This window comes from Hyla sarda, chromosome 1 (genome assembly GCF_029499605.1).
Source record: "Hyla sarda isolate aHylSar1 chromosome 1, aHylSar1.hap1, whole genome shotgun sequence".
NCBI lineage: Eukaryota > Metazoa > Chordata > Amphibia > Anura > Hylidae > Hyla > Hyla sarda.
Genome location: NC_079189.1, coordinates 241431485 through 241503573, shown reverse-complemented (window position 1 = coordinate 241503573; position 72089 = coordinate 241431485). Strand labels below are relative to the sequence as shown.

General features: G+C 44.8%; 1 protein-coding gene across 2 annotated transcripts; it reads right to left on the bottom strand.

The window, feature by feature from the left end:
• Positions 1-27591: 27591 nt before the first annotated feature.
• LOC130304728 (uncharacterized) lies at positions 27592-39490 on the bottom strand. Of its 2 annotated transcripts, none has more exons than XM_056551952.1 (3): positions 38489-39490; positions 37195-37328; positions 27592-28275 (listed from the first exon to the last, which is right to left on the bottom strand). In XM_056551952.1, exons 1-3 carry the CDS (start codon positions 38635-38637, stop codon positions 27785-27787), a joined length of 774 nt encoding a protein of 257 aa, XP_056407927.1. In that variant the 5' UTR covers positions 38638-39490; the 3' UTR covers positions 27592-27784. The 2 variants fall into 2 exon arrangements, with proteins under 2 accessions (XP_056407927.1, XP_056407928.1); XM_056551953.1 differs by having other exon boundaries at positions 27592-28270; positions 37199-37328.
• Between the last annotated feature and the right edge of the window lie 32599 nt (positions 39491-72089).

Here is a 72089-nt window from a genome sequence, read left to right as displayed (position 1 = left end):
TGCTCTAAGACATTTCGAGCCATTACTAATTGGAAGAGCAGTCCGAGTAAAGATGGACACTATGTCCGCAGTCTTCTACATAAACAAACAAGGCGGAACAAGATCACCAATACTACTTGCAGAAGTAGGGAAGATCTTGTCATGGGCAGAGGTAAGGTTAACTAGGTTATCTGCTGTCCACATCAGAGGCACATTAAATATTCTTGCAGACCGTTTAAGCCGCCAGATGACTATTCCAGGGGAATGGTCTCTGAATCAGGATATATTCCTGAAGATCATAGATCTCTGGGGCAGACCAGTCATAGATCTTATGGCCACCAGACTGAATGCCAAACTAGCAACGTTTTGCTCCCTATATGCAGAGGACATCCCTTTGCGATAGACGCAATGTCAATACCTTGGAATTTCAGTCTGGCATACATTTTTCCTCTCACAGCGATGATTCCCAGAGTACTCGCCAAGATAAGACAGGAGGAATCTGCGATCGTAACAATAATTCCCTTTTAACCAAAAAGAGCATCCCGCTCCTCATGACTATGAGTTGAGGGATGTTCTGGAAGCTTCCCCTACAGAACAACCTAGTATTTCAGGGGTCCCAGTTATGCAACAATCTGAAGTCCCTTCATCCTGGAGGTTAGTAGGTCCCTTTTAGGGACTAGAGGTTTTTGAACACTTTATCTCACTCTAGGAGTGTCTCAACTAACAAGACTTATTCCAGAATAAAAAAGATTTTTTTGCTCCTGGTGTGCAGAAAGAGGAATTAATTCCTTTTCCCCAACTAGACCACAAATTCTTGAATTTCTCCAAGATGGATATGAGAAAGGTCTATCTACCAGTACTATTCGAGTCCAGGTTTCTGCAATCTTATGCAGCTTATCTTCAATCCAAATTATGTAAGTTCCAGGAAGTTAAAGATTTTTTAAGGGCCCTAAATAGGTTGAGACCCTTCAGAACCTTACCAATAGCATCCTGGGATCTATCTCTGGTATTAAATCAACTGTGTGAACCACCTTTTGAGCCTTTGAAAAGTTCTTCTCTAAAATATCTTTCCTTTAAAACTATTTTTTTTGTTGGCTATTACCTCAGCAAAGAGGGTTGGAGAACTACAGTCCGTAGCAGCAGAGGAACCCTATTTATCGTTCTATTCAGATAAGGTTTTATTCTCATTTCTCCCTTCCTTTATTCCGAAAGTTCCTTCTTTCTCTAATATAAATCAGATTATTACACTGCCCCGATATTCCCCCTCCAGGGAGGAAGAAGGGCAGTCTGACTACTCTACCCGAGATGTAGTAAGATGTTTAAAGATTTATGTTGACAGAACAAAGGAATTTCGCCAGGACAAGAACTTGTTTATTTCCTTTCAAGGTATGAAAAAAGGGCAATCTGCATCCAAAGGAACTATTTCTAGATGGATTTCTGACTGTATAAAGGAAGCTTATACAACTCAAAATCTACAACCACCTGAATTTGTTAAAGCACATTCAACAAGAGTGATGGCTGCTTCCTGGGCGGAAATAAACACTGTACCTTTGGAACAGATCTGTGCCAGTGCTGGTCCACTCCAAGCACTTTCTTCAGACATTAGAAGTTCAATTCTTTATTTGCTGAAAAAATATGTTTTGCAAAATCGGTTTTAGACTCTGTAAATAATACACACCCACCCAGGGATACTACTAACTAAATCCCATTATTGTGCTGCTGTAGACGTTAGGGAAGATAACATTTAAGTAGTTAATCTGTTTTCCCTTAGTCTGTTAGCAGCACAAGTTTCCCTCCCTACTAGTGTGTGTTTTTTTCTTTTATTACTTTATAAATAACTCAGTGAGAGAAGGGGGGAAGGTCCATTTATACTATAGTGTGGTGTGTTGTAATTATTAAAAGTTCCACAGGTCCTGCCAGCTCACAGGGGGGATTGTTAACCCATTATTGTGCTGCTGACAGACTAAGGGAAAACAGATTAACTACTTAAATCTTATTTTACGCTGCCTAGAGATAGGACGAACATCTCTGTGTGTGTGTGTCACACAGAAAAGCTCATTCCAGCAGCGTTTCACATCTTAGTCACATCAGTGTTCTGGTGGACAGACAGTAGCAGTAGCAGGTAGCAGTGTTTTTTTTCACTGAAAAGGATTTTTACTGCAGCCATTAACCTCCCAGTCACTTTCTTCAGCATTGTATTACAGAGAGGGGCAGAGAGCTGTGTGTTGCCTCATACATTTCAACAAGCTGCCTCAAGTTAATATAACATAAACCTTAGCAGAGGAGGAAGGAATATTTTTTCAACACAATTCTGTGTCTTTGTTCCACAACAAATCATTTGCTGGTTATACTAGTCTGTAGACGGTATAATACCCAGCAGTCCATTCCTAATAGTCTTTGACAGAGTGCAATTTTAGTACACAGCTTTTTTGTGCTGCAGCACTGTTGTGTACTGCTGGTGTTGTGCAAAAATAAGTTTTTTTTAAGCGTACTGTATCACATTTTTCTTCCCTCATAAGTGCATACCACATACCTACATACACAAGTGGTGTACTATTTTGTGCCTGTTAATCTGTCAAGGGTCTACATACTGTGAAAGGACAGCCAAAAGTAATCACCGGCTGGTGTTTTACTCCAATATGTTTATTAAGCTTACAGTAGCGCATTTTTCTGCCCTCATAAGTGAATACCACATACCTACATCTAATTAGTGTACTATTTTGTGCCTATTAATTTGTCAAGGGCCTAGACACTGTGAAATTCCAGGCAAAAGTAATCACTGACTCCTGTTTTACTAAAATAAATCTTTTTAAGCGTACTGTACCGCATTTTTCTGCCCTCATAAGTGCTTAACTGCATACCACATACATACATCTAAGTAGTGTCCAGGCAAAAGTAATCACCGGTTGGTGTTTTACTAAAATAAGTTTACGTAAGCATACTGTACCGCATTTTTCTGCCCTTATAAGTGCACACCACATACGTGCATCTAAGTAGTGTACTATTTTGTAGCTGTTAATCTGTCAAGGGCCTAGATACTGTGAAATTTCAGGCAAAAGTAATCACCAGCTGGTGTTTTACTAAAATAAGTTTTTTTATGCGTACTGTACCACATTTTTCTGCCCTCATAAGTGTACACCACATACGTACATCTAAGTAGTGTACTACTTTGTACCTGTTACTCTGTCAAGGGCCTAGATACTATGAAAGTCCAGGCAAATGTAATCACCAGCTGGTGTTTTCCTAAAATAGGTTTTTTTAAGTGTACTCTACCACATTTTTCTGCCTTCATAAGTGCATATCACATACCTACATCTAAGTGGTGTACTTTTTTGTGCCTGATAATCTGTCAAGGGCCTACATACTGTGAAAGGACAGGCAAAAGTAATCACCGGCTAGTGTTTTCCTCAAATAATTTTAGAAGTGTACAGTAGCGGATTTTTCTGCCCTCATAAGTGCATACCTCATACCGACATCTAACTAGTGGACTATTTTAAACCTGTTATTCTGTCAAGGGCATAGATACTGTGAAAGTCCAGGCAAAAGTAATCACCTGCTGGTGTTTTACAAAAATACTGAGTTTTTAAGCGTACAGTAGCGCATTTTTCTGCCCTCATAAGTGCATACCACATACCTACATCTCTAAGTAGTGTACTATTTGTTACCTGCTAATCTGTCGTGGGCCTACATTCTGTGAAAGTCCAGGGAAAAATAATCACCGGCTGGTGTTTTACTAAAGTACTGTACCGCATTTTTCTGCCCTCATTAGTGCATACCTGATACCACATACCTACATCTAAGTAGTGTATTATTTTGTACCTGTTAATCTGTCAAGGGCCTACATACTGTGATAGTCCAGACAAAAGTACTCACCAGCTTGTGTTTTTACTCAGATACTTTTTTAGTGTACTGTACCACATATGTACATCTAAGTAGTGTACTATTTTGTACCTGTTAATCTGTCAAGCGCCTACATACTGTGAAAGGACAGCTAATAGTACACACCTGCTGCTGTTCTAGGCAAATACTGTTTTAAGCATAGTGAAGCGTATTGTACTCCCTGATATACGCAATAAGTATGTCAAGCAGAGTAGTGCCAAGATGTGCACAGTAGAGTGGCAGATGCCTAAATTCATCAGGCGTAGGCAGAGGTCGCAGCAGAGTAGGGGCGTGTGGCCGCCGGAGTCGCAGCGAGAGGTCTGAGCCCCCGTTGTCAGCTAGCAGTCGTGTGTCAACCAGCAACCCAGCAGCCACGATTGATTGGTTCATTCGGTCATCCACTTCATCCCAAGTGACATCGGACACCCCCAGTCAACAGTCGGTGGTTTCCTCAGAATCAACCCTCACTTGGCATGGCCCTCATGCTGCTGCTGCCACCTCAAGGCTCTTTCATTGTGCTGCTCTTTGGTCTCCTCATGCTAATGCTACCACCTCCAGGCTCTGCCATTATGCCGCCATATGGAAACCCTCATGCTGATGCTGCCACCTCCAGGCTCTCTCATTGTGCTGTTCTATGGTCTCCTCATGCTAATGCTACCTCCTCCACACTCTGTCATTGTGCCATATGCTCTCCTCATGCCCATGCTACCACCTCCACGTTCTGTCATTGTGCCACCATATGGTCTCCTCATGTTAATGCTACCACCTCAAAGCTCTCTAATTGTGCTGCTCTATGGGCTCCTCATACGAATGCTGCCACCTCTAGGCTCTCTCATTGTGCTGCTCTATGGTCTCCTCATGCTGATGCTACCACCTTCACGTTCTGTCATTGTGCCACCATATGGTCTCCTCATGCTGATGCTATCACCTCCAGGCACTGTCATTGTGCCACCATATGGTCTCCTCATGTGGATGCTGCCACCTCCAGGCTCTCTAATTGTGCTGCTCTATGGTGTCCTCATGCTGATGCTACTATCTCCAGGCTCTCTCATTGTGCTGCCATGGATACTGCAAAATATAATAAAGGTGCTGGTCCCCAGTTTTAGAAATTCCTCTGCATTAGGGTCACTTTCAGGATTCCTGATGCTGCTGCTGCCACCTCCAGGCTGTCTCATTTAGCCACTATATGGTATCCTCATGCATTGGCCACCTCCAGGCTGTGCCATTCAGCCACTATATGGTCTCCACCTGCCTCAGCCAACTCCAGGCTCTGACATTCAGCCACTATGTGGTCTCTTCATGCTGCCACAAACTTCAGGCAGTCATTCAGTCACTGATGCCACCTCCAGGCTCTGTGATTGTGCTGCCATATTACATGTGACTCCTTGTTAAATTTGGTCATTTCTACCCACACGCCGGGGTCTGGGACACTAAAACTTGGGAGTTAAAATTTCAATTTCAAAATCCTCAATTTCAATTTCAAAATCTTAAATTTCAATTTCAAAATCTTAAATTTCAATGGTCTGCTCATGCTTCAGCCGACTCCAGGCTGTGCCATTCAGACACTATATGGTCTCTTCAAGCTTCAGCCAGCTCCAGGTGTGCCATTCATCCACTGTGTGGTTTACAGATGCTTCAGCCACCTCCAGGCTGTGGCATTTATCCAATATATGGTTTACTGATGCTTCAGCCAGCTCCAATCTGTGTCATTCAGCAACTACATGCTTTAGTGATGCTGCTGGGCCTAGGACATTACATATATATGTTTATGGTAGCACTAGGTACCATACATCTTCAATGGAAATGTCAACATTCATCATTTAATCTTAGGGGTTGTGAAGCCCTCTTGTGTACTCATTCTGCTGCCAGCTCCAGTCTGTGTCATTCAGCAACTACATGCTTTAGTGATGCTGCTGGGCCTTGGACATTACCTACATATGTTTATGGTAGCACTAGGTACCATACATCTTCAATGGAAATTTCAAAATTCATCTTTTATTCTTAGGCTGCTTTCACACTGCTTTCACACTATAAAATTTATCAGTTTTAAAGATCCGTTTGTTGTTCCCTTATGAAAACCCTGAAAATCGGCCATTAAACGTCCGGTAGAAAATCCCATACGTCCGTTAGAAAATTCCATTATAGTCTATAGGATTTTTACATTATCCGTTTTAATCCGTTATAGTCCGATATCTATCAGCAGGCACCCTGCGATAAATGCCCAGGGGGGTCATCAGACCTCCCCATGTCGGCGATCACCGCAAATCGACGGTGAATTCACACAGGCGATTTGCGCCGATTCCGGGTCATACAGGTCTATGGTGACCCGGAATATAAGGGGGATCGCGATTGTCCAAGACACCCACGATCCCCCTGAAGGGTGCCCCCCCTTCTATCCCTGCTATTGGTCGTCAAGAATAGCAGATCAAGGGCGAGGGGGGTTAACTTTCGGTTTCCCCGTTCTGCCCACCAAACAATAGGCGGGGCAGAATGGGGAAACCAAGAGGACCGGCGCCGAAGATCCACTCACCCATCAGCGGCGGCAGCAGGCGGCGATCGACGGAAGAAGAGGATGGCGATGCGGCTCCCCGGATCCTACGGAAGCCGGTGAGTTGCCTAGCAACATCTGGAGGGCTACAGTCTGAGACCTCTGTACAGTGGTCTCTAAACTGTTGCCCTCCAGGTGTTGCAAACTACAACTCCCAGCATGCCCTGACAGCTGTTTGCTGTTTGGGCATGCTGGGATTTGCAGTTTTGCAACAGCTGGAGGGCTACAGTTTGGAGATCACTGTGCAGTGGTCTCTAAACTGTGGCCCTCTAGATCTTGCAAAACTACAACTCCTAGAATGCCTATGCAGCAGTTTGCTATCTGGGCATGCTGGTTAGTGCGGAGGAAGCTGATCAGGTTGATGCCTACCATGCTCGGATCCGCCACACCATTTAGCCGAAATCTTCGTTTTTCTGTATATGCTAATTAGGAGCTAACTGGCACAGATGGTGTAACTGACACTCTGACATCAGCGCCGCTCATCGACAGTGCCACCCAGCTCATCAATATTCCTCCCCTCCCTCCGCTTCTCCCTCTTCATTACAAAGCGGGGAGAAGAGGGAGAGGCGGAGGGAGGAATATTGATGAGCTAGGCGGCGCTGCGGACGAGCGGTGCTGACGTCAGTGTGCCAGTTACGCCCCTGTGCCAGTTAGCACCTAATTAGCATATTCAGAAAAACAAAGATTTTGGCCGAACGGTGTGGTGGATCCGGGCATGGTAGGCATCAAACTGATCAGTGTCCCACGCACTACCAGCCAGTACTGCTGGTTAGTGTGGGAGGAGCAAGCGGACAGTTTTCCTTTAAAGATACTCTTGGAGGATAGCAAAGGAAATGATATCCTTGCAATTAGTTTTGAGGCAAATTTAAAGGGGTTATCCAGGAAAAAACTGGCTCCAGAAAGTTAAACAGATTTGTAAATTACTTCTATTACAAAATCTTAATCCTTTCAGTACTTATGAGCTGATGAAGTTGAGTTGTTCTTTTCTGTCTAAGTACTCTCTGATGGCACGTGTCTAGGGAACCGCCCAGTTTAGAAGTAAATGCCCATAGCAAACCTATTCTACTCTGTGCACTTTCTGAGACAAGCAGAGATGTCAGCAGAGAGCACTGTTGCCAGACAGAAAACAACTCAACTTCAGCAGCTGATAATTATTGAAAGGATTAAGATTTTTTAATAGAAGTAATTTAAAAATCTGTTTAACTTTCTGGAGTTAAAACAGATTTCCACAAAAGGGCAATTGACCCCCCCCCCCCCGGATTAATTTCCCCCTTCACATTCGGGACATCCCTGTGTCCTGTAAGATCTTTTCGTGGCACAAGGATGTCATGATTACCTTTTTGCTGCACCACGTTAACTTTAAAAATGCAGGGGCCACCGGGAGGTAGCGCATGCAGGGACGTCACTGACGTCCCATGCGTGCGCCCATAGAAACAGAGCAGAGCAGCTAGGAGGCGGACACGCGCATGTTAAGTTACCAGCGGCACATCATCTTCAGTGCTTCAACCACCGCTCCTCCGGTCCTGGAACCTACTGCTATGGTCTATGACCATTGACCGGAGGAGCGGTGGTCGTAGCACTGAAGTGAGGCAGTACACAGACATACAGCCTCCAACCATACACTGGATATGGCTGAAGGCTGTATGTCTGTAGTGGCCACTGCCTACGAAATGTGTAGGGAACTATACTGCCAACCTAATATGGGGGAACTATACTGCCAACCTAATGTGGGGGGAACTATACTGCCAACCTAATGTGGGGGGAACTACAACCTAATGTGTGGGGAACTATACCACCAACCTAATGTGGGGGGAACTATACTGCCAACCTAATGTGGAGGGAACTATACTGCCAACCTAATGTGGGGGGAACGACAACCTAATGTGTGGGGAACTATACTGCCAACCTAATGTGGGGGGAACTATACTGCCAACACAATGTGGGGGGGAACTATGCTGACAACCTAATGTAGGGGGAACTATGCTGACAACCTAATGTTGGGGGGAACTATGCTGAAAACATAATGTGGGGGAACTATGCTTCCAACCTAATGTGGGGGGAACTATACTGCCAACCTAATCTGGGGGGAACTATGTTGACAACCTAATGTAGGGGGAACTATACTGCCAACCTAATGTGGGGAACTATGCTGACAACATAATGTGGGGGAACTATGCTGACAACCTAATGTGGGGGGAACTATGCTGACAACCTAATGTGGGAGGAACTATTCTGACAACCTAATGTGGGGAGAACAATACTGCCAGCATAAATTGGGGGGAACTATACTGCCAACCTAATGTGAGGGAAACTATACTGCCAACCTAATGTGGGGGGAACTATACTGCCAACCTAATGTGGGGGGAACTATACTGCCAACCTAATGTGGGGGGAACTATGTTGAAGTGGAGGAAGTTAGTCGTGCACAAATATCGCCTTCCTGTGAGTCGCCTTGCCAAGACTCTGTTCATCTCCTCCGTCACAGAACAAAATCTGGACTGTAGAGTGCTTTACCGCACGGAGTCTCTTTTTTTGCTAGCGGAAGTCTCGCATAAGGAAAGGATTGAATTCTTTGTGCTTCCACATTGTACTTCACAGATACTTCTTGGTCTTCCTTGGCTTCAGCGCCATTCCCCACAGCTTGACTGGAAATCTGGAGAGATCACCCACTGGGGACAGTGTTATCAAAATCGTTGTCTAGAATCGGTTCAGCCTAAAATTGTTTCTACCGTTCCTCCTATGCCTGGTCTGCCCCTCCTTTATCAGGATTTTTCTGATGTCTTCTGCCTAAAACAGGCCGAGACTTTGCCTCCGCATCGTCCTTATGACTGCCCCATTGATTTACTGCCTGGGACTATGCCACCTCGTGGTAGAATTTATCCTTTGTCTATCCCGGAGACTCAAGCCATGCAAAAATACATCCAAGAGAATCTCCAAAAGAGATTTATCCGAAAATCCTCTTCTCCAGCTAGAGCCGGGTTCTTCTTTGTAGGCAGGAAGGATGGTTCTCTCCGTCCATGTATCAACTACAGAGGTCTCAACAAAATCACGGTCAAGAATCGTTATCCTCTTCCTTTGATCTCAGAACTTTTTGGTTGTCTTCGGGGGGCCAAAGTCTTCTCCAAACTGGATTTACGTGGAGCCTATAATTTAATTCGAATTCGAGAGGGGGACGAATGGAAAACGGCTTTAAACACCCGAGATGGACATTTTGAGTACCTTGTGATGCCTTTCGGTCTTTGCAATGCTCCAGCTGTTTTTCAGGAATTCATCAATGATATCTTCCGCGACCTTCTCTATACCTGTGTTGTTGTTTACCTTGATGATATTTTGATCTATTCGTCCAACTTGGAGGAGCATTGTACTCATGTTCGCCTGGTCCTTCGACGCCTCCGGAGGAATCATCTCTATGCCAAACTGGAGAAATGCCTTTTCGAGAAATCCAGTCATCCCTTTCTCGGATATATTGTCTCTCATCAAGGTCTGCAAATGGATCCAGTAAAACTGTCTGCTTTATTGGAGTGGCCTCGTCCTACCGGTCTTCAGGCAATTCAACGTTTCCTGGGATTCGCCAACTATTATCTCAGTTCATCCCACATTTCTCATCTGTGGTTGCTCCCATTGTCGCCCTCACCAAAAAGAATGCTAACCCTAAGTTGTGGCCTCCTGAGGCCGAAGAGGCTTTCTCCAGCCTAAAGTCTGCCTTTGTTTCAGCCCCCGTGCTATCTAGACCTGATCCGGAAAAACTTTTTGCTCTAGAGGTTGACGCTTCTTCCACTGGAGCGGGTGCCATCCTTACCCAGAAAGGTGCCAAGGGTTAGACAGTGACCTGTGGTTTCTTTTCTAAAACCTCGCCAGCGGAGAGAAACTACTCCATCAGAGATCGTGAACTGCTTGCTATAAAACTTGCCTTAGGAGTGGCGACATTTGTTGGAAGGATCTCCTCATCCGATCAGCATCTATTTAGATCACAAAAATCTCCAGTACCTTTAGTCTGCTCAATGATTGAATTAGACTTGTGCAATTTGTTTCGGCACGAATGCTAAATTTACCGAATATTACCGTTTTCGAACATTCGGACCGATCCGAATGCACAAAAACATATTTATAAACATTTCCGAATAGCCAATGTAATACGAATAGCAAACTAACGAATGCGTTCGGAAAATAACGAATGCTTTCGGAAAATAACGAACGCGTTTGTTATCCGTAAACGAAAGTAAAGAATTAATTCTGATTTTTTTAATTGGTCATTGGGAGGTCACATGATCGGCGTTCATTGTCACATGGTACCACATGGTGCCTTTTAGCCAATTAGCTTATTCTGTATTGCAGACAGTGAGGCTGTTTGTTTAATCAGTTGTGAGATAGTCCTGTGAGAGTTTGGCTGGTGGTGTTACTGTTGCAGTGTGTGGAGTGAGTCACTGGATTTCCAGAAATGGACGGTTTACCTGATGATAACTTGGCTTCTGGCACAGAGACAACTGGAAAACAAGCTAAGGTAACACCTGCAATTTTTTTTACAAAAGAGGATCAGAAAGGCCTGCAGCAAAGTCCCATGCTTCATCAAGTGGCCATACTCATATGCAAGAAAAAAATAACACAGCCACCACTAGTGCTGCTATTGTGGCCCTTAATGTGTCTCAATCTGTTAGACACCAAGAAGATGAGGGTAACAAGCAGCAGGGCTCACATCCAGACATGGACATGATGCATTTCAGTCCGCCTCTTCAAGGTGTAGACATTGGAAGCTGTTACCGAGCGCTCCGGGTCCCTGCTCCTCCCTGGAGCGCTCACGGCATTCTTCTGCGTGCAGCGCCCCGGTCAGACCCGCTGACCGGGAGCTCTGCACTGCTATCACCGGCGGGGATAAGATCCGCGTAGCGGCACGCGCCCGCTCGCGGGTCGCATGCCAATCACCCCACCTGCCCCGTCCTCCTGTTGTCCTGTTCCGGCGCGCGCGGCCCCGCTCTCTAGGGCACGCGCGCGCCGGCTCTCTGAAATTTAAAGGGCCAGTGCGCCATTAATTGGTGCCTGGTCCAATCAGTACCAAACACTTCCACATTATAAAAACCCACTTCCCCTTCCTGTCCTTGCCGGATCTTGTTGCCTTGTGCCAGTGAAAGCGTTCCCGTGTGTCCTTTGCCTGTGTATCCAGACCCTTGTCGTTGCCCTTGACTACGAACCGTTGCTGCCTGCCCTGACCTTCTGCTACGTCTGACCTTGCCTTTTGCCTAGTCCTTCTGTACCGCGCCTGACTCAGCAGTCAGTGAGGTTGAGTCGCTATTGGGTGGAACGACCTGGGGGTTACCTGCCGCAGCAAGTCCATCCCGCTTTGCGCAGGCTCTGGGGAAAACCAGTAACCCCTTAGATTCCGTGTACGGCCCACGCCATCACCTCACTGACACAGAGGATCCACTACCTGTGTCATCCCAGCATACCACTCCGGACCCTGACAGAAGCATGGAAGAGGAGGTACCCCTTGATTTCATACATGATGGACTAGTCCTGAACAACAATATCAAAGTCCTATATCGCCACTCCTATTTACAACTGACCTTCCAGAATCATCACCATCCTCCTCTGGCTCTCTACTTGTAATGGATACACCACCCTCCCATTCAAGTAGTGCCACCTTCCCCAGTACAAGGCCTCCAGCTTCCAAAAGCAATCTCCTCCGGGAAAATGTTGCCCCATCTGCACAACCCGGTTCCAGTTTCAGCCGGAAATCTAAAGTTTGGGAGCATTTTTCAATAGTTGGTGATGGTAGATCAGCTAAATGTAAGCTATGTGGCAGGGAAGTCAGTTGTGGGAGAGTTATGGGGCATCTCACTAATTCTGGCATGAATAATCATCTGCGCACACACCACAAGCCAGTCCTGTTAAGAGAAGACAGTGGGTTGTTGTCACCTCCACCCAGTATAAAAAAGGGCAAGTAGTGCTAGTTCCAGTGCTACCATCAGCTCAGATAACCAGGACAAGAGGCACGGAGGAGAAGCTGTTGACCACAGTCAATCAAAACAGCCCACCTTGGATCAATTTAGTGGATTTAATTCAAGGGGGGTTTCAAGACAGCAGTCCCGTAAAATGACCCGCCTCATTGGCGAGCTCATAGCCATTGGGGGTGCTCCCTTTAACATGGTGGAGGGGGAACCGTTTAAACGTCTGATGCAGGCAGTTGCACCCCAGTACGTCATTCCATCACGTACCACATTCAGTCGCAATATAGTACCCTCCTTACATAAATCTTGTGTGAAGTTAATAAAACAGGAGCTAGGCAGAGCCACAGGACAGTCAGTACATTTTACCACAGACTTCTGGAGTGCTCCCAGTGGGCAGCATGCCTTTTTATCACTAACAGCACACTGGTGGCAGCCCATTGTAATGGAACCAGCCCATATTACATCAGGGCCAAGAAGCACAGGAGCTGGTGTTGTAGAAAAACAAAATCAGGCACCGCTTATTCCTACTGCATGCAGAGGTTTTAGATGAGCAGCACAGCTCGCAAAACATAATCCGTGCATTACAGAAAATGGTGGCAGAGTGGCTTGGGGAGCAGGCAAATACACAGCCAAAGATGGGGTTTGTGGTCACTGATGGGGCAGCCAATATGTTAAAAGCACTGCGGGATGGCAAATTTGTTGGTGTCCGATGCTCCGCCCATGTCCTCCATCTTGTAGTAAAGGCTGGTAAAGATGACACCTCTGAGAACAATACTAAGCTCTCTGAAGTTTTTGACTCCTGTAGAAAAATTGCAGGCCATTTTCATAGAAGTGTTGAGGACAGTCATATTTTCAGACAAGAGCAAATTAAGGCAGGTCTTCCTCAACACCGCCTAAAGCAGGATGTAAGAACCAGGTGGAATTCTACATTGGACATGCTTGAAAGAATTCTGGAGCAACAAAAAGCTATACATGCAATGTCACATGAGCATGTCATCGATGTGACCAGACCACTTAGCAGGGAGGAGTGGAAAATAATAGCTCAAGTGGTGACTGTACCCTTTCGTGCAGCCACAGAAAACCTAAATCAAGAAAATGCAGGCTTGGCTCAAGTCATCCCCCTCTTTACCCATCTTTTAAACAAAATGGATGCCATCCTCAACCATAGAGAAAACTTGGCTGGAGAATATATAGTATCTGATGTTGCCACACTTGTCAGGAGACTGCATGGGCAATTAAACCTCAGAATCAAAGAGCTCACTGATGCTTGCCCAGAATTAATGCTTGCCACCATGTGTGTCCCAAGAATTAAGGGCAAAATGGCACTCCAAGCAAATTCCCTAACCAGCTGGAGAGAGAAATTAATCAACAGGGTATGTGACAGGCAAAGACAAATGGTTGTGCGTCAGAGAGGGACGATGATGATGATGATGAAGAAGAGGAGGAGGAGGAGCCTGCAATATCAAAATCTATTCACAATTATTTTAGGGGAAACCCCCTAAGGGGAACCCTTAAACTAAGTACCACCTAAAAATTTACTTTTATTTGTCCTATTAAAATATTAAACTAAATAGTGAATGTGTAATTTCTTTATGATGTAATCTACACCACTGATTGTTTAAAACCACAGCCTCAGACCAGCTCCCATTGTATTATTGTTGTAATACTGCAATTAATACCAGAATAATTGTACAACGATCATCATCTTTGGATATGATGATCTGTTTTTAGGGAGTTGTAAGTGGCTGCTAATTAAAAACTCCGAACATTATCCAGCACCTCCAACTTTTCGCTGGCTCCCCAGCTTCGTCAGGAAGGGCTGGTGGCTAATGGCCAGCGGGTGTCCCGTGGTTCCTTATATACTACGGCGTCTGATGTCATAAATATTCACCGCGTCCCCTCAGCCTATCTCCGCTAATGATGTATTAGCCTATCATAGCAAGGTATTCAAGTCACATGTTTGTTTGTTATTGTTCTCATAGCCAATCACGATGTGCTCCGAAGTGCATCATGTGAGTAAACACATGCGTCACTGACAAGCGACGTGCACGTCGTCCAACTTTATAGAAACTCACTATGTTCACGGGTTACTCGTGCGCATGACACTGGACTTTAATTCTGTTTCTTTTTCGTTGGGGTCACTGCGCATGCCAGCGGACTTAATATTATTCCACTGACATGGATGTTTGTACGCATGCCACCGGACCTAGTTTATTCCACTGACATGGATGTTTGTGCGCATGCCAGCAGACTTAGTTTATTTCTACTGCCATTGTTGTTTCTGTGTATGTAACCGGACTTAGTGTACCTACGTTGTCATTGCTTTTAAATACATAGAACCAGGTATACAACACATATCTGTGTACTTTGATTATGTTCATTATGGCTCAAGCTCTAAGGAATTTATATGTATATAAGGGCAGAATATTTTAACTGTATAACTGTGCCAATACTGAATAATAAGTAATTATTGTTATTATAAGTGACCAGGTATGATATGCTAAGATAGGTTACATCAATATTAGGAGAAGGCTATTCATTATGAGGTCAGGCCGATTGATAGTTATAACAGTTCTCATCATATTATTATATATGAAAAGATTAATTAAACAACATCCCTAATTGGGAAAAAGAAAAAAGGGAAGAAAGTGAGAACTATATAGTAAGATCTTTTGTATATATAGTGACTATGATAGTATTGAACTCATCGGGATCATAATGAAGGTGTAGATATTATAATATATGTCACTACTATTCTAAAAATGCAGAAAAAGAGAAGCCCTCATTTAGACCATGAGGGTGTCTGCAATTCAAACGATAAATCCATCTAGCTTCATCTCTTAACAGGATTCCATCAATATCGCCCTTCCTTGGTCCAAGTTTCATTTGTCGGATACCCCAAAAGGTAAGTTCTTTTAGGTTATTCTGATGTTTTTCTTTCATGTGTCTAGCCACTGGTGTATCTGTTAAGGTCCTAATGGTACTCAAATGTTTCCCTATGCGTCGTTGCAGTTCTTGAGTGGTTTTACCTACATAAATGTAGGGGCATGTACACTGTAATGCATAGATTAAATACGCTTTTGCTACAACAATTTATAAAATCATAAATAGTATAACTGTTCCCATTCTGGGGATTAATGAAGTTTTTAGTTTTCCGTGTATACTGGCACATGGTACCATAACCACAGGGAAAGAATCCCTGTGGTTTCGATGTAAGCCATGTGCCTTTAGTAGTCTTCTGTGTTGTCAGGTGACTATGGACCAGGATATCTTTCAAATTAGGGCCTCTTCTGTACGTGATGCTTGGTTTAGGACCTATCCGTTGTTGAAGATCAGGATCAGATCTCAATATGTGCCAATGATGTTCCATTGTGTTTTTAATCTGTATAGTATATGAATCAAAAGTCCCTATACATCTGATGATATCATCAGGACTACTCGGAAGAGTGTTAGATGATAATAGGTCAGTCCTATTGCTCCGTATTGCACGATTGTATGCTGTTCTAAGATGTTTTTTGGGGTATCCCCGATTGGTAAATCGTGACATAAGCTGCTGGCTTTCCTGTCGGAATTGATATTCTTCTGAGCAGTTGCGTTTTGCCCTCAGGTACTGACCTATAGGTATGCTTTTTTTGAGGGAAACCGGATGATGACTTGTCCAATGAAGTAGGCTATTAGTAGCAGTGGGTTTACGGAAAATGTTAGTTTGGATATGATTATCATTATCAATATAAATTGTCAAGTCTAGGAAATTGAGTTTTTTCCCCCAATTTCAGAGGTAAACCTCATGCCAATAGAATTAGAGTTCAGTTTCTGTACAAAATCCAAAAATAAAGAAACTTCCCCATCCCAAAAAATCTAAATGTCGTCGATATACCTCCCCCAATAAATAATGTGCTCAGTGTAAAGAGAAAAATCATCACCAAAAACAAAATTGTGCTCCCACCACCCCAAAAATAAATTAGCATAAGATGGTGCACAAGAAGTCCCCATGGCGGTGCCTTTCATCTGCTGGTAGAGGGCACCGCCAAAGAGAAAAAAATTGTGAGTAAGTACAAAATAAAATAGTTGTGTAACAAAAGAATTGTGTTTAGTGAATAATGTGCTTTTTGTGTCAAGAAAACTAGTAATAGCTGTGATGCCTAAGTGGTGTTGGATGTTGCTGTATAAATTCTCAACATCCAAACTCATCAAAAGAGTGTTATCAGTGACTGTGAGATCGTTGATCTTGAGAACCGTGTCTTTAGTGTCCTTAAGAAATGAGGGAAGGGAGGTGACGAAGGGTGCCAGGATTTTGTCCACGTAAATGCTTGCGCCCTGCGTGAGGTTGTTATTTCCAGACTCAATTGGGCGTCCTTTCATTGGGTCTAGCCCTTTATGAGTTTTTGGTAAGATATAAAAAGTTGATACTGTAGGATGTGGGTTGTAAATGGTTTTGGATTCTTCTTCAGTGATTAATCCCTCTTGTTCTGCATCTGTTAGCAGTGTTCGCAACTCAACCAAGAACTCTTCAGTTGGATCTCGCTCTAACTTACGGTAAGTCTCTACATCTTTCAGGATGTCATGAGCAATATTAATGTATAGGTCACGATCCAGGAGGACAATATTGCCACCCTTATCGGACGGCTTAATTATAAGCTCCTCATTAGATTGTAAAGATTTGAGGGCTTTCTGTTCCTCATATGTCAAATTGGAATGTATAAACCGTGATTTGGGTTTAATTTTTTAAATATCTTGTGTAACTAAGTTCACAAAGGTGTCTATTGCAGAGTATTGGGAAAATGGTGGTGTCATCCTGGATCGTGGCTTAAGATTTGTGAAGGGGGCAGTTAGATGTGCCTCATTGTCTTCATTCTCAGATAAAAGAGATTCCAAAGTCTCTATTGCTCTTGACTCCCATATACTGCTAGCCCTTTCTTCACTTGCATGCTGTGCATGCCATTTATGCATAGATAGTTTTCTTGCAAAAAGATTAATGTCCTTGACCCATTCGAATTCATCAAACTTTGGTACTGGAGTAAAGGAAAGTCCTTTTAATAGTAATGATTTTTCGGATGGGCCAAGAGCTAACATTTTCCGTAAACCCACTGCTACTAATAGCCTACTTCATTGGACAAGTCATCACCCGGTTTCCCTCAAAAAAAGCATACCTATAGGTCAGTACCTGAGGGCAAAACGTAACTGCTCAGAAGAATATCAATTCTGACAGGAAAACCAGCAGCTTATGTCACGATTTACCAATCGGGGGTACCCCAAAAAACATCTTAGAACAGCATACAATCGTGCAATACGGAGCAATAGGACTGACCTATTATCATCTAACACTCTTCCGAGTAGTCCTGATGACATCATCAGATGTATAGGGACTTTTGATTCATATACTATACAGATTAAAAACACAATGGAACATCATTGGCACATATTGAGATCTGATCCTGATCTTCAACAACGGATAGGTCCTAAACCAAGCATCACGTACAGAAGAGGCCCTAATTTGAAAGATATCCTGGTCCATAGTCACCTGACAACACAGAAGACTACTACAGGCACATGGCTTCCATCGAAACCACAGGGATCCTTTCCCTGTGGTTATGGTACCATGTGCCAGTATACACGGAAAACTAAAAACTTCATTAATCCACAGAATGGGAACAGTTATACTATTTATGATTTTTATAAATTGTTGTAGCAAAAACGTAATCTATGCATTACAGTGTACATGCCCCTACATTTATGTAGGTAAAACCACTCAAGAACTGCGACGACGCATAGGTCAAACATTTGAGTACCATTAGGACCTTAACAGATACACCAGTGGCTAGACACATGAAAGAAAAACATCAGAATAACCTAAAAGAACTTACCTACCGACAAATGAAACTTGGACCAAGAAATGGCGATATTGAAGGAATCCTGTTAAGAGAGGAAGCTAGATGGATTTATCGTTTGAATTGCAGACACCCTCATGGTCTAAATGAGGGCTTCTCTTTTTCCGCATTTTTAGAATAGTAGTGACATATATTATAATATCTACACATTCATTATGATCCCGATGAGTTCAATATAGTCACTATATATACAAAAGATCTTACTATATAGTTCTCACTTTCTTCCCTTTTTTCTTTTTGTTTTTCTAATGTTGTTTAATTAATCTTTTCATATATAATAATATGATGAGAACTGTTTTAACTATCAATCGGCCTGACCTCATAATGAATAGCCTTCTCCTAATATTGATGTAACCTATCTTAGCATATCATACCTGGTCACTTATAATAACAATACTTATTATTCAGTATTGACACAGTTATACAGTTAAAATATTGTGCCCTTATATACATATAAATTACTTAGAGCTTGAGCCATAATGAACATAATCAAAGTACACAGATATGTGTTGTATACCTGGTTCTATGTATTTAAAAGCAATGACAACGTAGGTACACTAAGTCCGGTTACATACACAGAAACAACAATGGCAGTAGAAATAAACTATGTCCGCTGGCATGCGCAATGACCCCAACGGAAAAGAAACAGAATTAAAGTCCAGTGTCATGCGCATGAATAACCTGTGAACATAGTGAGTACTTACAGAGTTTCAATAAAGTTGGACGATGTGCTCGTTGCTTGTCAGTGACGCGCATGTTTACTCACATGATGCACTTAGGAGCACATCGTGATTGGCTATGAGAACAATAACAAACAAACATGTGACTTGAATACCTTGCTATGATAGGCTAATACATCATTAGCGGAGATAGGCTGAGGGGCTGCGGCGAATATTTATGACATCAGACGCCGTAGTATATAAGGAACCACGGGACACCCGCTGGCTATTAGCCACCAGCCCTTCCTGACGAAGCTGGGGAGCCAGCGAAACGTTGGAGGTGCTGGATAATGTTCGGAGTTTTTAATTAGCAGCCACTTACAACTCCCTAAAAACAGATCATCATATCCAAAGATGATGATCGTTGTACAATTATTCTGGTATTAATTGCAGTATTACAACAATAATACAATGGGAGCTGGTCTGAGACTGTGGTTTTAAACAATCAGTGGTGTAGATTACACCATAAGGAAATTACACATTCACTATTTAGTTTAATATTTTAATAGGACAAATAAAAGTTAATTTTTAGGTGGTACTTAGTTTAAGGGTTCCCCTTAGGGGGTTTCCCCTAAAATAGTTGTGAATATATTATAACCCTGGTACCCCCTGTGGGGCAATTGTTGTGATATAATATTGCAATATCATCATCACCCATCATAAACACTGCTGGACACTCATCAAGAGCTGCTGACTTTTGGGCAGAACCTTTGCAAACCTTGGTTGGACACACCAGACAACTCTCAAGGATACCCTGGGATAAGGTTGCAGAGACTGTAAAAAGTTATTTGTCTGAACCTCATCTGGCACCTACAGCTGATAGTCTCAAGTACTGGGTGAAAGGAGGGCAATTTGGCCTGCTCTCTCCATGGTGGCCCAGGAGCTCCTATCCTGCCCCCCAACCTCTGTGCAAAGTGAACGGGTATTTTCAGTCACTGGCAATATTCTCTGCCCACACGGTTCACATCTGGCCCCTCAGCTCATGGAGCAGATGACTTTTCTTAAAGTCAACTTGCCTTAGCTGGGATACCCTGCCCTAAGCTTTGAAATGAATTAGTTATGAGTTCTGCAGTTCAAATTAAAAGTTACAGTTCTTCATGGTTACAAGTTGAAATGTTGGATCCCGTTGTGTTATCAGTAATCTGGAAAAGTTAAGAAAGTGAACAGCTTAATAGCACCAACAAACAGGTTAGCGGTCTGTCAATTTTCCCCTTAGCCTCCTTGCATTACATTTATAATGCTAATAATTTCTATTAAATTTATATCTTTCCCTCCTTCTTTTAGGATTTAGTGGACATTTAGTGGACATTGACATTTTTGTGGATACAACAAGGACGTCAATTTATGTGGTAAAGGAGTTCAGCAAATCAGTGGTAAGTAAATAACAATTTTCTTTTTTCTTAATGAAAGTACAGTGCCCCCATGACCTAAAATGGCCCCTACATACGATAATTTCAACATGCAATGGCCTCTCAGAGGCCATCGCATGTTGAAGGCAGCATCAACATACAATGCTTTTTTATGTCGGGGCCATCGCATAAACGGCTATCCGGCAGCGCTGACTGCTTCAGCTGCTGCCGGATAGCCGTTTAAGGTGACCCGTGTGGTCCGGTGGGTGTCACTCACCTGTACCGGCGCTCCGGACCATCCTCTTTGGGATCCCCTGCGCTCTCCATCATCGCCATCACGTCATCGCGCACGCCGTCCCGCCATCCAGTAGGAGCGGCGTGCGCAGCGACGTGATGACGGCGATGAAGAGACGCAGCAGAGACGCGGCGACAGCGATGGATGGCGACATCCAGGGCAGTGGTGAGCGGCGGGGACAGGTGAGTACTGTATAACCTCCTATACCAGTGGTCTTCAACCTGCGGACCTCCAGATGTTGCAAAACTACAGCTCACAGCATGCCCGGACAGCTGTTGGTTGTCCGGGCATGCTGGGAGTTGTATGTTTGCAACATCTGGAGGTCCGCAGGTTAGAGACCACTGTCCTATACTTTACATTGCACGGATCCCTCAACATACTCAACATACGATGGTGTCAACTAACGATCGTTCATTTGGAACGAATTACCATCATATGTTGAGGGATCACTGTAGTGCTTTACAATGCATCTGACACTAAAGTGACCCCTATTAAATGGAGCACAGATCCCAGCAGCATATTAAAAGTCACAGTGTAATAAATGTATAGCTTTAGTACCTTAAAGGGGTATTCTTGGCAAAAATATTTTATCCCCTATCCAAAGGATAGGGGATAAGATGTCTGATCGCGGGGGCCCGCCACTGCGACCCCCCGCGATCTCCCAACAGCAGCCCGCATAGAATGTGGGGCTACGTCACCAGTTTCGGAAACCTCCACGTCCCCTAAATTCATGTCTATGGGAGGTGGCGTGGCGGACGTTACGCCCCCTCACACAGACATGAATGGAGGTGGTGTGGCGTGACATGACATCACATCACATCACGTGACATCACGTCCCCAGTGCCGGAAACCCGGAGGTTTCTATGCGGACTGCTGCAGGGAGATCGCAGGGGTGGGCCCCCTGCGATCAGACATCTTATCCTCTGTCCTTTGTATAGGGGGATAAAAGGTTGTTGGACGGAATAAGCCTTTAATTTTAATTCCCAGTTTGTCCATTACACTTAAAAAGACAATATGGCTCTGGATCAACATTTGGAAAAGCGGGACCCAGGTTCACAATGCCTCAGGACCCCACCTCTGCAACTGTTGAGTCAGAGACTCATAAAATCTTTTTTTAATGTCATGGTCTGCTGTGGAATAAATTACAGGAGGTATTATTGCAATACACATTTCATGCACTCTTGGAATCTGTGCTCGGTTATCAAAGTTATCATCAATCATGTAGACAACACAACAGGACATCAATTTTTTATAACCTAATTTTTTTTATTATTTTAATGGCAAAGGCCTTGAATGCTAATGTAGCAAATAACTAACAACTGTAATCATGATTTTTTGCGTTGTATGTGTCACGATGCCGGCTGGCAGGTAGTGGACCCTCTGTGCCAGAGAGGGATTGGCGTGGACCGTGCTAGTGGACCGGTTCTAAGCCACTACTGGTTTTCACCAGAGCCCGCCGCAAAGCGGGATGGTCTTGCTGCGGCGGTAGTGACCAGGTCGTATCCACTAGCAACGGCTCACCTCTCTGGCTGCTGAAGATAGGCGCGGTACAAGGGAGTAGGCAGAAGCAAGGTCGGACGTAGCAGAAGGTCGGGGCAGGCAGCAAGGATCGTAGTCAGGGGCAACGGCAGAAGGTCTGGAAACACTGGCAAGGGACACACAAGGAACGCTTTCACTGGCACTAAGGCAACAAGATCCGGCAAGGGAGTGCAAGGGAAGTGAGGTAATATAGGGAGTGCACAGGTGATAACTCTAATTGGAACCACTGCGCCAATCAGCGGCGCAGTGGCCCTTTAAATCGCAGAGACCCGGCGCGCGCGCGCCCTAGGGAGCGGGGCCGCGCGCGCCGGGACAGAACAGACGGGGAGCGAGTCAGGTAGGAGAGCCGGGGTGCGCATCGCGAGCGGGCGCTACCCGCATCGCGAATCGCATCCCGGCTAGCAGCAGGATCGCAGCGCCCCGGGTCAGAGGACGTGACCGGGGCGCTGCAGCGGAGGAGGTGAAGCGAGCGCTCCGGGGAGGAGCGGGAACCCGGAGCGCTCGGCGTAACAGTACCCCCCCCCTTGGGTCTCCCCCTCTTCTTGGAGCCTGAGAACCTGAGGAGCAGACTTTTGTCAAGGATGTTGTCCTCAGGTTCCCAGGATCTCTCTTCAGGACCACAACCCTCCCAGTCTACTAAAAAAAAATTTTTTCCTCTGACCTTTTTGGCAGCCAAAATCTCCTTGACCGAGAAGACGTCCGAGGAGCCGGAAACAGGAGTGGGAGGAACAGATTTGGGAGAAAAACGGTTGAGGATGAGTGGTTTGAGAAGAGAGACGTGAAAGGCATTAGGGATACGAAGAGAAGGAGGAAGAAGAAGTTTATAAGAGACAGGATTAATTTGACACAGAATTTTGAAAGGACCAAGATAGCGTGGTCCCAACTTGTAGCTAGGGACACGGAAGCGGACATATTTAGCGGAGAGCCATACCTTGTCTCCAGGGGAAAAAACGGGGGGAGCTCTTCTTTTCTTATCCGCGAACCTCTTCATGCGTGAAGAAGCCTGTAAGAGAGAATTTTGGGTCTCTCTCCATATAATGGAAAGGTCACGAGCAATTTCATCCACAGCGGGCAGACCAGAGGGCAAGGGGGTAGGGAGGGGGGGAAGAGGGTGACGGCCGTACACCACGAAAAATGGGGATTTGGAGGAAGATTCAGAGACCCTGAAGTTATACGAGAATTCGGCCCATGGAAGGAGATCTGCCCAGTCATCCTGGCGGGAGGAAACAAAATGTCGCAAATAATCACCCAGGATCTGGTTAATTCTTTCTACTTGTCCATTGGACTGGGGATGATATGCAGAGGAAAAATTTAATTTAATCTTGAGTTGTTTACAGAGAGCTCTCCAGAATTTAGACACGAATTGGACCCCTCTATCCGAGACAATCTGCGTAGGCAACCCGTGAAGACGAAAAATGTGTACAAAAAATTGTTTAGCCAACTGAGGCGCAGAAGGAAGACCAGGAAGAGGAATGAAATGTGCCATTTTGGAGAATCGATCAACGACCACCCAAATAACGGTGTTGCCACGGGAAGGGGGTAAATCAGTAATAAAATCCATACCAATCAGAGACCAAGGCTGTTCGGGGACAGGCAGAGGATGAAGAAAACCAGCGGGCTTCTGGCGAGGAGTCTTATCCCGGGCACAGATAGTGCAGGCTCGCACAAAGTCCCCAACATCCGTCTCCAGAGTTGGCCACCAATAGAAGCGGGAGATGAGTTGCACAGATTTCTTGATGCCCGCATGACCTGCGAGATGGGAGGAGTGACCCCATTTGAGGATTCCGAGGCGTTGGCGTGGAGAAACAAAGGTCTTTCCTGGAGGAGTCTGTCTGATGGAGGCAGGAGAAGTGGAGATCAGGCAGTCAGGTGGAATGATGTGTTGCGGAGGGAGATCAACTTCTGAGGCATCCGAGGAACGAGAGAGAGCATCGGCTCTAATGTTCTTATCGGCAGGACGAAAGTGAATCTCAAAATTAAATCGGGCAAAGAACAGAGACCACCGGGCCTGGCGAGGATTCAGCCGTTGGGCCGACTGGAGGTAGGAGAGGTTCTTGTGGTCGGTGTAGATAATAACAGGAAATCTTGATCCCTCCAGCAGATGCCTCCATTCCTCAAGTGCTAATTTAATGGCTAGAAGTTCTCGATCCCCGATGGAGTAGTTCCTCTCCGCTGGAGAGAAGGTCCTAGAGAAAAAACCACAAGTGACAGCATGCCCGGAAGGATTTTTTTGTAGAAGAACAGCTCCAGCTCCTACTGAGGAGGCATCAACCTCCAATAGGAAGGGTTTGGAAGGGTCAGGTCTGGAGAGCACGGGAGCCGAAGAAAAGGCAGACTTGAGTTGTTTAAAGGAGTCTTCTGCTTGAGGAGGCCAGGACTTGGGATCAGCATTTTTCTTGGTTAAAGCCACGATAGGAGCCACAATGGTAGAAAAATGTGGAATAAATTGCCTGTAATAATTGGCGAACCCCAAAAAGCGTTGGATAGCACGGAGTCCGGAGGGGCGTGGCCAATTTAAGACGGCAGAGAGTTTGTCTGGATCCATCTGTAGTCCCTGGCCAGAGACCAAATATCCTAGAAAAGGAAGAGATTGGCATTCAAACAGACATTTCTCAATTTTGGCATAGAGTTGGTTGTCACGAAGTCTCTGAAGAACCATACGGACATGCCGGCGGTGTTCCTCTAGATTGGCAGAAAAAATTAGGATATCGTCCAGATATACCACAACACAGGAGTATAATAGATCACGAAAAATTTCATTGACAAAGTCTTGGAAGACGGCAGGGGCATTGCACAGTCCAAAGGGCATGACCAGATACTCAAAGTGTCCATCTCTGGTGTTAAATGCCGTTTTCCACTCGTCCCCCTCTCTGATGCGGATGAGGTTATAGGCGCCTCTTAAGTCCAATTTAGTGAAGATGTGGGCACCTTGGAGGCGATCAAAGAGTTCAGAGATGAGGGGTAAGGGGTAGCGGTTCTTAACCGTGATTTTATTAAGACCGCGGTAGTCAATGCAAGGACGTAGGGAGCCATCTTTTTTGGAGACAAAGAAAAATCCGGCTCCGGCAGGAGAGGAGGATTTACGGATAAAGCCCCTTTTTAGATTCTCCTGGACGTATTCGGACATGGCAAGAGTCTCTGGGGCAGAGAGAGGATAAATTCTGCCCCGGGGTGGAGTAGTACCCGGGAGGAGGTCGATAGGGCAATCATAAGGCCTGTGAGGAGGTAGAGTCTCAGCTTGTTTTTTGCAGAAAACATCCGCGAAGTCCATATAGGCCTTGGGGAGACCGGTTACTGGAGGAACCACAGAGTTACGGCAAGGGTTACTGGGAACCGGTTTTAGACAGTTCTTGGAACAAGAGGACCCCCAACTCTTGATCTCCCCAGTGGACCAATCCAGGGTTGGGGAATGAAGTTGAAGCCAGGGAAGTCCAAGGAGAATCTCCGAGGTGCAATTGGGGAGGACCAAAAGTTCAATCCTCTCATGATGAGATCCGATGCTCATAAGAAGGGGCTCCGTGCGGAAACGTATGGTACAGTCCAATCTTTCATTATTTACACAATTGATGTAGAGGGGTCTGGCGAGACTGGTCACTGGGATGTTGAACTTGTTGACGAGAGAGGCCAAAATAAAATTTCCTGCAGAACCAGAGTCCAAGAAGGCCACTGTAGAGAAGGAGAAGGCAGAAGCAGACATCCGCACAGGCACAGTAAGACGTGGAGAAGCAGAGTAGACATCAAGGACTGTCTCACCTTTGTGCGGAGTCAGCGTACGTCTTTCCAGGCGGGGAGGACGGATAGGACAATCCCTCAGGAAGTGTTCGGTACTAGCACAGTACAGGCAGAGGTTCTCCATACGGCGTCGTGTCCTCTCTTGAGGTGTCAGGCGAGACCGGTCGACCTGCATAGCCTCCACGGCGGGAGGCACAGGAACAGATTGCAGGGGACCAGAGGAGAGAGGAGCCGAGGAGACGAAACGCCTCGTGCGAACAGAGTCCATATCTTGGCGGAGTTCCTGACGCCTTTCAGAAAAACGCATGTCAATGCGAGTGGCTAGGTGAATAAGTTCATGTAGATTAGCAGGAATTTCTCGTGCGGCCAGAACATCTTTAATGTTGCTGGATAGGCCTTTTTTGAAGGTCGCGCAGAGGGCCTCATTATTCCAGGACAATTCTGAAGCAAGTGTACGGAATTGTACGGCATACTCGCCAACGGAAGAATTACCCTGGACCAGGTTCAACAGGGCAGTCTCAGCAGAAGAGGCTCGGGCAGGTTCCTCAAAGACACTTCGGATTTCCGAGAAGAAGGAGTGTACTGAGGCAGTGACGGGGTCATTGCGGTCCCAGAGCGGTGTGGCCCATGACAGGGCTTTTCCGGACAGAAGACTGACTACGAAAGCCACCTTAGACCTTTCAGTGGGAAACAGGTCCGACATCATCTCCAGATGCAGGGAACATTGGGAAAGGAAGCCACGGCAAAACTTAGAGTCCCCATCAAACTTATCCGGCAAGGATAAGCGTATCCCAGGAGCGGCCACTCGCTGCGGAAGAGGTGCAGGAGCTGGCGGAGGAGATGACTGCTGAAGCTGTGGTAGCAACTGTTGTAGCATAACGGTCAGTTGAGACAGCTGTTGGCCTTGTTGCGCAATCTGTTGTGACTGCTGGGCGACCACCGTGGTGAGGTCAGCGACAACTGGCAGAGGAACTTCAGCGGGATCCATGGCCGGATCTACTGTCACGATGCCGGCTGGCAGGTAGTGGACCCTCTGTGCCAGAGAGGGATTGGCGTGGACCGTGCTAGTGGACCGGTTCTAAGCCACTACTGGTTTTCACCAGAGCCCGCCGCAAAGCGGGATGGTCTTGCTGCGGCGGTAGTGACCAGGTCGTATCCACTAGCAACGGCTCACCTCTCTGGCTGCTGAAGATAGGCGCGGTACAAGGGAGTAGGCAGAAGCAAGGTCGGACGTAGCAGAAGGTCGGGGCAGGCAGCAAGGATCGTAGTCAGGGGCAACGGCAGAAGGTCTGGAAACACTGGCAAGGGACACACAAGGAACGCTTTCACTGGCACTAAGGCAACAAGATCCGGCAAGGGAGTGCAAGGGAAGTGAGGTAATATAGGGAGTGCACAGGTGATAACTCTAATTGGAACCACTGCGCCAATCAGCGGCGCAGTGGCCCTTTAAATCGCAGAGACCCGGCGCGCGCGCGCCCTAGGGAGCGGGGCCGCGCGCGCCGGGACAGAACAGACGGGGAGCGAGTCAGGTAGGAGAGCCGGGGTGCGCATCGCGAGCGGGCGCTACCCGCATCGCGAATCGCATCCCGGCTAGCAGCAGGATCGCAGCGCCCCGGGTCAGAGGACGTGACCGGGGCGCTGCAGCGGAGGAGGTGAAGCGAGCGCTCCGGGGAGGAGCGGGAACCCGGAGCGCTCGGCGTAACAGTATGCCTGCTGTCTACAATCAGCCAGCATAGTCATACCAATTGCCTGTTTATATTGAAGGCAGGTTTTGGCACCATTTTGTATAAGGTTACAATATGCAAGTCAACATGAAACTTTGGTAATAGAATACAGAGGTAATACAATAAACCTGAACATTGCCAACATTTCTAACATAACAAAACTGTCAACCAGCCTAAAAATAATGCTTCTTTAATCTTTAGGTTTGTGAAGGTGCCCGTTATTGCTGCTGCTGGTGTCAGCCAATGGAGGTGATTGCCTGATCCTTGAAATCACCGTCAGGAGGTCCACCCTTAGCTGTGCTGTGGCCGGAAGGTGCTGCTGGCTGACCCGAGCCAACATTACTTGGAAGTCGTCAGTCTGGCGATGGTGAAGTCGGTGCATGGTCCGAGTCAACCTTCGGATCTCCCTTGCAAGGTGCCTGTTGTGTTCCCTGGACAACCTGTCCCTTTCATGGAGTACCCTAAGGTACATGTCCATTGGGACAGATGGGGGTGCTGGGGTTGGAGAGAGTGGACTGGGTATAGGTGGTGGTGAACAGCCAGCTGAGCTCAGGGGTTGGCCCATGTCCTCCTCAGGCACTGGCGTGAAGGCTGACTGCGGGAGATTTTCTTCAGCCTCAACGTCCCTCCGGACAGGTGATTGTGGGGGACTGTGATGGTGACTCCTCAATGAAGCCTGGCCTTATTGATATATAAAAAAAAAAAGGTATTTTAAAATAAAAATCAAGTGACTGAAAGCAGTTGTGTTGTTGATCATTACATGATACACTACACACTCTCCCTAAGGCTTAAAGGGGTTATCCAGGAAAATTTTTATATATATATATATATATATATATATATATATCAGCTAGCTCCAGAAAGCTAAACAGATTTGTAAATTACTTCTATTAAAAAATCTTAATCCTTTCAGTACTTATGACCTTCTGAAGTTAAGGTTGTTCTTTTCTGTCTAAGTGCTCTCTGATGACACCTGTCTCGGGAAACGCCCAGTTTAGAAGCAAATCCCCATTGCAAACCTCTTCTAAACTGAGACACGTGTCATCAGAGAGCACTTAGACAGAAAAGAACAACGTTAACTTCAGAAGGTCATAAGTTCTGAAAGGATTAAGATTTTTTAATAGAAGTAATTTACAAATCTGTTTCACTTTCTGGAGCCAGGTGATATATAAAATTTTTTTTTTTCCTGGAATACCCCTTTAACAATATAATAATTCAGTTATTGAACAGGTGTATATTTTTCATCTAACCCTATAAATGTTATACACCATTATACACCACCAATGTACACCATTGCAAATACCTAACCATGCTTTTTATCACAATAGACAATTTAGCTGAGTAATTTACATAATATCCACGTTGCTATTATTAGAAAGTACAAATTGATGAGTTGTGTGGACATGTCAAAAGTTGACATTACAGTGTGTATCATTCCTTTGACTCGCTGCCATCTTAAGTAATAAGGAAAGAGGTGGCCATAGATCACTCTACTTCAGGGCTTTCAATCATGTGGCCATTCCTCAACATAACTTTAGGTAGACAAATTGTCAGCTCAAGCTCCAGGTTTATGATGCATGATGATGCAGGACTGACAACTGGTGAAAATTTTTACTTGTGGTCATGGCTCGAAAGGCCGTAGGAGCAATATACGAGAAAGGAGAACAAGAGTACTTACCGTCCTGAGACTTGGAACCCCGGGAGACCTAGTACCAAATTATGGAATATAAACAGCGGATGAGGTGTGCCCAATTACCGCGACCGTGGGCACGCCTATAGAGGGCATGCCCTAGTATGGATTGAAGCAGAAAAGGGGAGGGTTGGGTGGGTGACGCCCACGAGTCATACGCCCCTATCTGTGGGAGAGGGGAGGTTATATACCCCACGCCACTCCCACAAATGCAGCCAATTAGGCTTTTTACTTGTGGTCATGGCTCAAAAGGCCGTAGGAGCAATATACGAGAAAGGAGAACAAGAGTACTTACCGTCCTGAGACTTGGAACCCCGGGAGACCTAGTACAAAATTATGGAATATAAACAGCAGATGAGGTGTGCCCAATTACCGCGACCGTGGGCACGCCTATAGAGGGCAAAGAGTCAAGAGTAGGGTGTAACTATTTTATTTGTATCACAACGCCAATATTTTAAATACATTAGCCATTTCGGTAGAGGAATCCGGAATGTACCGGTCGAAACAGCTGGAGTTCCAGCGGCCTAACTTCTTAATGATGTGAGCTGGGACATCATGTTTGGAGGCTGCGGAGGCCACCCCGATCCTGAATGAGTGTCCTGAGATGACAGCGGGATCATGACCCAGCATAGTGACTAAGGACCGGACGTATTTGATGAACTGGGAGGAAGACAGAGCATGCCCACCGACCGGGAGGAGCGGACTGTCCGCTGCTTGCCCGCACAGCATTGAAAGGAGGTCGGTGAGAGACGAAACTGGGTACCAATGATGTGAGGTAGGGAAATATCTGATAGATGCTCCCCATCTGCAGGTTTTGGTGGATGGTAAGGTGAAGGTGAAACCTAGCCTGTTGGCCGATAGTTGGCTCAGGGTTGGCCCAGGTGCTCTGCAGCCAGTACGCGTGAACTCCCCTGGTCTAAGGAAACCGTTAAAAAGCAAGGTGTGTGGCAGCTTTGACGACCGTGCTGAGGTCAAAACCGAAAGGGTGCGTGTCCAGTAAGGAAGACATAGCCCGGAAAAGATCCCCCGTGACCGGTGCGCGAGAAGGAGATTTAGGGTGAGACAAGACTGAAATACCTTTGAGTGCTGCTTTGATCGGATGAGCAGAGAGTAGAGAAGAGGCGTGAGGGTGCGAGAGCGACCTGTGGTGTTGAAGACCCGTTAAGTGAAGTTTGATGGTGTTCTGAGACAGGTGTAAAGAAGAATGGCAAAAACCAACAAAAGCTAGGGCAGAGTGTAAAGTGATTGTGGGGGAAAGCCCTAGGCCATGCATGAAGGAGGTGAAGACCGCCAAGGCGGCATCATAAGCCCGGATCGTGCTGGGAGCTAAAGACTTCCTGATTAGGGCGTTGGCTACAGTGACGTATCTGGCTAGTCCGTCAGCAGTTGTTGAAACGGAGGCACCGGGACTCCGACCCGGTCTGCGTTTGGCTGCACCTGAAAAAATACACTGAATTTAGCCCGAGAGAGTGCATCGGCCGCCAAGTTCTTCTTACCTTCTATGTGTTCCCCCAAAAAATGGAAATTGTGCTGGAGAGACAGTAAAACGAACCTCCTGACAAAGCGCATTATGTGGGGAGATCTAGAGCGTCCTTTGTTGAGAATGTCAACTGTGGCGGCATTGTCGCTCAAAAATCGTACTGTGGAGTTGGCCCAGGAACGCCCCCAGACAGCAGCGGCGGCTACAATGGGGAATGTTTCAAACAGGGCTGAAGTTTCTCTAAAGTCAGGAATGTTAAGGATCTCAGCTGGCCAGGGGCCAGCTAACCATTTGTTCCCGAGAATGGCTGCGAAGCCAACCGCTGAGGCATCGGACACTATTGTCGGGGACCCGTCTGATAAGGGAGGGACGAAGAAGTAGACACCGTTCCAGCTCTCCAGGAAGTGATCCCACATGAGTAAGTCAGCCATTGCCTCATTGTTGATATGAATCACATGCCTTTGACCCGACACTGAGGGGAGAAGGTCCAAAAGTCTGGATATGAAGGCTCTCCCCTGAGGGATGATCCTCATGGCGTAAGCCATCATGCCCAGGAGGCTCTGGAGTTCGACCCTGGTCACTGTGCGACTCCTGGATAGATTGTGTATCATCTCCCGGGTTCTGGCTAGTTTCTCCTGGGGAAGCCTAGCCTGCATGCTCACCGTGTCTAGGATGATGCCTAAGAACACCAGCTGCCTGACGGGGCCCTCCGTCTTGTGCGGTGCAACTGGGACCCCGATTTCTTTGAACAGAGACAGTAGTGAAGTGAGGTTGAGAGGGGAGAGACCGGGATGTTCGAGTAGTAAGAAGTCATCCAGATAGTGTATGACATGCTGGCAGTTGGCCACGTTCTGGAGTGCCCAATGCAGTGCTGTGGCTAGCTGGTCAAAGAGCCAGGGGCTGCTCTTCGCCCCGAACGTGAGCTTAACTGCAAAATAGTACTTGTCCAGCCACCTGACACAGTGCCATTGCCAGAGGTCTTGTCTGATTGGGAGTAGTTTGAAAGTGTCGGTTATGTCAGCCCTGGGCAACCAAGTGTTCCTCCCTAACTGTAGGATGATCTGTATGGCTCGGTCAATAGTAGCATATTTCATGGAGAACTCGTCGGAGGGGATTAATGCATTGACGCTGGGAATGATGGAGGAATAAGGCGCTGAGAGATCATAAATTAATCTTCTTTTATTCGAATATTTGCCTGTGGCAAGCCCCAGAGGGCTGACTCTCCAACATGAAAAGGGGGGCACCTCGAAAGGCCCTATCATGAAACCTTTAGCCAGTTCCAACTGGATTAACCCGGACACTATCTCTGGCTCGGAAAGGGCTGATGACAGGTTGCCACATTCGTACGTGCATTGTGGCAAAGCGACCAACCCTGTGTGGAACCCGTCGCAGAAACCCGCCACCAGCCATCTCACCAAGTCGGGCTCAGAATGACTAGCTAGGACCCGGGCGAGGACCTGGACTTGTACCATGCCTAGTCATGCCTGAGGGCCCTTCTGGGAGCAGATAGAGCTGGGGTGAGCCCTGAAACAATTGAAATACACATGAAGTAGTCTGCAATTGCTGTATGCGCAGGAGGAAAGATTAAAGTTGTTACAGATCTGGGTCTTACCCAGGTACCTCACTGGTCTACCGAGCCTATCTAAAGCAGCCATGTTCCTAGGAGCTGGAGGGGTGAAGGTGTTCAGGCTCCTACTGGTGCTGGGTTCCCCTAGGTTGCTGACCTGAGGGCACCAGCTGGAAGAAAGCGTGGTCACCCCGCACGCGGTGCAGGAGGGGGCTTTCAGACCAGCGAAATGTTCGCAGTATAACTCTGTGTCTATGGCACCCCAGTTGGTGACGTAGCCGAACTGAGCGTATGCGGCTGCTGCCTTGGCTGCAAAAGATTTGTGGTACTCGTAAAACGTGGTACCCCCGTATTTGTGCACCATCTGAACCACCCTATGTAAGTACAGATCTAACTCCTCCCTGCGGCCAGGGCTGACTGAACAGAGCACGTCCCTGAAAAGCCCAAATGCAAGCACAAACTCAGTGACACTTAACTTCCTGCTGAGCCTAGCGTCCTTGCTTTTGAACTTGACCGCTAGCTCCCCGCAGGCAACGGTTTTGGTATCATGCAAGTCCGTGGTGGCAATTAGCAGAGAGGCAAGGTTGACCTCTTTTCCCTCAAGAATGTACTTTTTTATGGCTGCCGGGATAAAATGTGCGGGCGTGATGATCGGTGGAGGGTGTGGCATACCTGAAGGCGTGGCCTGAGAGGTAGAAACCGTGGGTGATGCTGCGGCCGGGACTGCTTCGTTGCTCCTGGAGAGTTCCATTAGGTCTAGCCTAGCCTGGAAGCCTGACACCGTCGTAAGCACCTCAGTCATCATCGTATGGAGCTGAGACAAGGAGGCGCTTGAGACTTGGTCCTGCGCAGCTACCTGACTTCCCCGGGGGGCTTGGTCAGCATTCAGCAAGTTGAATAACTCGCCCTTCCTTGCTGAGGCCGGAAAGGGACACCCCTCCTTCTCAATTCTTCCATTAGCCTGGGGATGGTCCAAGACCTGTACGAGGGCAAGCTACCTCGGTCTGAGGCCCTGGCGAAAAATACCCTTCCTATTTATTTATTTTTTTTACTTCTACTACCGCAGTTTTCCTGACTACAGGAGGGAACTGACCCGCTGAACTTCTTGAAATGCTTCTGACATCGGGAGCACCGACCGCACGGCAACAGCTTCCAGCTGTGGACATTGTGGAAAGATTAGTTTGCACTAGAATGTGGATAAACGAAGGGTGTGATGGGGAAGGTGTGTGATAGTAACTGAGGCTATGTGTATGCTGTTGCGCTGAAGAAGAGTCAGAACAGCATACGCAGAGACCCCACTGAAGATGAGTCAGATACAGGTGATCCTCTGCCTATGAGTGGTGTTGAGTTGCTCTGAAGAAGAGTCAGAAACAACCAGATCGTCAAGCCCCAACTGAAGGTGAGTCAGGCTGGGACCGATTGACGTGAGTGTGGTGACGCACGTGGCTCTGAAGGCGTGTCAGTAGCAGCGTCCTGACCGGTGGCGGGAGTGCCCGTGAATGCGTGAATGTACGAGATGAGCATGGAGTGAAGAATGGAGGGAGAACATACAGTTTCCCCCCCCCCAATTAGGTATTCTGGTAAGTACCTCAACTGAAAGCTGTACGAGATGTTTGGGGGAACACGAACAGAATCCGACCACCTTGGCACCCTGTGGATCAAGCAAAAGTGATGAGACGGCGGCAGGGAGCAATCTGACTGACAGTAACTGCCAACACTGATGAGCAACTGGCCGCTATACTATATAGATTAGTACACAGTGACAACAAGCAATAAGTTCAGTGCAGCAGTGGTGTGGTGACAACCTGCTCACAACCCCTCTCCCCTGAAGCCCCCTCCCCCTCCCTCTGGCAACCAGGACCGGCTGGGCCCTGCGTCTCCCGCCATGTGACCACCTTAGTATGTGAATAAGACAAGGGGGGGCAGTAGTGGAAAGGGGCTGTTGTCACCTGAGAGAATCCGGCGTGATCAGGAGGTCCTGCGTGATCTGGAGGGTAGCTGCGGCTGCCGTGCGTGAGGCTCCAACAAAACTCCCCCACCCCCAGCTGAGCGGCGAAGGGGAGCGAGACTGTGTGGCGGATCCCGTGTAACATCCCTCTGGCCGGGGCAGTTGGAGGGAGGCCGTCAGCGGCTGCGCCATCCGGCTGAGCCACGGCAGCGCCGCAGCGCCGGGCGATGACGTCACTCCACTTCGGACCGGAAGCCCCGCCCAGCCAGCGCACGAGGCAGAAGCCGGCGGAAGAAGCGGTGCACCAGACCCGGACGGAGCGGCAGGACCGCCGGAGCGGCAGCGGCTTGGCTGAACCGGGGAGGTCCCCCACCCATACCCTGACGCAGCACCGGGACAGACGCCGCAGTGCAGGGCCCGACAACCCGGTCCACCCCCCCCCCCGGCCGGCCGAGCACCGTCAATGGCCGACAGGAGAGGACAGGCCGCACGACCCGCAGGAGAGGCGTTCCCCCGACCGGGCAACGAGCAGGCACAGGTGGGTAACCGGGACAGGGGCCTGGGGCTGCGACAGGAGTGATACTCACAGACCTGGGCAGCAGAACGAAAATAATATCCAACTGCAACGACTAGCACCTCCGGGACGTATGCCCTAACACGGTATTCTGCAAGAGAGATATCGCCCACGAGTCATACGCCCCTACCTGTGGGAGAGGGGAGGTTATATACCCCACGCCACTCCCACAAATGCAGCCAATTAGGCTTTTTACATGTCTGTGTAGAGGAATATATGCTGTTCAGCCATTTTGTCTGCTATGCTCTATGTTAATTATTTAATTCATCTCTATGGGGGCCTGCTCTACTTCGTTATTTGGTCTTATAGTATAGGACAACAATGGGGTAGACTAGATTCCCTGACATCTGCATGTCCCAACATTACAAATGGCATAAATGCTTTAAGAATCAGTATTGAGCTAGGGCAGTGGCGTCTCCAACATTCATATTTGGGGGGGCACATGGGGGGCCAGTGACAAAAGTGGGGGGGGGGATTTTAAAACGTGTGTGTATGTGTGTATGTGTATATATATATATATATATATATATATATCATCAATAAATACACACACTGTGCAGAACATGTTTAATTTAAGAAAAAATTTAAAATAATTAAAATTTAAAATCTTCATACAGTCTTGTTGCACAATGATTTTTTTTTCCCGTTTTTGCCGTAGATTTTTGGGTAAAATGACTGATGTCATTACAAAGTAGAATTGGTGGCGCAAAAATAAGCCATCATATGGATTTTTAGGTGCAAAATTGAAAAGGTTATGATTTTTAAAAGGTAAGGAGGAAAAAATGAAAGTGCAAAAACAGAAAAACGCTATGTCCTTAAGGCGTTAAAACTTTTGGACACTACCATCAACTTTGATCGCAGCATCTAAAGTGTTAATGTCAAACATCAGCCTGATTGGTGATGTCTGGCATTAGCTGAGGGTTCTAGCTAATGATTTATACAACACAGTGGGAGCAGGCACTGTGCGTACACATACGCCTTGTGCCCTTAGGTCTCATTTACATGGATGGATCCCCAGCATATTTTACGCTGCGGATCCCCCGACAATGGACCCTACAGTGCTGCCTCCATCTGTGCCTGCTCATAATGGCAATCCTCCGCTACGAGCAGACACGCTTTGATGTGTATACTCGCACACATCGCGGCTGCTCTCGGCCTAGTTCAGAGAGCAGGAGGAGCGGCCATGATGTGTGCGAGTATACACATCAAAGCGTGTCTGCTCGTAGCGGAGGATTGCCGTTATGAGCAGGCACAGATGGAGGCAGCACTGTAGGGTCCATTGTCGGGGGATCTGCAGCATAAAATACACTGTGGATCCATCCCTGAATGAGCCCTTAGGGTGCGTTCACACGTACAAGATCTGCTGTATATTTTCTGCAGCTGATTTTGCTACCTATTGAAGCTAATGGGTTGCAAAATCAGCTGCACAAAATATGCAGCAAAAATATGCAGCTGATCCTGTACATGTGATTTAATGGGGTTTAATGATAAACTAGCAGTGTGTTCACATGTTGTCCTTCAAGAGGGGTCACTTTCCCTCCTCCAGTGTCCACAGGTCACCAACAGGTCACATTACCAGAACAATTTATGGAAAAATTGCGGCAAAAATTGCGCAGTTTTACCGCTATTTACGAAAAATCGCGGTAAAACCGTGCAATTTTGCCGCGATTTTTCCCAAAAATTGTTCTAATAATGTGACCTGTGGACACTGAAGGAGGGAAAGTGACCCCTCTGGACTGCTACTATACACATGACCCAGCCCCAGGATATACTGCTGATCAGGGGGGAGAGAGGGAGGACATGGGACATCACTCACCTCACATGAAGCTGCTCTGTGTTCCGGAGGCCTGTCAGCTCTCGCCCCGTCCTCTTCAGTGCTGGGGGCGGAGCCATCATCAGGTACCTTCATCCCTGCTCTGCCTGTCTCTGCTAATAATACACAGACCAGGAGCAGCGCAGGGATATCCTCAGCAGCTGCAACGGGCTCTTTACCCAGCCGGTCAGTCCGCCCCTGGCCCCGATACTAGTATCGGGACATCCCTATTTATTTTAAATTGGGGGGGCACAAGGGGGGGGCACGGCCTGATCTAAGGGGGGCCATGGCCCCCTCTGCCCACCACCCCCCGCCCCCCCCCCCAGTGACGCCACTGAGCTAGGGGGAAAAAATACTACAAATATATAGTAATGGAGTTATTGTATAATAATGGACTTCTAATGGAGTTATTTTTATTTTTTATTTTTTTCTTGTTTATTAATTATTATTATTGTAATACATAATTAATCATATCTATATTATTTTACTCCCCAAATCTCTCTGCCTCGGATGTATGTGGACTCGTACCCACATTCCCGGATGTCTGGGCCTCTGGTAGGAGGTGTTTCTTCAACTCCATCTCCCACTTCCTGAAGCTGATGTTCCTCCTCTGCCGCTGTTTTTTAATTTTTTTGAGGACTGATGCCCTGCAGTCATAGTACCTGTTTGTGTTTGACATAAAATAGTTTATTAAAGTTTAAAGTTTATCATACCATTTCCATTTTATGACAATAAACAGTTTTGTTGATTAATGTTACAATTTTGTTCTTTTGCTTTAATGCTCATATTTCTGCATTTATACCACACTACACAGATATAGAAAGACTAATCTTCTTTACTAGTATATTAAATGGGTATTCCATGATTTGTTATGTACTTCATAATATACTGTCTGTACCTGTGTATGTGGTCTTGCAATTCTTTGGGTGATTATACAACATGACATTACCCCACACAGTATATATAAGTTGACCATAAACAACTATTACATAAAGGGGTACTCTAGTAAGAGTAACAACAACTTATCACCTCTCCAGAGGCTGGTATTTATCAAAACAATCCTTCAAGTCCCGGAAAATGGCAAAATAAACAATGCTGGGAGTTGTAGTTTTGCAACAGCTGGAGGCACCCCTGGTTGGGAAACACTGACCTATAGACTACATACTAGTATAGTCCAACATGCTGGGAGTTTGAATTTCATTTGGAGCAGCTGAGCCACATGTATCAGGGCATGCTGGTAGTTGTAGTTAGTAACTAACTGCAACTCCTGACTTAAAAAAAAATAAAACATTTTCATCATACAGGACCGTATAAGGAGAACTAAGAAAGTTCTAGGGGTCAGAATACAACAAAATGTCCCCCTCATATGTGTGTCCTGTGATGTCACTCATATATAATTAGTTATGCAGATGAGTCTTTTTTTTTTTTTGCATGAAAGGTGGTTCCCCACTTATGGAGCATTTGCTTTAGGGGCGAAACCACGGATACATCGGTATACAATAGATGTAATTAGAAATCTAGGATGTAAAGGACATATGCGTAACAATAAAGGTTATAGAATGGTATACCTGTCCTAGACAAGCATAGTTTATGCTTTGCAATATGGGGGAGATTTATCAAAACAAGTGAAGAGGAAAAGCTGCCCAGTTGCCCATAGCAACCAATCAGATCACTTCTTTCATTTTTCACAGGCCTTCCTAACAATGAAAGAAGCGATTTGATTGTTTGCTATGGGCAACTGGGCAGCTTTTCCTCTGCACTGGTTTTGATAAATCTCCCCCCAACACATTGATGATGATATCATACTGAAATATTTACTCACCGATGCCTGATGCAGAGAACTGTCCTGTCCGCTGTGCCACTTCCAACTTGGGACACTTTCTCCCTCACCCGGCTCCAGGCGGCCATCTTCTCCTGTGTGCCCACTGTAGTGTTGAACAACACAGATTTTTCAGTGCTGACAGCAGCCATTAGTGCTATATTTTCAGCCTCCGTGAATTTGGGCCCTTTTTTTTTTTTTTTTTGCTGGTGGGACACCAACTGAGTGCTGACTCTCACTGTCAGACTCAGATGTGTGGCTGGCAGAGTCCGAGATTGTCCAACCACATTGTCTTGCAGTGTCACCTTCTACTCCTCCTCTTCTCTCCACGCCACCACTACACTCATCATGCTCGCACTCAGACACGTCATCCGCACGCTCACTCACACATGCGCTCTCAGTCACATCCACATGTACAGCACCCTCACCATCCTCTCTCCCAGACACCACAGACACAATTTCTCTTATTCCAGACATTTTTTTTTCACACAATGCAATCAATTTCTCAGTACACACTGGCCAGATAAATCAATCTGTGTGAGAGAAAAAGGGGAGTGACCACAACAACCAATCACATGTCAGCTAATGAACTCTGGTAAAGTGAAACCTGAGCTGTGATTGGTTGCTATGGGAAGATCATTCCACTTTTTCTCTCTCACAGTTTGAAAAATCTGGGCCAGTAGGTGAAAGCTCTGACTGACCTGGCCTAACTTTACTTTGGCTGTTTTCGTTAATCGTTTAGAATAAAGCAGCATAAAACGAATAATGGAATCTGCCGAATCCGAAAGTGAAACGAACGGCATGTGTACCGAATGCGTCTGAAATAACGAATGCGACCGAAACCATTTCTGAATGGATCCGAAAATATACGGATGCATACGAAAACAGAATGAAACGAATAACGAATGTGTAACAAAACCAAAAAAAATTTCATACGAAAAAAACTAAACGAAAATAAACAAATTTTTTTCTCGTGCACAAGTCTAGCTTGAATCCTCGTCAGGCAAGGCGGTCGTTGTTCTTTTCACGGTTTAATTTTTTCATTCATTTCTGTCCAGCTAACAAGAATATCAGAGCTGATGCCCTCTCCAGATCTTCTGATGTTGTGGGTTTGGATTCTACACCTAGACATATTATCCCTCCTGACCGTCTGATTTCAGCAGTTCCTGCCGATCTTCTACAAGTACCTCCTGGTAAAACTTTTGTACCAGTCAGATTGAGACACAAAGTCCTAAACTGGGGTCATTCTTCTTTATTGGCTGGCCATCCAGGAGTACGTAAGACTCTTCTTTTAATCTCCCGTCACTATTGGTGGCCATGTCTGGAACATGATGTTTCTGAATTTGTACGTTCCTGTGTCACTTGTGCTCGAGACAAGACTCCTCAACTGAGACCCGCAGGACTCTTGCAGCCATTGCCCATTCCTGAGACTCCATGGACTCACATTGCAATGTACTTTATTACCGATCTTCCACCATCACATAATAACACGGTCATCTGAGTGGTGGTTGATCGGTTTTCTAAAATGGCTAATTTTGTTCCACTTCCCTGTCTTCCATCAGCTCCACAACTAGCTAAGCACTTCTTACTTCATGTCTTCTGACTTCATGGTCTTCCAGAAAATATTGTCTCAGATCGTGGAGTTCAGTTTGTGTCCAAATTCTGGCAAATTATGACCATCATCCCCGGCCTCCTCTTCCAATTCCAGTTTCTTCGACTGTCCCAGCCATGGACGAACTTGTCCGAGATTTCTCTTCCATTTAGCGACAGACTCGACAGTCATTATCTTTGGCCTCCTCCTGCATGAAAGCCCAGGCAGACAAGAAAAGAAGACTTCCTCCATCCTTCTCTCCTGGTGATAGAGTTTGGTTATCTTCTAAGTACATTCAGTTCAGAATCCCAAGTTACAAATTAGGTCCTCGATTACTAGGTCCATTCGAGGTCTTACAAAAAATCAATCCAGTTTAGTACAAACTCAGTTTCTACCTTCTCTATGCATTCCTAACTCCTTTCATGTATCTCTCCTCAAACCTCTGGTTATCAACCGTTTCTCTCAAAGAAAAATTGTCCTCCCACTCCTGTCCTTCAGATATTTTTCAAGTTAGAGAGATCCTGGCCTCTAAAACGGTACATGGCAGAAATTTTTTTTTGGTCGATTGGAGTGGATTTGGTCCTGAGAAGAGGTCTTGGGAGCCCGAAGAGAACATCTTGGACCGTAATCTCCTCAAGAAATTTTTGTCCCACAAGAGGAGGGGGAGACCAAAGGGGGGTACTGTGATGCACGGTGCTCTTGCCGGACATACCTAGCCTCAATGGTTATCTCTAGGTAACACAGTTCTTACATTCAATAACAATAGGTTACAGGCAGTATATAAGCAATGTTGCTACGTATATACAAAGTCCATCACAGGTAAATGGTGCTATCGTTCAACATCAATGCAGACTATATTAAAATGACCTGGATAGCGTGCGGCGAGCATATGCAACTGCACTAGAAGATTTAGATGAATTACTCACAACCACCACGTTCAGGTCTTCTTCAACTTTTACTTTTTATTCATTTGTTGCTTTCAAAATCATCAAATTTTCATATCAAGATGCATGGGGGTACGATGGTTTACATCCCAAGTGGGCTGGAGCTGAGGCATTTGTCATCTTGCCCACTTGGGATGTAAACCATCGTACCCCCATGCATCTTGATATGAAAATTTGATGATTTTGAAAGCAACAAATGAATAAAAAGTAAAAGTTGAAGAAGACCTTAACGTGGTGGTCGTGAGTAATTCATCTAAATCTTCTAGTGCAGTTGCATGTGATCGCCGCATGCTATCCAGGTCATTTAAATTTAGTCAACACAGTTCTTACATCTGCTGAACAGGATGGTATTTACAATTGTGTTAACCCCTTAACGATGCAGGACGTATATTTACGTCCTGCGCCGGCTCCCACGATATGAAGCGGGATCGTGCCGCGATCCTGCATCATATCGCTTCGGTCCCGGCGCTCATCAGCGGCTGGGACCCGCGGCTAATACCACACATCGCCGATCGCGGCGATGTGCGGTATTAACCCTTTAGAAGCGGCGGTCAAAGCTGACCGCCGCTTCTAAAGTGAAACTGAAAGTATCCCGGCTGCTCAGTCGGGCTGTTCGGGACTGCCGCGGTGAAATCGCGGCGTCCCGAACAGCTGATCGGACACCGGGAGGGCCCTTACCTGCCTCCTCGGTGTCCGATCGACGAATGACTGCTCCGTGCCTGAGATCCAGGCAGGAGCAGTCAAGCGCCGATAATGCTGATCACAGGCGTGTTAATACACGCCAGTGATCAACATAGGAGATCAGTGTGTGCAGTGTTATAGGTCCCTATGGGACCTATAACACTTCAAAAAAATGTAAAAAAAAAAGTGTTAATAATGGTCATTTAACCCCTTCCCTAATAAAAGTTTGAATCACCCCCCTTTTCCCATAAAAAAAATAAAACAGTGTAAAAAAATAAATAAATAAACATATGTGGTATCGCCGCGTGCGTAAATGTCAGAACTATAAAAATATATTATTAATTAAACCGCACGGTCAATGGCGTACGCGCAAAAAAATTCCAAAGTCCAAAAAAGCGTATTTTGGTCACTTTTTATATCATTAAAAAAATGAATAAAAAGTGATCAAAAAGTCAGATCAAAACAAAATTCATACCAATAAAAACTTCAGATCACAGCGCAAAAAATGAGTCCTCATACCGGCCTGTACGTTGAAAAATAAAAAAGTTATAGGGGTCAGAAGATGACATTTTTAAACATATAAATTTTCCTGCATGTAGTTATGATTTTTTCCAGAAGTGCGACAAAATCAAACCTATATAAGTAGGGTATCATTTTAACCGTATGGACCTACAGAATAATGATAAGGTGTAATTTTTACCGAATTATGCACTGAGTAGAAACGGAAGCCCCCAAAAGTTACAAAATGGCTTTTTTTTTTTGTCGCACAATGATTTTTTTTTCCATTTTGCCGTGCATTTTTGGGTAAAATGACTAATGTCACTGCAAAGTAGAATTGGCGTCGCAAAAAATAAGCCTTAATATGGATTTTTAGGTGGAAAATTGAAAGGGTTATGATTTTTAAAAGGTAAGGAGGAAAAAACGAAAGTGCAAAAACGGAAAAACCCTGAGTCCTTAAGGGGTTAATGAGTTATACTAACAATTGTTTTTTCTTAACTTTGCTCCTGCTGCCTTTCATTCACATGTAGCTCCCCTACATCTACTATTGTCAATTCCCATCCACCAAAGTTCTCCCTATCTCAGCAGCCCAGACCTACTGTCATACATCAGCTGTCCTAGAAGACACAACACTGAGGGGAAATACCTGGGGTTTCCCTGCAGCAAAATTCAGGTCACTGTACAGGGACAGAAGGACGAATACCTCAGGACCCTTTAGATTCTGCTCCTTGGTGTAGCCATATGCCAAATCTAAAGCAACCCAGCACATTTACTAGTTACTAGTAACAGGTAGGCCACCTGTGAGGTAACTACCCATACTGTGAAATCTAAATAATGTTCTCAATATATAATGTAATAAAGCTTATTAAACTGCTGTCATTATTTGGCCTAAACCATTCTCAGAAGCTCAAATTTTCATGTACACTATGGCATTGATACCACCTAATAGTGTTCATCATTTCAACCTCACATATATTTTTTACACCTTTGTATTTTGTAAATTTTGTTAGAAAGTGCCCCCATACCATTTTAAAGGGAAAATTACATTCAGTATGCCGAGTCCCACCTACATTGCGCAAATCTGCGAACTAATACAACGGGTATCTCTGGAACCGTACAGTGGATTTGGGTAAGTGATACCTCGTTGTATTCTGGGTCACTGGCACTATAACCCAGTGTATTGGGTTTTGTGCAGGTGAACCAGCTGTCAGTTTCCCTTTATGAAGCCTTTTTTGCCAGCATTTCTATTATGAAATATCCTATTGACCAAACAGTCATTTGAACATTCATCTCATTGGGTTCTTTACAGGTTTATTTTACTTTGCCATCAAGGTGTTTATACTTATCAGCACAAGGGGATCTGTCATTTTTCCATATTGAACTGGGGCTCATGTGAGTAACAGAAAAGGAGTGCTTATCCCTATATCTCAAGTGGCGTTTACACAGATAGCTGTTCTGGATATCTGCCCTAATGGGGGAATGTGCTTCCCTGCATTATGATATCATCATATTCAATGAGCTCATTCTTACTGTCTCTCCTGAAGATAACACACTGTGCTAGCTGAAAAATAAAAACACTTCCTAAACGTGGAATGCTTAATAATCACTGAACACAGTACATGACACGAGTGCTATGCCACTATATTGTATATTGCACGGGTTACCAACTCAGCCCTCTGTTATCCACCCATCTTGCATGCTAACTTAATGTCATCACTAATCTTCAAGCAAGATTAAAATGAAAACACTCACAGCATTTTATCACTGTATGCATAAAATACATTTATTAAAATTATCAGCGAAATGCCCTAAGATTCTTAATTCCATTCTGTATAAACAGACACGTATCTCTAATACTCACTGAAGCAATAGATTTGTGCTGCTTCTTTTTTCTTAAACAATCCAATTGCTCGTTTGTCGCAAAAGTATTATATGGAAAAGTACACATTAGTTAAGTTTTTGTTAAGTGAGCACAAAGTATCATATATGGGGGAGATTTATCAAAACCTATCCAGAGAACAAGTTGCTGAGTTGCCCATAGCAACCAATCAGATCGCTTCATTTTTGAAAAGGCCTCTAAAAATTAAAGAAGCAATCTGATTGGTTGCTATGGGCAACTCAGCAACTTGTTCTCTGGGCAGGTTTTAATAAATCTCCCCCTATGATCTGGTGTGTAACCTCTCCCCATTGCTATCTCTAACATTGAAAGACCAGAAAGTCTTTCTGATGGATTTATCTTTCTCTAAGCAGAAGCAAAATGGCAGGGCATTGTAAATGAATTCTATTTAAAAAGATGCTTCTTATTTTGAGTTTTTGTATAAATGTAGATTTTTTGCTCCTAAGTCTAAGCACCATAATTTTTTATGTAATCTGATGGCTCATAATTTGTATTAAACTATCTGTCACCATAGCATTATCTAATAAAACAGGAGAAAGAAAAATACAGGTGCGCACTTCGTGCAGGTAAACCCAAGTAGGATGCGTGTGAAATATGCAAAGAGATGGGCCCGCGAGATGGACCCTTACCTTTATGAGTTATGCTCAGAGCATAACATCTGGACAAGTATATCAAGTGGGAAATGCAGCCTACTGGTCCCTCCGTGATTCCAGCAGAAAACGCCAAAGCTTCAAGACAGAACAGAGGTCAACGACCATAAAATTGGGACATCATACCGGGGCGCAGACTCCAAGATGCAAGGATTCTTTATTGGATAGGATGCTTAGCATCCTATCCAATAAAGAATCTTTGCACCTTGGAGTCTGCGCCCCGGTATGATATCCCAATTTTGTGGTCGTTGACCTTTTTTCTGTCTCATAGCATTATCTAAATATTTTGATTGGTTGTTCATACCCTTGCGGGTCAATATACTATCTTACCTGAAGGATACTCACAGTTTCTTTAAGCTTTTGAATGGTGTTCATTTAGAAGCAAAATATAAATTAGCCACCATGGATGTTGAAAGCCTCTATATCCTTATTACAAATTGAAAAGGTATTGATGCCTTAAAGCAATTTTTGGTTGCTGATGAAAAATCCTTGAGTTATATTGAATTTATTGTAGTAGGTGTCAGAATTCTTTTCTAGCCTCTTTGGAACAAAAAATGGGGTACAATGAAAATTGTACAAGACATATTAATGATATATTCATAGCCTGTCAGGTTCAGAAGAATTTGTATGGTTCATCTACCTAAATAAAGGAAATGTTATGAATATGGCATTTATCTACAAATTTAATTAAGCGAAATAAGCAAATTTATGGATGTAGAAGTAAAAAGACAGAAGGGAAAAAATGCCACAGGAGGATACAAACAAAATCGACCTCCACAAATACATACTGACAATTAAACAAATACCATCAATATCATGCAACAAAACAAAAATCACTTCACTACAGTCTTTTCATTTGTGAAAAATTCATAGTGAAAACAACACCTTTAAAGAACAAGCTGCAGATTTAAAAACTCAGTTGCAAAACAGAAGCTTTCCATATTCTTTCTTGGATGAAACTCTAAATCAAGTAAGACCTCTATGAACAAGAAAACATAAAAGAAAGAAAAGAAAGAAAAAAAGCTTGCAGAACAAGGAAAAAAAAAGATTTACCTTGTATTTTAAATTTAGTCTAGTAGCCAATACGGTATACAACCGCATCCACTAAAATTGGTTAATTATTAAAGGGAACAGGATTCAAATCTAATTGCAAGAAAAGTTCCAATAATTCCTTTAGAGGTAGTAAGAGTCTGGAAACATGCTGGTTAGTGGCACTTTTAAAACTATCGACAGTGACAAAAATCCTGGCTACTAAGTAAAGAATTACAAGGCAATTACAAATGTGGTTATTGCCAATGCTGTAAACTTCTTGTTACAAATTGGTAAAATTGTTGTCTAAGTGAAACATTTCATTTGCTGCCACAATGTATTTTCTGCCCCTGCAAAAGATTCTTTATTGGGTCCACAAAAAGATGTCTATTCACAAGATTTAGGGAACACCTTAGATTGAAGGTGAAGCCATGAGAATGTGCCATAATAGTGACCCCAGTCTCCATTAGTTTGCTGGAATAGGACACATTTTAGGTAAAGAGATAGAAACTGACAGAGAAAAGGGGCTCAGGAGAAAAGAAACAGTATGAATTCTGCACATAGTATCTCTAGGGGAACTCTCATAATGACCCCTATACCCATATACTTACCTCTGCATGTTTATTTGTTTTTTCTTGCATTATGCTACTTATGCCATTCTTCCTCAGCTGTTCATTGAGTTGCTGATGTCACCTCAGGTACCAGGCTAAAACGGCACTAATGGGTGACACTGAGGAGGCCAGAGGAAGGCTGTGCATAACAGTGTTATAACAATCCGCTTTTAGTAAGCTTTGGCCGGTCCAGTACTTCTCTACATGAAGGCATGTTTTAAAGGATTCATACGGAGAAAAAATACTGGCACTTACCCGTTTAAAAACTCCAGTGATTATTATTATTTTTTTATCAATCAATTAAAAATATGCCAATGGTCAGTCATGGTCAGCATGGGCATTCAGCCAAAGCTGAGTGGCCAGGTGATGAAGTGGGGAGCTGCGAAACGGTCCATTGTCTAGTCATTCAGTGGCTTTGGCTGAATGCATCTCTCTCTCTGCCTGTGGGCTTGTTTTGAATTAATTGATTCAATAAAGCATTTTTTTTTGTTTTTAAATGAGTGCTGCTATTTTATCTCCTTATGAATTGTTTCACCAGTACTTGACTGTTGATTAGTGTTGCACTCCCGATACACTGGCACGGACCCTCTGCTCTTCTGCATACCCTCCCTCTGTATTTTGTCTGTTTTGTTTGCTGTCACACTGCCCTATCTCTGTAGTGCCACCCCCCTTTTCTCTAGCTGTGCAGTTGTGTTTTAAAGGATGAATCAATGAAGTCGGATAATTTTACACACACACATGTGAATGCTGATATTTTCTCTTCTGCCTAAAGTTTACTGCCACTATTATGCCACATACGGTACTATGGTATGTTGCAGAGAGTTGTACTAAAGTAGCGACACACAATTTTCTCTGTGCCTGGTGTATTATATTATATTGATGTGAAAATATGATTTTGATCAATAATATTTATGCTTAATAAGTACAGAAACCTTAAATGTAAACGCAGCATAGCCATTTAAGTGCTACGTGTATTTACTGGGATTAATGGAACATATAGTATTTTTATCTCAGTTTAACATAACTATGCATTTAAACGCATTGAGAAAAAATGTGGAATAGGGATTTTAGGTGAGGTTGCATGTATCTTCTGGGTTTAATAAAAAAAAAACATTGTTTGTAGCTGGGTAACATAAATATGCAATTCTAGTGTAAAGAGTGAAAGTTAACTAGTAGGTGAGTGACAAACCACCACAAAAACACAAAAAATTACCTAAACAATGATTTTGGAACATAATATGGTCCTTGTGGACTGGTTGAGTTGTTCTACGTCTTCTCATGAGTATGAAGAAGAGTCTGACAATATGACATAGAACCAGGTGTAGGTGGATGTCTACAGTTACATAGCGCTTTGGAAATGTCTGTCCTAGATAATCTAGGACAAGCAGAGCAAAGCATTGATCAGTGAGCTGACCTCAGACAGTAACCTTCTGTCCCCTGCAGTACTTTGTCCAATTGATGCACTATAAATCCCAGCCAGAAATGAATGAGCCCATAAAAGCTATCACATTAAAAGAAGAGCAAATCATTGATTAGTGAGTTGACCTCAGACAGTGACCCGCTATCCCATTACAATACCTAGCAAGCCAAGAAAAGGAGTGGGCCTGCATTTTAACATAAATAAACATTAAAAGCGCTGTGAACATAAAATGCGCCTTTTAGTACAAGTAATAGCCACAAGGAGGAGTTGCTTCACATTCAGCCTTTGAAGTGTGTTACAGAGGTGATGAAGTGGCCAAACTGGTAGTGGTAGGCGTGGTGGCATCATGGTGTATATGCTGAGGTGGAGCAAGAAGCCCATGATCAGACATCAGAAACTCATACTGAAAGGAATGCTGAGAAACAATGGAGTTTGATGATGATGATGATGTTAGTAGGCCTGTTGGTCTGATTAGCTCAGGGGCAGGTGGCAGTTATGCTGCTGCATCTGCAGGCTTGAGAAAAAAGCCTTTCAGAGGAGAGGAACAGTTGGGTGGTGGTGTACTTATGTCTTGATGGTATTCTGCCATGTGGATAATCATTTCTATCTTAGCAGATGTATCCTTAAAAAGTGCTGTATCCGTAAAAAGAAAGTAGCGCATAGCCAGGGTCCAAGTTTAAGAATTACAGCTCTACGTAAGCAAATAGAGCATCATCACAAGGCTTGTCTAGAAATATCACTTGTCCACAACTACCTGCTGTTCGCTGGCTACTACTAGACTAGTCCATCACTTCCTGCTGTCCACTGGCTACAACTAGCAGTAGTCCACCACTGCCTGCTGTCTGCTGGATACTACTAGCACTAGTTTGCCACTGCCTGCTATCTGCTGGCTACAACTAACACCACTCCACCGCCCTTGCTGCTGCTACTACCAGCCAGGCCTACATATACACAACTCATGATCCCAAAAAATAAGATGTTTTTATTTGGCTTTTCATAAAAAAAAGCTGTTTCTTCTTCACCATTTTGGGACAACAATCCTGTTGCAAGGGAGAATTTATGTAACACTTGTAAAAAGCCATTGCATCTTTTTCACTTGCCTGCCACAAAACCTTTTCCAGCTCACAGAAGGGAAGAATTGTTCCATTGTACACCAATGTAATCTCCAGAAAAGAGTCCATAAAGCACCAAACAATTAGGGTACTCTTTGGAGCAGAGTCTCTGATTTACTATTCCAGGCATTTAACAGGTATTGGGAAAATGGGCACTGCCAAAAAAGGTGCAGTTTTTTCCTCAGCGAATGGGCACCTTGGGCAGCACCAGGTGTTTCAAAGTCCACAGGTATGCATGAAAGTTCTCAGGGGCAGGGCCTCCTGAACAGCTATCCATTTTCAAACCAATTGCTGTGGCTTCGGAGAGCCCTGGAATAGACTCTACTGAATCATTTGCTCGGATGAATTTGAGGACAGTCTTTTTTTCCCACAAGTCGGGCTTGAGACCCTTCAGCTGGTACTCCCTCACAAACTTCAGAACTTCCTGGTAAAGATGAGCGAATATTTTGAAAATTTTGATTCAGCAAATTCACAGAATTTTCCAAAAATGTTTGTTTCAGTCTGAATTTATTTGCGACGAATCGCTATTAAAAACGGCTATTTCTGGCTTACAGAGAGCCTCAATAGAGGTGTAGAACACTTTGCCTTGCTGTAACACGCATAGGGTGTGTGCTGGGTTAGTGAAATAATACTGTTATTCAGTATGACATGCAGATTCTTTTGGAAATATCCTTCATGCCATAAGAATGTAGTGACAAGCGTTACCTTCCATTATGGACTTCTTACCTGGCTTTTATGTATAGCAATTATTTATTTAAATTATATTAAATATTATTTAAAAATTTACAAGTCACTTTTCATAAATTATAAAACGTCTTTAAACAAAGTTTGCAAACTGCAAGGCTCTTATAACAGCGATCAGCTAAGTGCTAAACATTGTTACATGATGTGCATTACAGACAGAGCTGTAGCTAGCTCTTTTTACTCCTTAGGCGAGAACAGAAAATAGCAGGGATCAGCTAAGTGCTTAACATTGTTACATGATGTGCATTACAGACAGAGCTGTAGCTACCTCTTTTTGCTCCTGAGGTGAGAACAGAAAATAACAGCAATCAGCTAAGTGCTAAACATTGTTACATGATGTGCACTACAGACAGAGCTGTAGCTATTTAATTTTTTTGCTCCTGAGGCGAGAACAGAAAATAACAGTGACCAGCTAAGTGCTAAACATTGTAACATGATGTGCACTACAGACAGAGCTGTAGCTAGCTCTTTTTGCTCTTTAGGTGAGAACAGTAAATAATAGCGATCAGCTTAGTGCTAAACATTGTTACATGATGTGCACTACAGACAGAGCTGTAGCTAGCTCTTTTTGCTCCTGAGTCGAGAATAGAAAATTGTGCCCCCCCCCCCCACCACCACCATCTTGGCTTGGTGCACCCTTTAGGAAAAAAAATTTGCGGGACACCCTTAACAAATAATCAGAGTCATTCTCTTTTTTTTCCACCCATCTGGAACAGGACATCATGGAACCTGCAACATATACATATTAGTGAATTCGGGTAGAAAAGCAGACATGGTGCACATCTACAATCTTGTATAATGATCTGATTGCTTCTCAGCACAATATCAAAAACTAACAGGTTGTTAGTATACATTTTTGATCAAAAAGTACAAGCCCACTCGCCACGTCAAGGCCACCTATCCAGAGTGGGTCCCTAACGTCCCTAGCATAAAATGGCGCAGCACCGGGCGGCGACCACCACCGCCGCGACGCCAATGCCCACAGGGGGGAACGACCCACTGGCAGAGCAGCCCCAATGCCACTCAAACCAGTCTATGAGCCGCACCCCCCCCGCAGACACGGCGCCACGGCAGCAACGGACACCGCACAGCACCACACCAGTGTGAACAGGGATGTAATAGCTCACTTACCATACTCTCCCAGTCAGACTGGGAGGCAGCTAGGAAAGAAATCGCCCATGTGCAGCTAACTACTGCTTATATAGGGTTGGGCTGAGGAGGTGGGGAAGAGTGCAGCACATGTTAAAACAAAGAAAAAGGAGGGGATAGAATCACAGTGTGAATTCGGGTAGAAAAGCAGACATGGTGCACATCTACAATCTTGTATAATGATCTGATTGCTTCTCAGCACAATATCAAAAACTAACAGGTTGTTAGTATACATTTTTGATCAAAAAGTACAAGCCCACTCGCCACGTCAAGGCCACCTATCCAGAGTGGGTCCCTAACGTCCCTAGCATAAAATGGCGCAGCACCGGGCGGCGACCACCACCGCCGCGACGCCAATGCCCACAGGGGGGGAACGACCCACTGGCAGAGCAGCCCCAATGCCACTCAAACCAGTCTATGAGCCGCACCCCCCCCCCCCCCCCCGCAGACACGGCGCCACGGCAGCAACGGACACCGCACAGCACCACAACATTACAACATTATCCTCCCCTTTTCCCTACAAATGACTCCAGCCTCCTCCAAACACAATGCCACCAGCCTTCCCACAAAGCACAAGGGGGGGGAGATTGAGCAAAACCTGTGCAGAGGAAAAGTTGCCCAGTTGCCCATAGCAACCAATCAGCTTGCTTCTTTCATTTTTAACAAGACCTCTGCAAAATGAAATAAGAAATCTGACTGGTTGCTATGGGCAACTGGGCAACTTTTCATATCCACAAGTTTTGATAAATCTCCCCCAATGTTTCCAGCCTCACTCAAATGCCGCTAGCCCCCCCCCCCTCCCTCCATCCACATCATTCTGCTCAGGGACCAGGGAGAATCCAGAGTCCAGAGCTGCTCCACAGGAAAGTGAGGATACAAGAGGATTGGAGCTGCAGCATGACCTGTCCCGACACTGCAAACAGACTTCCCTCCCGCCTGGCCTGCACCCCTCTGACTCACAGGTGCGCAGGCCTGGGCAGAAAAAAATCTAAAAATGTTAGCGCCATATTTTCCACCAGAGTGTTCTGGCACTCTGGTTGAGAATCAATGCCTCAGTGTAATGTGTGCTGGACCCCCCCCTGTGTCCCCTTGCAACAGCTAACCTGAGGTGATCGACTCACTCGCCTCATCAGAGCTACAGCCCTGATTACAGAACATACAAGTGCAAAAAACACAAACTTCAAAAAACACAAAAAATCTGTGATAAAAGTGCTATCAAAAAAGAGGTAGTATTATATGTGACAAGGTCATCAAGGGTGAAATTAAAAGGGGGGCAATTTAAGTTATAGAAATTCCTGCAATAGTCCATTCCATAAACCTGAGTGAGGGGAACTCTGAGGACAATGCACTCCAGTATGCTTAAAACAGTATTTGTGTACAACACCAGCCGGTGTGTACTTTTGGCAGGCCTTTCACAGTATCTAGGCCCTTAAGACTTTAACAGGAACAAAATAGTACAACAATGAGATGTTTATATGTGACATGCACTTATGAGGGGAGGACAATGCACTCCAGTATGCTTAAAACAGTATTTGTGTACTGGCCTTTCACAGTATCTAGGCCCTTAAGAATTTAACAGGAACAAAATACTACACCACTGAGATGTACGTATGTGGTATGCACTTATGAGGGGAGGATAATGCGCTCCAGTATGCTTAAAATAGTATTTGTCTACAACACCAGCAGTACACACCAGTGCTGCAGGACACAGTTGCTCTGTACTACACCCAAAACTGCATTTTCTCTCTTAATCACACTACCTTTCCTATCAATGCTTCTAGGAAGGATTTGAGCTTCAGGTGAATTGCTACTTTTCTGTTCTGTGCAACACACTGAGCAACCCTCATTATAATAGAACACTGTAGTGACTGGGAGGTGAATTGCTGCTGTAAAAATGCTTTTCTGTACAACACACATACTGCTCTCTGTCCCTCTCTCTGTGCAACAGAACGCTAATGTGACTGGGAGGTGAATCGCTGCTGGAAAAATGCTTTTCTGTACAACACACAGCGCTATCTGTCCCTCTCTATCTCTCTGCAATAGAAGGCTGAAGTGACTGGCCGCAAGATGGCTGCCAATAATATAGGGCTGTGACATCACAGGGGTGGCTAACTGCTGATAGGCTGCATGCTGGATGTGATTCAGGGTCATCCCACCTACCCTTGTTCCCACCTTCCCAGGATTCCTTGCCCCATGTTCTCACATGTGCATCTGCCATTTTAGATGCCCTAGTGCCTGGACCGCAATAAATGCAGTTTAATGAAGCGATTTGCGCGATCGAATGGCGGCGATATTCACATTGGTTACGAATCAAAATTTTCCTGAAATTCGTGACAAGTTCGGATTTGTCTGAGTCGATTTTGGTCATCCCTACTTCCTGGTAGTACCAGGGGGGTTCCTAACTTTAAGGGTTGGAGTTGTCCCACTTTTTCCATCCCATCCTCCTTCAGGGAGGCAGGAGAAAGAAGTGAGACTTGGGCCAAGCCTCCTTCTGTTGTCATCAGAGTCCTACTTGACAGTGTCACATGCAAAGAAGGCCTGCAGAAGAGTGGGAATGTCTGGTACTACTTCCCAGATCAAACAGTTATGACAGCAGACAAAAGGATGTACTTCAACAGTATGTATAGAGATCTAAACACAATACCGGGTTAAAAAAAGATTAAAAGAAACTCACTGCATGAGCAAAATGAATAAAATTCCTGCCATGTAAAATGTCAAGCCACCACCACATATATGCTCTGTTTTATGAGGTATATACAGCAACACTGTACATTTGCAAATGTAAATGACTTTGTATTTCATACAACCAGTTTACATTTCTAAGCAAATTTTATGTAAATCATTACTCCTGTTCATAAAATTTACGGAGAAGCCTTTTACCCTTTAGGGGTTTAGTTTTTTTTCAGAAGTTGCTTAAAGTATTATTTCTTTTCTGCCACATTATACTATGTTTCCTTCATCAGCTTCCTCAAGCCTTTTATTTCAAATGTATTTGATGTTTCTGCCTCCATCAGTCTTTTGATCTGTACCTAGTCTCTGGACTGGTATAAAAATATGAAATCAATTTTTTTACTAAAAACACTTTAACTACTTTGCGCCTTTATATCTTTCATTAAAAAGGAATTTCTATAAATGTATTTTTAAAAAATCAATTAATAGGCCACAAGACATATTTTCTAATATTTCTAATAGTATACTTTTATTTTCCAAAGTCTTCCATAGTTCTTCAAATACTAATCTATATATATATATATATATATATATCTATATATATATACCAGAAATTCTGTCTGCGCCAGATTTTGCGCCAGAATTTGCGCCAGAATTGAAAAAAACCTCGACTAACTCTCCATTTTGCTAAGAAAACCCAAAAAAGGGGCATGGCCACTGGGAAAAGGGGGCATGGTCTCCGAAAAGAGGAGTGTTCCCGAGATTTTCACAAAAACCCAACATATTTACTATGGTTTCCACATAAAATGTGTTGGATTTGAGCTGAGGAAAACCCTACAGATCAGAGCAGGTGTAAAAAAAAGCAAAATGTAGGGAAACCTTAGTAAATACCGTGGAAAATAAATTGTAGGGAATTAAAACCCACAAAGAAACCTACACAACACTCTTAGTAAATGAGGGCCAATGTGTGTGTGTGTGTGTGTGTGTATGTTTCAGCATCATGTCCCAACGGCTAAAGATATTAACTTGGCACACATGTTACTAATATGTCAACAACAAACATAGGATAGGTAATTTAACCCTTACTCACCCCCATTTGACAGGGTCAAGGTTTTAGTTGAAAGTCCCATACAAGTCTATGGGAAATATATGTTACTGCATAACTTCCAAATGGCTGGAGATATTTTGATAATACTTGGTCACATGTTACTTATCTGTCCACTTAAAATATAGGATATTAATTTAACCTTTAACCCCTTAAGGATGCAGGGTTTTTCCATATTTGCCATTTAATTTTTTCCTCATCACCTTCTAAAAATCGTAACACTTTAAATTTTGCACATAAAATTCCATATGATGGCTTATTTTTTGCGCCACCAATTCTACTTTGCAGTGACATAATTTATTTTACAAAAAAATCCACGGCAAAACGGAAAAAAAATTCATTGTGCGACAAAATTTAAGAAAAAATTCCATTTTGTAAATTTTGGGGGCTTCCGTTTCTACGCAGTAAATTTTTCAGTAAAAATGACACCTTCTCTTTATTCTGTAGGTCAATATAATTAAAATGATACCCTACTTATATAGGTTTTGTCGTACATCTGAAAAAAATCATAACAACATGCAGGAAAATGTAAACATAAAAAATTCTCATCTTCTGACCCCTATAACTTTTTTATTTTTCCGCATACGGGCCGGTATGAGGGCTCATTTTTTGCGCTGTAATCTGAAGTTTTTATCTGACTTTTTATGTATTGATCTGACTTTTTGATCACTCTTTATTCATTTTTTCATGATATAAAAAGTGACCAAATATATGCTAATTAACCATATATTTTTTTATAATTCGGACATTTCCGCACCAGGTGATACCATATATGTTTATTTTTATTCACACTGTTTTTTTTTTAATGGGAAAAGGGGGGTGATTCAAACTTTTATTAAGGAAGGGGTTAAATTACCTTTTTTTTTTTTTTGCAGTGTTATAGCTCCCATAGGGGCAATAACACTGCACGCGCTGATCTTTTACACTGATCCCTGCAAAGCCATAGCCTGTATCTCAGGCTTGGGGCAATCAAACGCTGATCGGACGCGACGGAGAAAGGTAAGGGGACCTCCGCTCGCGTGCTAGCTGTTCGGGACATTACAATTTTGTCGCAATAGTCCCAATCAGCCCGACTGAGCTGCTGGGAAGTTTTCACTTTCATTTTAGACACGTTGATCAATGCCGCGTCTAAAGGGTTAATAGCGCGAGGCACAACAATCGGTGCCACGCACTATTAGCCCAGGGTCCCAGTTATCATTAGCCACCGGGACCGAAACGGTATGATGCGGGGTCACGGTGTGACCTCGTTTTAAATACCGGGACCAGGCATAGGTCATACAGGTACGCCCTATGTCCTTAAGAGGTTAACTACCCCCATTTGTGAAGGTCGAGGTTTTTGCCTAAAGTCCCATGCAAAACTATGGGAAATGTATCTACTATGTATGTTCTCACATAACTTCCGTACGGCAGAAGATATTTTAATAATACCTGGTACACATGCAAGTACATGGGACTTCCAGTACCTTACTCCACAAGCTCCGCTCTGCATCTCCTGGTGAATGTGTCAGTCCGGCTTGACATAAGGACGGGATATGAGGACAGCATATGATGACAGGATATGAGGTCGGGATATGAGGATGGGACATGAGGACGGGATATGAGGACGGGACATGAGGACTGCATATGAGGTCAGGATATGAGGACGGGATATGAGGATAGGACATGAGGTCGGGATATGAGGACAGGATATGAGGACGGTATATGAGGATGGGATATGAGGACGGGACATGAGGTTGGGACATGAGATGGGGACATGAGGTCGGGATAGAAGGGAGTTGAGTTGAGATATGAGGACGGGATATGAGGTCGGGATATATGGACAGGATATGGGGATGGAATATGGGGTCGGGCTATGAGGGCGGTATATGAGGTCGGGATATGAGGTTGGGATATGAGGACGGGATATGAGTACAGGATATGAGGTCAAGATAGTAGGTCGGGATATGAGGACGGGATATGAGGTAGAGGTAAGAGGACGGGATATAAGTTCTGGATATGAGGTCGGGATATGACGACGGGATGTGAGGTTGAGAAATGAGGATGGGATATGGGGTTAGAATATGACAACAATATATATGCGGATGGGATATGAAGTCAAAAGCTTCCTCCTTTGTTCATTTTCCTACCCAACAAGGATTAGGAAGAAAAAAACGGGCAACGCTGGGTACTCAGCTAGTCTATATATATATATATATATATATATATATATATATATATATATAAAAAACTCAATGTGTGTGTGTGTGTGTGTGTTTGTATGTGTATGTTCCAGCATCACGTCCAAACGGCCAAAGATATTAACATGTCCCATGCAAATCTATGGGAAATGTATGTTCCCACATAACTTCTGTATGGCTGGAGATATTTCAATAATACCTGGTACACATATTACTTATATGTCAAATAAAAATATATAATAGATAAATTAACCCTTACCTACACCCTTATATAAAAGATGGGTTTATGTTTCAAGTCCCATGCAAGTATATGGGACTTCCAGTAACTTACTCCACAAGCTCCGCTCTGCATCTCCTGGTTAATGTGTCATTCCGTCTTGCAAGCCACACCCCATCACACAAAGAAACGCCAACTGTTTAAGCCCCACCCCTTTTATTATCTACCCTTTTTGTGCATCGGTCTGGCTGGCAAATTACGCCCAGTCCCACAAAGCCACATCAGCTTACAATATCTTCATCACAAATCAGTCCCACCTGAGAACAGGATATGAGGATGGGACATAAGGACGGGATATGAGGATGGGACATAAGGACGGGATATGAGGACAGCATATGAGGACAGCATATGATGACAGGATATGAGGTCGGGATATGAGGACGGGATATGAGGATGGGACATGAGGATGGGACATGAGGACGGGATATGAGGACGGGACATGAGGACGGGATATGAGGACGGGACATGAGGACGGCATATGAGGTCAGGATATGAGGACGGGATATGAGGATAGGACATGAGGTCGGGATATGAAGACAGGATATGAGGACAGGATATGAGGACGGTATATGAGGATGGGATATGAGGACGGGACATGAGGTTGGGACATGAGATGGGGACATGAGGTCGGGATAGAAGGGAGTTGAGTTGAGATATGAGGACGGGATATGAGGTCGGGATATGGGGACAGGATATGGGGATGGAATATGGGGTCGGGCTATGAGGGCGGGATATGAGGTCGGGATATGAGGTTGGGATATGAGGACGGGATATGAGTACAGGATATGAGGTCAAGATAGGAGGTCGGGATATGAGGACTGGATATGAGGTAGAGGTAATAGGACGGGATATAAGTTCTGGATATGAGGTCGGGATATGAGGACGGGATGTGAGGTTGAGAAATGAGGATGGGATATGGGGTTAGAATATGACAACAATATATATGCGGATGGGATATGAAGTCAAAAGCTTCCTCCTTTGTTCATTTTCCTCCCCAACAAGGATTAGGAAGAAAAAAACGGGCAACGCTGGGTACTCAGCTAGTCTATATATATATATATATATATATATATATATATATATATAAAAAACTCAATGTGTGTGTGTGTGTGTTTGTATGTGTATGTTCCAGCATCACGTCCAAACGGCCAAAGATATTAACATGTCCCATGCAAATCTATGGGAAATGTATGTTCCCACATAACTTCTGTATGGCTGGAGATATTTCAATAATACCTGGTACACATATTACTTATATGTCAAATAAAAATATATAATAGATAAATTAACCCTTACCTACACCCTTATATAAAAGATGGGTTTATGTTACAAGTCCCATGCAAGTATATGGGACTTCCAGTAACTTACTCCACAAGCTCCGCTCTGCATCTCCTGGTTAATGTGTCAGTCCGTCTTGCAAGCCACACCCCATCACACAAAGAAACGCCAACTGTTTAAGCCCCACCCCTTTTATTATCTACCCTTTTTGTGCATCGGTCTGGCTGGCAAATTACGCCCAGTCCCACAAAGCCACATCAGCTTACAATATCTTCATCACAAATCAGTCCCACCTGAGAACAGGATATGAGGATGGGACATAAGGACGGGATATGAGGATGGGACATAAGGACGGGATATGAGGACAGCATATGAGGACAGCATATGATGACAGGATATGAGGTCGGGATATGAGGACGGGATATGAGGATGGGACATGAGGACGGGATATGAGGACGGGATATGAGGACGGGACATGAGGACGGCATATGAGGTCAGGATATGAGGACGGGATATGAGGATAGGACATGAGGTCGGGATATGAAGACAGGATATGAGGACAGGATATGAGGACGGTATATGAGGATGGGATATGAGGACGGGACATGAGGTTGGGACATGAGATGGGGACATGAGGTCGGGATAGAAGGGAGTTGAGTTGAGATATGAGGACGGGATATGAGGTCGGGATATGGGGACAGGATATGGGGATGGAATATGGGGTCGGGCTATGAGGGCGGGATATGAGGTCGGGATATGAGGTTGGGATATGAGGACGGGATATGAGTACAGGATATGAGGTCAAGATAGGAGGTCGGGATATGAGGACTGGATATGAGGTAGAGGTAATAGGACGGGATATAAGTTCTGGATATGAGGTCGGGATATGAGGACAGGATGTGAGGTTGAGAAATGAGGATGGGATATGGGGTTAGAATATGACAACAATATATATGCGGATGGGATATGAAGTCAAAAGCTTCCTCCTTTGTTCATTTTCCTCCCCAACAAGGATTAGGAAGAAAAAAACCGGCAACGCTGGGTACTCAGCTAGTCTATATATATATATATATATATATATATATATATATATATATATATAAAACTCAATGTGTGTGTGTGTTTGTATGTGTATGTTCCAGCATCACGTCCAAACGGCCAAAGATATTAACATGTCCCATGCAAATCTATGGGAAATGTATGTTCCCACATAACTTCTGTATGGCTGGAGATATTTCAATAATACCTGGTACACATATTACTTATATGTCAAATAAAAATATATAATAGATAAATTAACCCTTACCTACACCCTTATATAAAAGATGGGTTTATGTTTCAAGTCCCATGCAAGTATATGGGACTTCCAGTAACTTACTCCACAAGCTCCGCTCTGCATCTCCTGGTTAATGTGTCAGTCCGTCTTGCAAGCCACACCCCATCACACAAAGAAACGCCAACTGTTTAAGCCCCACCCCTTTTATTATCTACCCTTTTTGTGCATCGGTCTGGCTGGCAAATTACGTCCAGTCCCACAAAGCCACATCAGCTTACAATATCTTCATCACAAATCAGTCCCACCTGAGAACAGGATATGAGGATGGGACATAAGGACGGGATATGAGGATGGGACATAAGGACGGGATATGAGGACAGCATATGAGGACGGGATATGAGGACAGGATATGAGGACAGCATATGAGGACGGGATATGAGGTCGGGATATGAGGACGGTGTTACGCCTAGCGCTCCGGGTCCCCGCTCCTCCCCGGAGCGCTCACGGCGTCTCTCTCCCCGCAGCGCCCCGGTCGGTCCCGCTGACCGGGAGCGCTGCACTGTCATGGCCGTCGGGGATGCGATTCGCACAGCGGGACGCGCCCGCTCGTGAATCGCATCCCAGGTCACTTACCCGTCCCGGTCCCCTGCTGTCATGTGCTGGCGCGCGCGGCTCCGCTCTCTAGGGCGCGCGCGCGCCAGCTCTCTGAGACTTAAAGGGCCAGTGCACCAATGATTGGTGCCTGGCCCAATTAGCTTAATTGGCTCCCACCTGCTCCCAGACTATATCTGCTCACTGCCCCTGCACTCCCTTGCCGGATCTTGTTGCCTTGTGCCAGTGAAAGCGTTTAGTGTGTCCAAAGCCTGTGTTACCTGAACCCTTGCTATCCATCTTGACTACGAACCTTGCCGCCTGCCCCCGACCTTCTGCTACGTCTGACCTTGCCTCTGCCTAGTCCTTCTGTCCCACGCCTTCTCAGCAGTCAGCGAGGTAGAGCCGTTGCTAGTGGATACGACCTGGTTGCTACTGCCGCAGCAAGACCATCCCGCTTTGCGGCGGGCTCTGGTGAACACCAGTAGCCTCTTAGAACCGGTCCAATAGCACGGTCCACGCCAATCCCTCGCTGACACAGAGGATCCACTACCTGGAAGCCAAATCGTGACAGTAGATCCGGCCATGGATCCCGCTGAGGTGCCGCTGCCAAGTCTCGCTGACCTTACCACGGTGGTCGCTCAGCAATCGCAGCAAATTGCCCAACAAGGACAGCAGCTGTCGCAGTTGACCGCCACGTTACAGCAACTTCTGCCTCTGCTACAGCAGCAACCATCTCCTCCGCCAGCTCCTGCACCTCCTCCGCAGCGAGTGGCCGCTCCTAGCCTCCACTTGTCCCTGCCGGACAAATTTGATGGGGACTCTAAACTCTGCCGTGGATTTTTGTCTCAGTGTTCCCTGCATATGGAGATGTTGTCGGACTTGTTTCCTACAGAACGGTCTAAGGTGGCGTTCGTAGTAAGCCTTCTTTCAGGAAAGGCCTTGTCTTGGGCCACACCGCTCTGGGACCGCAATGATCCTGCCACAACCACAGTCCAGTCCTTCTTCGCTGAAGTCCGGAGTGTCTTCGAGGAGCCAGCCCGAGCTTCTTCTGCCGAGACTGCCCTGTTGAACCTGGTCCAGGGTAATTCTTCAGTGGGCGAGTACGCCATCCAATTTCGTACTCTTGCTTCCGAGTTATCATGGAATAACGAGGCTCTCTGCGCCACCTTTAAAAAAGGCCTATCCAGTCGCATCAAGGATGTGCTGGCCGCACGAGAGATTCCTGCCAACCTGCAAGAACTCATCCATTTGGCTACCCGCATTGACATGCGTTTTTCTGAGCGACACCAAGAGCTCCGCCAGGAAAAAGACTTAGATCTCTGGGCACCTCTCCCACAGTATCCGTTGCAATCTACGCCTGGGCCTCCCGCCGAGGAGGCCATGCAAGTGGATCGGTCTCGCCTGACCCAGGAAGAGAGGAATCGCCGTAGGGAAGAAAATCTCTGTCTTTACTGTGCCAGTACCGAGTATTTCTTGGTGGATTGCCCTATCCGTCCTCCACGTCTGGGAAACGCACGCACGCACCCAGCTCACGTGGGTGTGGCGTCTCTTGGTTCTAAGTCTGCTTCTCCACGTCTCACGGTGCCCGTGCGGATTTCTCCTTCAGCCAACTCCTCCCTCTCAGCCGTGGCCTGCTTGGACTCTGGTGCTTCTGGGAATTTTATTTTGGAGTCGTTTGTGAATAAATTCAGCATCCCGGTGACCCGTCTCGTCAAGCCGCTCTACATTTCCGCGGTCAACGGAGTCAGATTGGATTGCACCGTGCGTTACCGCACAGAACCCCTCCTGATGTCTATTGGACCCCACCACGAAAGGATTGAGTTATTCGTCCTTCCCAACTGTACCTCTGAGGTCCTCCTCGGTCTGCCATGGCTCCGGCTTCATTCTCCCACCCTTGATTGGACCACCGGGGAGATCAAGAACTGGGACTCTACCTGCCATAGGAAGTGCCTCTCCCCCCCTCCCAGTCCCGTCAGGCAAGCCTCAGTGCCTCCTCATGGCCCCCGTCCTGGTGTCACACTGCCCCATGCCAGGCTTCGCCCTCTGCCCTCCCTCCCCATTCCCACTCCTGCTGTGCTGCCTGCCGTTGAGGAAACCCTCCATTCTTTCCCGGTGTCCTCATCCCAGGGGAGGCAGTTACCGGACAAAGAAAAGGGGAGACCTAAGGGGGGGGGTACTGTTACGCCTAGCGCTCCGGGTCCCCGCTCCTCCCCGGAGCGCTCACGGCGTCTCTCTCCCCGCAGCGCCCCGGTCGGTCCCGCTGACCGGGAGCGCTGCACTGTCATGGCCGTCGGGGATGCGATTCGCACAGCGGGACGCGCCCGCTCGCGAATCGCATCCCAGGTCACTTACCCGTCCCGGTCCCCTGCTGTCATGTGCTGGCGCGCGCGGCTCCGCTCTCTAGGGCGCGCGCGCGCCAGCTCTCTGAGACTTAAAGGGCCAGTGCACCAATGATTGGTGCCTGGCCCAATTAGCTTAATTGGCTCCCACCTGCTCCCAGACTATATCTGCTCACTGCCCCTGCACTCCCTTGCCGGATCTTGTTGCCTTGTGCCAGTGAAAGCGTTTAGTGTGTCCAAAGCCTGTGTTACCTGAACCCTTGCTATCCATCTTGACTACGAACCTTGCCGCCTGCCCCCGACCTTCTGCTACGTCTGACCTTGCCTCTGCCTAGTCCTTCTGTCCCACGCCTTCTCAGCAGTCAGCGAGGTAGAGCCGTTGCTAGTGGATACGACCTGGTTGCTACTGCCGCAGCAAGACCATCCCGCTTTGCGGCGGGCTCTGGTGAACACCAGTAGCCTCTTAGAACCGGTCCACTAGCACGGTCCACGCCAATCCCTCGCTGACACAGAGGATCCACTACCTGGAAGCCGAATCGTGACAGACGGGATATGAGATCGGGACATGAGATTGGGACATGAGGTCTGGATATGAGGTTTAGATATGAGGACGGGATATGAGGTTGGGACATGAGGTCGGGATATGAGGTCGGCATATGAGGTCGGATAGGAGGACGGGATAGGAGGACAGGCTATGAGGTCGAGATATGAGGACGGGATGTAGGGTCTGGCTATGAGGATGGGATATGAGGTCAAGATATGAGGACAGGATATGAGGTCGGGATAGGAGGTCGGGATAGTAGGACGGGATATGAGGTTGAGATATGAGGACGGGATATGACAACAATATATGGGATATGGGATATGAAGTCAAAAGCTTCCTCCTTTGTTGATTTTCCTTCCCAACAAGGATTAGGAAGGAAACACCGTGTAACGCTGGGTACTCAGCTAGTTACTGATGACATTTAAATTGAAATACTCCCAGATCAAAATCTTTGTATTTGCTTACCTGAAATGTCCATTTCCAGGAGGTCCAAAGGCAGCACAGAACAGAATGGGTTAGTGTTTCCTTCCTTTAGATACTATCAGAAGAGTTGAGAATTATCAATAAAAACTAATTAGTCAATAAATCTTAACCCTATCAAAGACCAATAAGCAGACACCAAAACAAGTTAGTATGCAGCAATACTTTTTTATGGGAGAGTAATATGTGTTGCATACGGACCTCCAGTAAATAGAAATTTCAGGATAGCAAATTTAAAGTTTTCCTGGAGGTCCTATGGCAGCACAAAACAGTATGGGACTTAAGTAGCAATGAAGAAATAAATAGAGGGATCTGGAGCCACTGCTTTCTTCAAGACTTTTTTTTTTAGCCAAAGGCTGAACCATTAGCAGCATCCAGACGATCATGAAGCTTATGCAATAATGAAACGGAGATAGAAACAGGAACTAAGACGCATTCACTGGTCCTATTCAACTTCTTTTATTGAAGACACATCAGCGGATACAGTGGTCAAAGGTGTGGAGGCACATCCGTGGGACAGATAGTATCTGTTTTGTGTTCTGTGCACACTTAATGATTGAGCAGGGAGGCGTGGTATGAGACATTACAAACACAGTTGCAATACATTGGACATAACCAAAAATGCACAAAACAAAAATAAACTTCTATAAAAATGAACTCAGAGATCATTTCTATCATTAAGACCAAAATGTCCTAATGCTTGATTATCCAGCACACTTCGCACTGGAGTAAAAGCAAATGACGATGAAAGCCAATTTGTAACCCGGCAAATTTCAGACACCACACCTGCAGTGCCATCTTCCTTCTATACTGTACTGCAATCTGCATTGTGTTGTTGTGTGAATAGGTATTGCCAATGTAAAAGAACCCACAAGGGCAGAGAAGGGCATAGACTAAATAAGATGAACAGCATGTAATAAATTGATTCACAATATGGTTATAACTTCCCAGTTTTACTGATCTAGATCTGAGATTGAAAGAACAAAAATGACAATGGCCACAAGATAACTTACCTTTTGGGATGCCTCTTTCGAGCCAAGTGCTATTTATAGTAATTGCAGATGGCACAGATAGGGCGTCACCTAAGGTGGTGCTTCTACGATGTGTGACCAAATTTTTTTTAGAGCAATATGATTAATTTAAGAATCAACCTCTAGTATGTACCAAAACCTGCGAACAATGGAAAAAATACTGGAATTCAAGTTAGAATTAGCAAATGCAAAAGTAAATTGCTGTGCAGTTGATTTGTTAGTGCATCCATCGATAGATAGATGCAATGGGATCTTTTTTTACTTTCTTAGGAACAAGTAAATCAGCTCGTCAACTATGCAGCAATTAATTTTTCCTTTACTAATTCTAACTTAAATTCCAGAATTTCTTCCATTATTCGCAGGTTTCGGTACCTACTAGAAGCTGATTCTGATATTAATCATATTGCTCTCAAAAAACCTTTGGTCACTCATCGTAGAAGCACCACCTTCACCAGAGTGCTGAAGCATTATTTTTTCTACCTGCTACTTACATAATAAGAAGGCTTACTGCATGTTACCTGCTAACCCTATTCCCAATACTGTTAAGTTACGGTCCTTTTTGAGGCCCTTTACTGAAAAGGAAGTTATGTCTTTAAAAACCGCTGAATGCCTCCTTATTGAATTTCCCCATTACCCTAAATGGTATTTTCTTCTGAAAGCGCATAAGTCACAGAGCCAACCCTTTGGATGACTTATCATTGCAGGGATCAGCTTTGCGACTGAGCCTTTGTCTCAGTACCTTGAGTGGCTTTTAAAAACCATTACTCAGTTCTTTGCCCACATATGTAAAGGACACTGGTGACCTTTTGCGACAGCATGACCGATTTACCTGGGAAGAGGATTTAGCTTTTTGTATCAATTGATGTCTCATCTCTGTACACCCACATCCCTCCTCATGCGGGTGTACAGGCGATTCAGGAGCTCCTCCAGGAGATTGGTAAGTTTTCTGATTTTATTTCATTCATAAGTGAAGCCCTAACTTACATTTTGAATCCCAATTAATTTACATTCAATGGCAGATGGTATAGGCAGGAGACCAGCACAGCCATGGGCACGCCGGTCTCCAGCATGTATGCCAATTAGTTTTTTTCTGTCTTTGAGCATAATTAAGTGTTTTCTGAAACCAACTCCTATGTTTGTGACATTAGGTATGTAGATGACCTACTGATTGTATGGAAAGGTGACAAGGCAAAATTTGTTTCCTATCTGAATTTCATTCACGTCAACATGCTCTTCACGTCTGTATATGGTGATCAGCAGCTTGAATTCTTAGACGATTTGATTCAGAGAGTTAACAATTCCATTTGTACCCAAGGATTTCAGAAAAAAACTGCTAGATTTCATTAGTTCCCATCCTCCTCATGTTAGAAGGAGCATTCCCTATTCTCAGTTCCTCAGACTTCAAAGAATTAACAGTAATAGAGATGTGTATCTCGCCCAGTCCGACGAGCTGAAGAATAGGCTGCTCGCACGTAACTATCCAGAGAACGTGCTGAACGGGTTTCACGAGCTGACTTACTTGTTCCTACTAAAGTAAAAAAAAAAGATTCAATTGCACAATCTATCGATGGAGACACTAACAAATCAATTACACAGCAGTTTACTTTTTCCTTTGCTAATTCTTCCATTATTTGCAGGTTTTGGTACATACTAGAAGTTGATTCTGATATTAATCATATTGCTCTCAAAAAACCTTTGGTCACTCATCGTAGGAGCACCACCTTAGGTGACGCCCTATCTTGCTGTAAATAGCACTTGGCTCGAAAGAGGCATCCCAAAAGGTAATTTTTAATCCCAGATCTAGATCAGTAAAACAGGGAATTTATAACCATATTATGAATCAATTTATTACATGTCGTTCATCTTATTTAGTCTATGCGCTTATCTGCCCATGTGGGTTCTTTTAAATTGGCAAGACAATTAGACACCTGTTTACACGAGTACACGAACACTTTAACTCTGTTTGCATCGGATATGGTGCCCAGCGTCTTATTGCCCATATGAAAGAACAACACAATGCAGATTGCAGTGTTCTGAAATTTTCTGGCTTACAAATAGTTAACCCACCTCACTTTTGCGGTGATCGTCTTTTGCTTTTACTCCAGTGCGAAGTGCGCTGTATAATCAAGCATGAAGCCTTAGGACATATTGGTCTTAATGATAGAAATGATCTGAGTTCATTTTTATAGGAGTTTATTTTTGTTTTGTGTATTTTTGGTTATGTCCAAAGTATTGCACCTGTGTTTGTAATGTGTTATACCATGCCTCCCTGCTCAATCATTGAGCGCTGGCAGACGAAGTGTGCACAGCACACGAAACGGATACCATCTGTCCCATGGAGGCGCCCCGCACCTTTGACCACTGTACCCACTGATGTGTATTCAATAAAATAAGTTGAATAGGACGAGTGAGTGCGGCTTAGTTCCTGTTTTATCTCTGTTTCATTATTGCATAAGCTTCACCTCAACGCCAGAACCACAGACGGTCATCATTAGGATTCCTCGAAACATCCCTTGCTATTAGCCAGACACACTCCAACCGTCTTGAAGTGCCGGACAGTGATCTACTCTCATTGTTGTTGATAACACCCTGAAGGTTTACTTCTCAGCCCTCAACAATTATCTATGCAGGAATTTTATTAATAATCCTCTCATCCATAAGTTCTTCAGAGGATTTAGGAGCATCAGACCAGTCATTAGCAGGCCAGTGCCTTCTTGAGATTTACAGAGGGCTTGTATTGCACCTGTGTTTGTAACGTCTTATACCACGCCTCCATGCTCAATCATTTAGTGTCGGCAGATGAAAGTGTGCACAGCACATCCAGCACAGTGATGTCACAGTACAGGGATAATACACAGTGATGTCACAGTACATTGATAATACACAGTGATGTAACATTACAGGGATAATACACATAGTGATGTCACAGTACAGGGATAATGCACACAGTGATATCACATCATATGTCAGAAGAAATGTAAAAAAAAGCGGTAGAAAAATAAAATAAAATGGTGCTCATTCAAACTACAAATCATGGAGCAAAAAAATACTCTTCATACAGCCCTGTATATGAAAAAATATGAAGTTATAGGGGTTACACTAGGACAATTTTAAAAATATTTTGTCAGAAAAGTTTTTTTTTTTTTTTAAGCAGTGCAATAATAGAAAAGAATGTAACCATGGGTATCATTATAATCAGATTGACCCACAGGATAAAGAGAACATGTCATTTTTACTATAAAGTGCACTGCATAAAAACAACACAACCTCCCTCAAAAGTTGCAAAATTTTTGTTTTCTTTTTAAGTTCCCCCACTAATAATATGTTTATTGCTATGCCATACATTTTATAGTAAAGTGAAAGGTGTCACTACCAAGTCCAATTGTTAATGCAAAGAACAACCCTCATATGGATCTGTGGGTGGAAAAATAAAAGAGTTATGGCTCTTAGAAGGCATGAAGGAAGAATGATGCAAACATAAAAATTTGCCCTCAAAATCTGACTCAAGGGATTAATCTTGGAATATGGATCCCAAACCATTATTAACCCCTTGGGGATGGAGCCCATTATGACCCTAAGGACGGGAGCATTTTTTGCACATCTGACCACTGTCACTTTAAGCATTAATAACTCTGGGATGCTTTTACTTATAAATTTGATTCCAAGATTGTTTTTTCGTGACATATTCAACTTTATGGTAGTAGTAAATTTTCATCGATACTTGCATCATTTCTTGCTGAAAAATAGAAAATTTAGCATTTTTCTAACTTTGAAGCTCTCTGCTTGTAAGGAAAATAGACATACCAAATAAATTATATATTGATTCACATATACAATATGTCTACTTTATGTTTGCATCATTTTCTCAAAATGTTCAAAATCTGAATTTTTCAGGGACCAGTTCAGTTTTGAAGTGGATTTGAAGGGCCTTTATATTAGAAATACCTCAAATGACCCAATTATAAAAACTGCACCCCTCAAAGTATCCAAAATGACATTCAGTAAGTGTGGTAACCCTTTCACAGGTATAGCAGCAAAGTGAAGGAGAAAATTCTAAATCTTCATTTTTTACACTCGCATGTTCTTGTAGACCCAGTTTTTGAATTTTTACAAGTGGTAATAAGAGAAAAAGCCCCCCAAAATTTGTAACCCAATTTCTCTCGAGTAAGGAAATACCTCATATGTGTATGTCAAGTGTTCGGCGGAAGCAGTAGAGGGCTCACAAGGGAAGGAGCAACAATGGGATTTTGGAGAGTGAATTTTGCTGAAATTGTTTTTGGGGGGCATGTCACATTTAGTGTTGCTCGCGAATATTCGCAATACGAATTTTATTCGCGAATATCACATATTCGCGACTTTGCGAATATAGCACTATATATTCGTAATTCCGAATGTTTTATTTTATTTTTTTCACAGTACACATCACAGTGATCACCTCTCTGCTTCCAGCTTGTGTGGTATAAAGTAATACTACTTTTTTTAATTAATAATTTTTTTTTTTTTTTTATTATTTATTTTTAATAATATATATTATTTTAAATAATTAATTTAATTAATTAAATATAATAATACTACTGTGTGAGACTGGCAAGCGAATTTTCACATATGTGGTAATTTTGCATATGCTAATTTTCGCATATGCGAAAATAAAACGTGAATATTACAAATATGCGAATTTAGCGAATATATGACGAATATTCATCCATATATTCGCGAAATATCGCAAATTCGAATATGGCCTATGCTGCTCAACACTAGTCACATTTAGAAAGCCCCACATGGCATACCATTTTGGAAACTACACCCCTCAAGGCACGTAACAAGGAGACCAGTTAGCCTTAACACCCCACAGGTGTTTTCACTAAAGTGCAGTTTTCACTAAAGTGCTGTTTTTCCCCCAAATTTAAATTTTTTTTTTACAAAGGGTAATGGGAGAAAATGCCCCCCAAAATTTGTAACCCCCTCTCTTCTGAGTACGGTAATACCCCATGTTAGGATGTAAAATGCTCTGCGGGCGAACTACAATGCTCAGAAGAGAAGGAGCGCCATTGAGCTTTTGGAAAGAGAATTTGTTTAGAATGGTAGTCAGGGGCCATGTGCATTTACAAAGCCCCCCTTGGTGCCAGAACAGTGGACCCCCCACATGTGACCCCATTTTGGAAAATACACCCCTCACAGAATTTAATAAGGGGTGCAGTGAGTATTTTCATTTTCACGGACCACTGTTCCAAAAATCTGTCAGACACCTGGGCGTAAATGCTCACTGCACCCCTTAATACATTACATGAGGGGTGTAGTTTCCAAAATGGGGTCACATGTGGGGGGGGGGTCCATTGTTCTGGCATTGTTCTGAGGCTTTGTAAACACATGTGGCCTTTAATTCCGGACAAATTTTCTCTTCAAAATCCCAATGGTGCTCTTTCTCTTCTGAGCATTGTAGTTCGCCCGCAGAGCACTTTACATCCGCATATGGGGTATTTTCTTACTAAGAAGAAATGGGGTTACAAATTTTGGGGGGCTGTTTTCCTATTTTTCCTTGTAAAAAAAATGTAGGGTAACACCAGCATTTTTGTGAAAAAATTTTTTTTTCATTTTCCCATCCAAATTTAATGAAAATGTGGCTCTAAACTGTTTCCTTCAAATACAACAGGGCTCCGAAATGAAAGAGCGCCATGCGCATTCGAGGACAAAATTAGGGATTGCATAGGGGTGGACAAAGGGGTATTCTACGCCAGTGATTCCCAAACAGGGTGCCTCCAGCTGTTGCTAAACTCCCAGCATGACTGGACACTCAGTGGCTGTCCCGAAATGCTTGGAGTTGTTATTTTGCAACAGCTGGAGGCTCAGTTTTGGAAACACTGCCGTACAATATGTTTTTCATTTTTATTGGGAGCATAGTGTGCGGGGGTGTTTATGTAGTGTTTTACCCTTTGTGTTAGTATAGTGTAGTGTTTTTAGGATACATTCGCACTGACGTGTTACGTTGAGTTTCCCGCTAGGAGTTTGCGCTGCGGTGAAAAATTTGCCGCAGCCCAAACTTGAAGCAGGAAACTTACTGTAAACCTGCCCGTGTGAATGTGCCCTGTACATTCACATGGGCGGGGGGGGGGGGGGGGGGCAAACCTCCAGCTGTTTCAAAACTATAAATCCCAGCATGCACTTAGAGACCGTGCATGCTGGGAGTTGTACTTTTGCAACAGCTGGAGGCACACTGGTTGGAAAACCTTCAGTGTGCCTTTAGTTGTTGCAAAACTACAACTCCCAGCATGTACTGATCGCCGAAGGGCATGCTGGGAGATGTAGTTATGCAACAGCTGGAGGTACGCAACTACAACTCCCAGCATGCCGAGACAGCTGTTTGCTGTTTGGGCATGCTGGGATTTGCCATTTTGCAACATCTGGAGGGCTACAGTTTATAGACCACTGCACAGTGATTTCCAAACTGTGGCCCTCCAGATGTTGCAAAACTACAAATCCCAGCATGCCCAGACAGCAAACAGCTGTTTGGGCATGCTAGGAGTTGTAGTTTTGCAACATCTGGAGGGATACAGTTTAGAGACCACTGTATAGTGGTCTGAAACTGTAGCCCTCCAGCTGTTGCAAAACTATATATTCCAGCATGCCCAAACAGCTGTCTGGGCATGCTGGAAGTTGTAGTTTTGCAACATCTGGAGGGCCACAGTTTGGAAACTTCAGTTTCCCCGTCCTGCCCCGCCTATTGTGGGTGGGCAGGATGGGGAAAACAAAAGTTAACCCCCCCCCGATCTGCAAATAGTCGTCGCTTCTGACGACCAATAGCAGGGATAGGAGGGGTGGCAGCCCTGCCACCTCACTCCTATCCCTTCAGGGGGATCGTAGGTGTCTTAGACAACCACGATCCCCCTTATATTCCTGGTCACCATAGATCCCGTATGACTCGGAATCGGCGCAAATCGCAAGTGTGAATTCACTTGCGATTTGCGCCGATCGCCGACATGGGGGGGGGTGTCTGATGACCCCCCTGGGCATTTCGAAGTCAGCAGTCACCACGGTCCAGTCCCCGCCCAGCACGCGTCGGGGACCGAAATTCCCACGGGCGTATGGATACGCCCTTCATCCTTAAGTACCAGGGCGCAAGAGAGAATACATATGCCCTTCGTCCCCAACAGGTTAAAGGCCCCCTATATACTGCTCAATACAATACCCACTATATACAGCTCACTATGGCCCCTATCTCACATATACTGCTCCCTATTTCACACACATATAATGCTCCCCATCTCTCCCATATACTGCTTCCTATCCCTCCTATACACTGCTCCCTATACCCTCTATATACAGCTCCCTTTCTCACATATAGTGCCCCTATCCCCCCTATATAAAGTTCCCTATGTCCTCCGCACCCCTACATATATCATTTTTTATACCTTACCCCCCCCCCCTTCCTCTCATGCTTTCCTTACTACCTCCTCTTTGCACTTATGCAGAACCTTTCAGGACCTGATGATATAATTGCAGGCCCTAAAAG

Bases quoted from the DNA above. Each gene is read 5' to 3' on its own strand.
- LOC130304728 (XM_056551952.1), bottom strand. From the start codon at position 38,637: ATGGCTGCTGTCAGCACTGAAAAATCTGTGTTGTTCAACACTACAGTG. The intron at 37,329-38,488 runs GTGAGTAAATAT...AAACACAAACAG, and splicing joins GTTCTCTGCATCAGGCATCG to GTACTATGACTGCAGGGCAT. The intron at 28,276-37,194 runs GTACGAGTCCAC...TATATCAATAAG, and splicing joins CCAGACATCCGGGAATGTGG to GCCAGGCTTCATTGAGGAGT.